Source organism: Cucumis melo, chromosome 3, assembly GCF_025177605.1.
Source record: "Cucumis melo cultivar AY chromosome 3, USDA_Cmelo_AY_1.0, whole genome shotgun sequence".
NCBI classification, from domain to species: Eukaryota; Viridiplantae; Streptophyta; class Magnoliopsida; order Cucurbitales; family Cucurbitaceae; genus Cucumis; species Cucumis melo.
Genome location: NC_066859.1, coordinates 20,365,295 through 20,437,383, shown reverse-complemented (window position 1 = coordinate 20,437,383; position 72,089 = coordinate 20,365,295). Strand labels below are relative to the sequence as shown.

Below are 72,089 nucleotides of genomic sequence, written 5' to 3'. Positions count from 1 at the left end.
TATTTTTTAATATATTATTAGAAGTAAAATCACATTTCAAAACAAAAAAGTTGAAAAAGTTAAGAAAAATAAAGAGGCAAGAGGTAAAGAGAGGATTGAGATTATAGACTATTGGGAGAGAAAAAACAACAAAAAAAATATAAATTATACAATATAAAAAATAAAAAAAAGTACATAGTGAAAGATTTTTAAAAAAATCGATAAGAGTGAATGAGAAAGAAAAAAAAACTATAAATTATAAAAAAAAAAATAAGTTTTATATAATAATTATAAAAAGAAAAGACAAAATATGAAGAAAAGAAAATTGTTGGGAGATCTAAAAGAAGAAAAAAAGAAAAAAAAGTAATGAAACAAAAATGCTAAAACATTTAAACAAGTGGGTGTTGGACTCGCAAGCTCATGTACAACTGCCTAGCCCGTACAGCAACCAGGCAACCAACACACTTCATTGAGCACTTGTGAATAATATGCTTTATAATTGATAAAGGATGCCAAAATATCGGCAATGTCGACAACCATTTTGGCGATATTTTGATGAAATATCATGATTTTTTCATCTTTGCCCAAACTACCAACTGCTACTTAACTTCCTATTACTCATCTAAAGTTACAAAGTTACAATTAACACAGTGCTCTAAAACCAGCTGGGGGTTGTTTGGGACAAGGACTATCTAAAGCTATAATAATCAACTCTTTGCTATAGTAAACACTATTTTGTAATCCCCAATTATAAGTCAACACTATTTCGAAACCCCACTTGCTACCGTTTTTACTGTTCCACATTCACCACTTTTTTATTTGTTATTACAATGTTTTTTATTTTTTTATATTCGTGTTCGGGCCAGCTTACGTGTATCTCAACTAAACTCACGGCACAACCAGCTTTACCCTACTGGGTGTAAGGAAACTCGTAGGTGACCACCACAAGTTGAACCCATAACCTCTTAGTTAGTTATTGAGACTATCTCCTTTTTTACCCTTAGGACAACCCAATGTTTACAATTTTCTTCTCAAACTAAAATAGTTTATAGTTTTAACACATACTATTATAATCCAAACTAAAATAATCTACACCCCACCACAAACTATTATAACTCATACTCAACTATAATAACTTAGGATTATAATAAACAATTCTTCGCCTCAAACACCCCTTTAATACTTATAGAAAGCTAATTAAAGAGACATCCTAATTCTTATCCGCCGTCTTTCTAGCCTTCTGATATACTTGAGTATTAGAGGCCTAACATAAAACTCAGGTGATTCCAATTGTCAGATAGATCATGTTTGTATAATAGTGGGGAATCAAGGACAGTGAACCTTTCCAACATAGCTATTAGCCTAAGAGCTTGGCAGAATTGGTATCTTAGATTGATTAAAAATTAATAAAAAGTGTGATATGAGTTAAAGGTTATACACCACAAAATGCAATATCTTTGACCTCCCGCCTGCTGCAATTGAAGTATCCAAATGCCATTCGTTTGAATTCACCTATTAGATTTTAAAAAGTAAGATGATGCTTTAAAATAAATAAACAAAATGGAGGATGAGACCGCAGTCTTACAACTCTAGACAGGATAAAGTGTGAAAAATGGCATAACCGTGTGTAGTGCGAGAAACCGGCAAAGTGAGTAAACAAATACAGACAGATATAAATGCAATAAGAATAACTAAAACGTTAAGCCTGATAGCAGGAGTGATAAAGTCACCAACAAGCATCTGTCTTTTTTTTTTTTTTTTTCTCTTTTGGAGGTGGGGGGGAGAATAGTAAACTAAAAACTAAAAGAACCATACAAAAAAGGGAAGATCTTTAGTATTGAAGATGTAGCTTTCCTGCTTGTTGTCCCAGTAAGAAAAGGAGGAGGTTGGCGTATGATATAAAACCTGGTCAGTGAATGGCAATTTGATTAGACTGAATACCTTTTACGTGTATTTTCAAGGCTTCTGGAAAATATTGAATTAGTTGAAAAACAGGAGAGTGAATGAACTGACACAAAGCCTTCCATGAGGAACATCATACCTGACTCTCAACTGAGACATTTGCTATAGGTGCTAATTCTTCGATTAAAGGTTTCAATATAACTTCATCTACTTTTTGAAAATCCCTACGAAATAGCAGAGAATCAAAATAGACAGACTGGAAAAACCAATATATGAAAGTTGCCTATAACTAGGAATATAATTCTCAACGGCAGAAATGAAAAATAGCTTAAGCAGTCTAGTCATCCGAGCTGTTACAACATCAATTAAGTCTCTGATATTGGGATTGTTGATAATTTAGGAATAGAAATGACTGTAAGTATTTAAAAAGGGAGATATGTGAGGTTCGAGAGTGGCGAGTGTATGTGTCTTAGTGCTCTGTCTTCCCACACTGAATAGTATTGTCTTCATTCTTTCCTTATCTTGACTAGTTGGAAAGCTTTTAATTAACTATTGAAGCTTCTAAATTGGAATGGACAGCAAGCATCAAGAAGTCAATTCAAAATCATTCTAGCTATAGTTTCTAAGGATGAACAGAGAATCAAGAGTTACTATACTAGCAATCTGCATGAAATGTTCCCCACTTATCATGAGAAAAACTGGCGGAATTGTTAAATTCTCTATACGGTCTAATCCAATCAAGAGTTACTATTCAATATTGAAGCTATACCAAAAATCATAACCATAACAGGCCTAAAGAATAACTTCTACATCGTGATGCCAGTATAATCAACAAGAATTCAGGGCCAAAGGAAGATGATACTAAAGAGAGCAACATACCAGTCATATACTAAAGAGAGCAACATACCAGTCATATATCCAATCATCTGGATCTGCATTCAACAAATTAAAAGAAAGAAAAATCTTTCCATCAGCGCCAACAGGCATAAACTCCCCGGGAATTAACCCACCCTCCGTTCCACCATTACCAAACAACTTAACAAAAGTTTCTGCTACTTTTGCTGTCGCGTCCGCCTCTGAAACCCTCCCAACAATCCAACCATGACGATATTTTCCGATGGTAGCCACCACATTCTCGCCCTTGTTCATAACCACTACAGTATAAACTCTCACACCAGAAGCTGGTTTTGAACAACCTCCCAGAGCAACCTCCAAGAAATCATCGGCACTTTGAAACCCATTTTCCAAAGAAGCAGCAAAATCAGAAGCACTGAGAGCTCCACAACGCCAAGGACACGACGATGCGTCGGTGCGCGTCTGTGAGCATTCAGAACCCGATTCTATAACTACAGAGACAGCATAGTTGTTGCTGCAACTGCCATAAAGTGAGGATTTAGAAGAAAGTTTAGTCATCTCATCGAGGATAGACGATTTCAGCTGCTCAGCTCTAGAGGCGATGGAATCAAATCCAAAAAATAAAACCCGAAAAGTACAGGGAAATTGTAACGGTGACGATTCTATATGATAGGAGAGGGCATCGATGTCCTTGAACGGAAGTGGCGCGCGGTAGATTTCAACGGTTTTCCATAGAAATGGAAGACCTGCAAAAGAAAATCGCATGAATCATAGAGTGAACGAGATATTAACAATTACATGTGTTCCTACAGATAGGGAGAGAGAGAGCAAACCTAAGAGGAAAGAGGAGAAGACGGAGATGGTAAGAATTAGGCGCTTTAATCCAGGCTTAGTATTCCGCATGGTTTTTGGGTCGAACTGTGAAAGTCCGGCCTCCGATGATCCGGAGTCAAGTTGCGGAGGCTCCGAAGGTTCTGAGATTTCCCCCATTGCTGAATTAAACGGAAGTTCGGCTGGGTTACTAGGGCAGCTAAAGCTAATTCATAGAAGCTTAGCCGAAGATCACCTATTTTTCACTTTTGGAAGACAATTGTTAGAGTAATTGGGAGCTTTTCCATAGAGCAAAGAACAACAGGATACAATTTGACGTGGACTCTTTTTGCTGAAATATTAGTTTTTAGAAAAGGTATATAACAAATGAATGGATGCATTTATATGCTTAAAACACTTAACTAGTTATTAGTTAGCTTGATGTATTCAATACTAAAAAGTTATTGATATTGTCATATACCTGTATATTTAGTCTATTAAATGAGTATATTATGTACTCGTTGTACTAACCGGGTTCAATACGTGTTCACCAAGTGTCCAACACATATTAGACATGAACATGCTAGCCAAACTAAAGTGTGGACCTTTTAGTTAGGGATGATACATTCTTAAAACATTTAAATCATTCTTGAGTAGCTCCTAAAAAACAAATGAAATCATGATCTTCATTTGAAAATGTGATTGTTCTTATGACTATAAGCAAAAGTATTATACGGTAGAATTAAGTAATTTCATCGTGATTGATCTATTCATCCATTTGACAAAATATTACTTTCATAGGGTGTGTTTGGGGGAAGGAAAGAGTTATGGAAGAAAATGATTATAATAATCCTAGTATTATGATAATCCTAGTATTATGATAATATGTGTTTGGGGGAAAGATTATTATTGGTAGTGTTATGGTAATATATGTTTGGAAGAAAAAATATGAAAGATAGTATTATGATAGTATGTGTTTGGATGAAGGATTATGATAGTAGTGTTTATGATAATATGTGTTTTAGGGAAGAGTTATGATTGTAGTAATTTAAAAAACAATAATAAATTTTTGATTGGATTATTTGAGTAGGGTAATGTAGGGTTGTAAGAAAGTAAAAATAGAATAAGATAGGATTATTTAGGGATTAGGATAACCCTAATCCCCCTTATCATAATCTTTGGACCAAACACGGTTTGGTCCAATTTCCTAATCTTTTTCCCCCTAAAACCCCACCCCAAACATACCCATAAAGTTTGCTTGTTTTTCTCAATTTCCCTTTCTCACGGGCAAAACAAGAAGCAAAAATGAAGTGGAGTAAAAAACAATAAGGACTTGTTTAGATTGACTTTAAAAAAAATGTTTATAAAATAACTCATTTTTATAAAAGCTATTTAAAATAAACTTATAAAATTGTGTCAAATAGTTGCCTAACACTCACTATTCTTACAAAAAAATAATAACTTAATTTTTAAATTAAACACTTAAAAATGTATTATAAATGTATCTTAAGATTGGAAAAGAAAAGAGAATACAAGCTTTCCAACCAGTGTGAGAGAGTTGGTATATCTTGATAGAATTTAGACATGCATAATGGAAACAGAATTGAGATTTTACTCTAATTGCTCCTAGTTAACATACAAACCCTAAACTACATGAATAGAGTTTAAAATAGATTACCTTTGTAGCTTCCGAATTAACAAAATTAACAAAAGCTAAAGTTTTTTAAACTTTGAAAAAACCTTTTGTTTTTTAAACAAATTACATGCAATTGATTCACCAAAGCACAACACCTTACAATCCACTAACCATTAGTGGGCTTGGTGTCAACATCTTATGCAATCACATATCCCACTATGAGTTAGAGGGGTTATCCAACAAAATATTGGATTTTTTCACTAACATTAGTCAAATGGCAAAATGGTCATTTGACCATTTAAGTCAAAGTCAAACTTCGACTTTTCAAATCAAAAGTTAACATTTTGGCTTTTTAATATTTTTTCTGTATTGACTAATTTCGACCTCCTAAGCATGAATTTGTATTCATTTCTTTAGAAATTACATTTGAAAATATAGCCGGTCAAAGTTTGACTTTTTAAAGTCAAAAGTTGACATTTTGACTTTTTCAACTTCGATTATTTCCATCATTTCTAAACTTCCGAGTATGAATTCGTATTCATATTTTGAATCGTATTCATATTTTTTATATTTAAATTATTTTAAACATAAAGTTCTATCTCTAAATTGATAACCATGGTTATATCACATATATTTGTCAATTTCTCTCTCCTAACCTAATTCGAACTAATCCAACATATTGTTCTAAGTTAATTCCTTATGAGCTAGTAGGGGAACCTGATGGGCCTATAGATCATAGGCTCCAACGATCCAAAATTAACTGGTTAAATCTTTTTAAACCAAGTTAATCAACATTCGTTAACTAATGAGTCATTCCACTAAAGTCCCATAGTTGAACTCATCTCACTATAGATATATTTTTGTTCATATGATATAACCATGATCGGTAAGTTAATCATTCACAAGTTGTCCAATACTTCAATTGGGTCAAAATACTGTTTTACCCTTGAAACTACATTTTGCTCTTTATGTCCCACTAATCCATTATTGAACAATATAATTGGTTTAAGATTCAAACTATAAACAGAATCCTTCTTAGGCCAATGTGAGGATGGGACCCCTTGTTCAATACTTGGATTTAGTCCTTAAGGGAACAACCTATTTACTAATCCTAAAACGGGTAGGAGTGAATTTCGTCTTGCACCATATGCCACCAGCTATCTACTTGATATTACTCCTAAAATGGGAGGCTTATTGAGCCAACATTGATGATCTACCATCATCTATGTAGATCTAAGGACAATCTTTTGTGAACAGGAGTTCATAGTTAGCTTAGGATTAAGATTAAGTTACCTAGTTGATCAATAAATGAAATATTCAGTTTTATACAGTAAACGGTGTTATAACGTAAAAGGTGATTATTTTATGGTTTAGTCTTATGTAAACTCTTTACATAGGATGCCCCAATTTTTATGTCTCTACATGAATGATTCATGATCATATCGTTTGTACTAATTACAAAGCGAGTCACATCCATAATGTCCCTAGAATAAGGTGCCCAACCTTTATGTAAATACTATAGACTGTTTAAGCTATATACTCGAACTTGTATGTTTATATCTCTACATAAAATTTAAGTTTACTCAGGATAGCCTTGGAACCTTAGTTTATTGGATGCAAGATTATAGTATTCAATTTTACTAACCAAAAATTCAACAACTTTATTTAATAGAATATGATTTTGAATTACAAACTATAAGTTTTAGAATATAAATTCCTATTCACCTATGCAACATATATGGTCATTATTAGGACATCAAAATTCCAATGAAATTAGAAAAAGAACACATTTGTCACCATCATCATATGTCACATATTCAATATATTTCAAACAAGCTAATAAGTATTATAAATATTACAAAGATACGTTAAATAAATGTCCATTGTTAAGTATCAAATTATGACCCTCCCTTTGTTGGCCATGTGTCTCAAGATAGCACATCTTGGTGTTCATGTAATTCATCATCTACTTGTCATTTTATCTATAAATAGAGGTCTTTGGTGGATCTTGTAAGACATACAACATTGGTGAAAAATCCTACAACTTTGAAGACAATGGAACATTTGAGTGATTTTAAGAATATCATTTTTGTAATTTTGTTATTTATTATATTATTATATTTTTATCCATATCTATATTTCTACGTCGTTGTGCTCCTCAATTTCACAACAATAAATAAAAGACATATTTCTTCTTTTTTTGAACCATTATAGAAAAACTTTTCAATCAAATATTAAAACGAAAACATTCAAAAAAACAAGTTTGGGAACAAAAGGAGAGAACAAAAGTAAAAAGAAACAAAGCAAGCAAGAGATTATAAGAAAGGGAAATAAAAGGAAAATTTTGGGTAGTAGTAAAATTGAAACTTCAAATTAACACATCCTGAAAATAGGAACTGCTGGGGAAACTTTGAATATAATATGAGTAAAATACACTAGCATATTGATTACGCTTCAACCAAAAATAAATATACTTAATGAGACTCAAACTTAAAGTCATATGAAGTACTAAGGTTTAGATGTGAAAATGACCAAAGATTTAAAAAAACATACAAATTTTGTATACTCAATCCATAGTCGAGACACGCTTCTAATAAGTACTATCTTAAAGGCAATTCTTTGTTCTATATGGACTTGCAAGTAGACTACAATGATCGTTTTAGCAAGATACAACAACTAACTCTAATAGAACAGTAACCTTGAACTACCCAGTTTTGACAAAACTCTTGGATATTTGTTCTCAATTCACCACAAGAACAAAGGAAAGAAAGAAAAAATGGAAATAACTCTTCAATTTTAAAATAGATGCCACAAATGGAGAAGCAAGTTGCTATTTATAGACTACTAATTTAGTAACTTTCCAAAATATAAAATAAAATCAAATAAATATAAAAGTCGAAACATTTGTCAAATTTAACTCAATTTAGGTTTTATTTAACTAAAATCAAACCTAATTCATTTAAACAACAAATTTAACTTTCATACATGTTAAATTTGTACATGAGACATCTTAATTTGATACAATCCAATTTAAAGTTTCTAACAAATAAATTTAATTTACACAATCAAATCTAATTTTTTATGTTTCAAAATGCCATAAATTTTCAATTTTTTTTCACCGTAAATATCCAACAGAAACTAATCAGAAACTTGAGCTATAAATAGACAAACATGCACATTGACCCATAGAAAAGTATGCATAATTTCTTCACTCATATGAATAACGGTTTATCAGGAAAGATATATTTGAAAAAACATCATTGTAATTTGTAAGGAAAGGGAAAAAAAAGGAAGATCCTCGTGCATTATGTAGTGTGGCTTGAATTGATTTTTCAAGAAACTAAACTTTTAATGAAAAGAGTGAAAGAATGTATAAGGAATTCGAAAAACAAGTCCATGAAATGAATACCAAACTAACTATAACACACTATTCCAATTTGTAAAGTGGTTTAAATTAAAAGAGTAAGCACTACAGTCAATCATGTTGGATATTTATAGCGAAAGAAAGTGAAACTTCGATACATTTTGAAACATCAGCAAAAAAGAAAGATTTATTGTTTAAAATAAATTCATCTGTTAGAAACTTCAAATTGGATTAAAACCATCAAATTAAGATGTTCAATAAATAAATTTAACATGAATGAAAGTTAAATTTATTGTTTCTTCGATTTGAATGAGTTATATTTGATTTTAGTCAAATAACAACTAAATCAAGTTCAATTTGACAAATATTTCAATTTTTGTATTTATTTGACTTTATTTTGTATTTTTTGGAGTTACTAAGTTGCTAGCCTATAAATAGTAATGTATCCTTTCATTAGCATCTATTTCAAAATTGAAGAATTATCCCCATTCTTTATTTCTTTCTTTTGTTCTTGGGTTGAGGTGAGAGCAAGTTTTCAAGAGATATGCTAGATATAAGTAGTTCATGTTGGGTTTTATGTCATAAAACTTATAGATAATAAATACAATCCATTAATCATTATTAATAAAGTATTATTATTATAATTTCAATAAGTGTTATTGATTATATTATTAGTATCTTATCCTGGTAACACTATGAATACAACTCACTTTGTATTTGATACAAACGCATGATCAAAAGCATTCATGTAGAGTGACATACGAGTGAGAGTATCCTAAGCAATGAGTTTGTATAAGACCAGACCATGAAATAGTAACCACTAGATGTAACTCCATTAACTAGTTAGGTTTCGATTTTATTAGGATGACCTAGGTAACCTAGTCTTAATCCTGAGTGTATTATGAAACTCCTGTTTGCGAGGGATTGTTCTTTGATTTGTATGAGTGAGAGTGGCTAGATTGTCGACTCGACATGTTTATCATTTTGGGACAAGACTGAGTAGGAAGTTGGAAACATAATCACACAAGATGGAATTCACTACTTTCCGACTTTAGGGTAAGTAGATGAGTGTTCCCTTAAATGTGGTTAATGAGTTTAGTCAATTAATCTCATATCGTTGTAGCTTCTAATGCGTAGGTCCATTAGGTCCCCTTCCTAGCTCGTAAAGGGTAATGAGATTTTTTTGTATTGGAATAGGCCTCACATTCGTAGCTATTGAATATGGATAGAAAAGAAGAAGAGTTGTGTCACGGAAGCAGGAGGAGCCCATAGAGCGAAAGAAATGTGAGATTAAGAGGGAATGTACTCTTGAGGTTGAGGAATGAACTGTATGGAAGACTAACCCCACAAAGAGTCAACAACGTCATCGACCAAGGCTTATAGCGAGCCTTATCACGAGTAGGAAAGAAGTTTGAGTTCCATCTTTTCTTTCTTTAGTGGAAAAACAAAGGTCTAGGTGACAGGTCCGAAGGCGCAAAGCGAAATGATTGTTGATATCAGCAAGAATGTCATCAATAGGATTCGAGGGCTATTTATTCAATATGTGTGAGTGAAGATAGAATTTAGCATTTTAGCTAAGAAAAAGAAGAAATTTTATATGTGAAAATCAATCTTTATAATTTGAAATGTTTAAATTATATAATGTATGGTGATAAATTATAATATAAAGTTTACATTTTAATTAAACTTTATTATATAAATTTAATTTTGGATACGATTCAAAATTAATTTATGAGAGAATAAAATATTTTAATGAGTTCAAATATTAATTTAATGTGAATTAGATTCATATTAAAACTATAGGTTAAAATTTAATGTGCATATGATACACATTAAAACTATAGGTTATCAGAGAAATTTATATTTGAATATAATTCAAATTTGGATTAAATTAAATATAAGATATTTAATTTAGCAATTAATTAATTGGAGAATTAATTAATGGGAAACTTTCATAAATATAACAAACTATTAAAATAATATTGTCCGTGTAACAAAGCCAATAAATTTAGCCATTTTTTAAATATTTTAGGTTTGTCCTTCCATCTTTCTTCTCTGCAATTTTTTGATCGCCTTTCTCCTTACTCTTATTTTTTTAGTTGCGATTTATTTTCATCTTTCTTCTTTTTCTCTCTTTTTTTACGTCGTTTATATTTGGGTAACCAAATCTAATTTCTTTCTATTGTCTTTCTTGTTTTTCTCTTTTTTTTAGCTGTGTGCATGTCTTTCTTCTTCTTTCTTCGTTTTCTTTTCTTTTTTTTTTTTCTTTCGCTGCGTGTATCGTCTTTCTTCTTTTCTTTTTTTACGTTGTTTAGATTAAGGTAACCAAATCTAAAAGATCTAAATCTAAAAGATCAGATCGTGTATAAAGAATTTTGAAAAAAATCGTTTAACCATTTAGATTAGGGTAACCAAATTTAAAATATTGTGTATAAAGAATCTTGAAAAAGATCATTTAGCCAAATCTAAACGACCGTATACCAAATTTTGAAAAAAAAAATGGTTTAGATGGGGTAGCAAAATCTAAACAATCGTGTACCAAATTTTGAAAAAAAAAATCGTTTATATTTGGGGTAGCCAAATCTAAACAATCGTATAGCCAAATCTAAACGATCGTATAACCAAATCTAAGTGATCGTGTAACCCAATTAATTAAACGATTGTATAACCAAATTAAAGATATAATTGAAAAAACAAATTTGAACGGTCGTGTACCAAACAATAGTCAAATCTAAACGATCGTGTACTAAATATATTATGCGTGTTACCAAATATATTACGCGCATTGTTGAAAGGGCATTTTTGGTATTTTCCATGGCGGGCCTGTGAGATTTTTCCATTTTTAGAATTGTTCTATACAATGTAAATATTTTGCCGCTTTGTTATATTTTTTAAAAGACCCCTTAATTAATAGTTTATTTTATTTTATTAAATTTGATTTAATTAAATTAATTAAATTAAAACTATAGGTTATGTAAGAGATATTCATTTAATTATGATTTAAATAAAATATTAACTAAATATGATTTAATTAATTATTAATTTAATTAATTTATTTATTTTAATATTAATTTATTTTGTTAAATTAATTGAGAACGTGTGTGATTTTTCCACGTTCTCATATACTCTCTATTGGTACGCAAAAATAGATAGAGGAGTTTTGAAAACTCTGCGTTTTGAGAATTCTTTCAAAGAAAAATCTCTCCTAGAATTTTTTTTTCAATTTTGGTTCCCAGAAACCAAAATTTCATTCTCAGATAATAGGAAGGTATCCAAGTGGTGGTGCTCTAATTTAGTGTTTGTAGATACAGAGTTGTCAATGAGAGTAAGTGTTTGTTATTCCTCTTCTCTGTAATTTCTTTATTTCTTTTGAAAGCATGCTTAGCCTGATAGAAATTGTTTATGTACTTTTTCCAATGAACTGGTATTTTTAATTTGTAATTAATTTGAGTTAAGGTCTCTGTTAAATCTTATGCTATGTAGGGCTCTCATCCCTTAAAAAATTACTAAAGATACTACAACAAATAAGGTATAAATTAGTAAAGATATAAGTGTACTTGTTTCTCTGTTCTTCAGGACCTCAAGTTCTTTATAATCTTTTTGATACCATATGACATAATATAATTTTTTTTTTCACATGGTCAAATGAATGAACCATCCTAGGAAAGCTCAATGGTATAACTTGTCCATTTATGTATAAATTGATGTAATTTCATTTGCTTATGTTTTATTTGCAAGCTGAGGCAAAACATATAATAGCAATTTTCTTTCTAGAGAAACTTTATTGTTTTTGAAATCTCTTCGGGAATTTCTGCTTAAATCATCAGTAACACATAGTAAATCTCAAATTTTGATTTCTTTTAAAACCATATGGACAAGTAGAGGTAATCTTTATACCCTTATATTAACAAAAAAAATTAATAAGATGACTATATTCGTCTGGAATGTTTTATAATTCTCTAATACTTGAATCATATGATTTCGGTGCCTTTAATCCTTCAGGAATATAATTATTAATAGATTTATGTTAATGTCTAATGACTATATTCATAAGGGGTATGTTTAGTTTTTTTTTTATACACAATCATGTATTGTGTCCACCATAAAAGAACATATCTCTTCGCATAATCACTACCAGTTCTTTACAATATTATTGTGAAATTTGTCTTGGTTTATATAGTTCACCCTTATTCTATTTGTTTTTTTTATTACAAATACCCGTATCCCGCATGTTTGACATTCTCTAATGTCTAAACTGCTAGTTCTAATGATTTGAAAAGTAAATTTATTTTGATTGAATTGTTTCTTTTCACATAAATCAATCCTTTCTATGTTGCGACATTGTTCAATATGTCTAAGTACATATTACTTATTTTCATAAATAATATATTGAGCAAAATTGTATGCAAAAATGTTGTCAAGTTATTTAAGTACAGTTCCATCTTTTTCTTGTCATGACATATAATTTTATCGAGATCTTTTTACTATCCTTATTTACTTTAAGATTCTTATGGGTATTCATATACAGAATTTCTTTTAGAATATCCATATTCTTAACTAAGACATTAAACTCTACTTCTTCAAGGATCTTTATCTTTGGAACTCATTTGTTTATCACGCTTCAAATGTGTAGTAGTGACAACTTGTTGCACTGGGATATCATTCTTAGATGGTGTCTTTGTAACCTCTATAACTTGGTCACTTTCTTACAATTGTAAATGTTCTGTAAATGCATCTATATTTAATTTGTAACATTTTACAAATGAGTTATCTTTTGTATTTCTAGTTCAAAGTAATCTATATGATGATCAAAATGAGACATACTTATGCATTTAAATCAATTTATTTGTCCAACATTTTCTTAATTTTTTTTCCCTAATATTGGAAAAACTATCTCATTAATAAGAACTAGAAAATTTCATAGTAAATATATCATCCATCGGAGTTTAAAGTATTCACTAATTGACTTGATATTAATTTAACCTAGATTTTAATTGTTTCATCATCTTAAACATGATCTCATACACATTTAGAAGCTTTGCTATTCAAACTTAAGGCTATAAGATGTTCATTCACTTATCTCAATCGATTATCAAACGTTTGGGATGCACTCACTAGCATTCTCAAAAGAAAAATAGTAAGTATATCTTTGACCATTAACAAAATGCGCCAACAAAAATTAATAAATCATGAATCTCTTCCAAAAACATGAGATTATATTTCTTTTTTGTTCTTTAAAGGATGTCAACAATTTCACTATTGACTCAAAATGACTCTCATGTCAAATAAAATTATATTTAAATCAATGAACTTCAGATTCATTGTTACATATATATCAATTACACAAATATACGTGTAATATAATTTAGAAGTAAAAGTAGACAAATTTTCTATATGCACTATCTACAGAAGATTACATATAATATCTGCATATCATATATTATTCTTATAATAAATCTCTCTAGATGATATCATATACTATTGAATGGAAGATTTTAGTAAGCAAAATTTATATTAATATTTTATTCCAAAAATAGCATTCTCATTTGCATATCATATATTATTCTTATAATAAATCTCTCTAGCAATGAGGAAGTCCCTTTAATTACCATACTTTCATCTATGGGTTTGGGTCTCAAGGGGAACCCAAGTTTTGGAAGGGGAGAGGAGATAGACAAAAGTAGGTTTGTCGGTATCTCCACACGCGCGCCTCCGCCGTTGGTCGGAAGAGGTGAGGCGAGGAATAATATATATATCCTTTTGCTAAAATTACTTTAATTTTCAAAACCGTTTCTTATGTTATAAACGTTTTTGTAAATTAAATTTTCCAAAATCGAAACCGTTTCAAATTGAATGATATTTATCAATTAGTGACTTTACTTTGTCATTAATACTGTAGTTGTTTGAGCCTCTCTCCTCGCTCAATATATAGACCTCACTTCTCAAAATAACACAATAAACATAATGATTTCTTCCTCTAAAAGTTCTCTCCCGCAACCAAAATTCTCTTTGTTTTTAGTTTTTCGAACATTAGAGTGTCTATTTGAGTGTTGGAATCCCAATTAGTTTCAATGCAGATCCTGATTGAAGAACACGACTGTTTTATCCTAGGGACGATGGGATGATACAAATTTGTTTGCACAAAGAGCATAGTCATGAAACGTCTTAAAGAATGCGAGATTCGTGACTCAACCTTTCTATTCTAACTTGTTTATGTTTTGCAGTAGGTGTTTAGCAGGCGAGTTGACCAATACGCGAGTGGATCATTAGGCGAGTTTATCATTAGGCATTTTGACCAGTAGGCGTTTTAATTAGTGCGAGTTGACTAGTACGCATACCGACTAAAGAAGGCGTTCTGTTCAGGTGAGATATAAATACACTACACGAGATACAAGGAAAAAAAGCACACGTTAAGGCTTCTCAACATACAACTCCTTCTTAGCAAATTGCAACAACACATACTTTTCAAATTTACTAAATTTTTCTGACAAGAGATTGAAGTATATCAATTGTAAACTTTGCTCATCTAGGCTAAATAACATTTTCTCTTCCAAAATTTTTAATCAAGACTATCGAGTCTTCAGAATTTAATATTATACTTGGTTTTTCTCTTCAAGCATTTGAATTTTGGACACAAGTCAAGGGGGAGGATTCCCCACAGGATAAAGAAGGAAGACAGCCAGCAAGTTTGAAGGTTGAATCCGAGTCAATGAATCGAGAAGAAGGCAAAGCCGACTCTCGGACCCTAAATGAAATAAAGGGTACCACGAACTCAGAGTAAGGCAAAGCCGGAAGGAAGACAAAAGAAATATCAAATTTTAAGTGTAATATGGATAGATGTATTATATGCAAAACATAAATATTAATTATTCTAATTATTTGCTTATGGAGATTCAAAATAAATCCTAATCTTTCATTCATATACAAGTGAGTCAAAAAGAATAATTATTTCTTCAAGAGATTGTGACGAATTTTGTAATTAATATCCAAATAATATCATATTTATAAGGTTAAAATAAAAACTATGATCTCTTCGAGAGATACAAATAATTTTTCAAAGTTTGCTTTTCATACACGTCGTTCTCCTTTTCATCGTTAAAGATTTTAATTTTTCAAATAGACTCTTAATGTACGACGAGTACAAGATTATTGTGTCTTTTCCAAAACATAGTTGGAAAATAAAATTCTCATATAAATATGTATGTTTCTAATCAAAATAAACATTTTGTCTCTATTAACATAATTTCGATCTTACTAAATATTGTAAATTCACTTCATGGGATGTTAGTAAATTATTTGATTGAAATTTACCATTTTTTATAGAAACATATGCTCAGTATCTAATATATAATGTTCTAGATATATAATGTTCCAAACTTTCTCTCTCAAATTGTTATTGTAAGAACAAAGACACTTTGACAAGTGTACAACTATGAGTGCACGACAAAAACAATGAACACTAATTTATGCAAATTTAGCTGCATTAAATCAAAATTGGAATTAATAAGTAATTAACTATTATACATAACATTCATAAACTTTGTCATAAGAGAATTTAATCAAATGTATATATAATTTTAAGACTCACAAAATTCACATGAGAATAATTTAAATATTCAACAATCAAATAAGTTCCGATGCAAGCATAACAAACAAACAAAATTAAAGCTAATATTGAAAATTTATTCTCATATTTGAGAAAGATAAATATTACCACAATATTTGTCAAGTAAAATAAAATCCAATTAGAAAAACAAATATTCTAATTTAAACTTTTATATAAATTAATTAAAAAAATATCTCAATCAAATATTTCAAATATAAGATTAAATTAGAAAACGTGATGCACTATTTTGCAATTTATGATAATAGTTCTTAATCTAAATGCACAACATTTTGTATGCAACAATTTTAAACATATACCATATACATAAATGGATGGTTCTAAGAGATAACTTTAAATTACATTGATTAGAATTCAAATTTCATAATTTTTTTTAATTATTATTTACTCAAACTTACATAGCAATCTTGAAAAAAAGTATCCTCAACAAATATGAAAATTGTCTACGATCTAAAATAGTAACAATACATATATACATATAGTTCAAATAGAATTTAAGTTTGAATATATACTTATCCAATACATACGTCATAATATACATAACTCATGCACCCAAAATTTAACATTAAAAAGTTTTACCATGAAAATGTCATACATAACTTGAAACCAAATTAAAGATTATTTTTCATTAGCTCTATGCAATTGCAAATTTTTCTATTTAGTTATTCTACCAAAGTATGAGGATAAAATGCATGCTACTTTTGTTGAACATATGAAAATATGAGTAAAGTTTCTCAATTTGATCAAATTAAATTGTAAAACTAATAACAAATATATTTTAGCAAACAATTTCACAATTCACATATATTACATACTTAGTTATCAAATGTTTAAATTCTACTTTCAACTTTATGTTTAAATTCAAGAAAAATTAATCATGATGGTGAGAAGATAAATGATGAATACACAAAATACATACATATGCAAGTTCACCAAAATTAAAACTCACTGTACTTGAATGAGATTCTAAATACCTCAAAACTATAGAGAAGATTCCAATGGATCTTTAACATAAATCAAAATCAATTTTTACACAATCTCCAAAGTGGTGAGACTCATGTTGATAACGTGCTATAAAATAAACAATAAAACAACCAAAGAGAAGAATAGAGAAGAGAGAAAGAAGAGAAGACAATCGAATTCAATTGTTGTGTGTATACAAATGATCCCTACAACCTCTATTTATAGGGTTGTAAGAATAATGATTACAAAACCAAACATAAATAGGAGACAAAAAAGTTATGAAGATTAATAAGAACGGTTAATGAGTGAATTTGTAACATAAAGAAGAGGTTATGAACATCTCATAATATTTAACTTTAATTTAGAATATTTATAATAATTACGAATTTATTTCATTTTATTAATAATATTAATCATAATGATAGATGATATTTAGACATTTGAGTCTTACATTTACAAATACAATGTACTTTCTACGAAAAAATGATAATTTTAAGCTTCTTTTATAACTGATTTATATTTAAGCTATATCAGTTAAAACTCCTTTTATAGTTCAAATAAAATAAGCCCAATTAACCCATCTGAAAAAATAATGTACAATAATTTTAAACCTGAACCATAGTGACTTTTCAACTTAACGTTCAACCTAACAAAGACTCTATATGCATGATTTTTGTAATAGTTTAGAAATAGAAGGGCGTGTTAAGGGAAATGGGGTGATGCCACTAATGGGGCCAATAAACAACTTTATTCACTTTCCTCATTAGAAACGAATATTCTAAGACTAAATAATTTATTATCTAAGAAAAAATCATCCTATGTGGTGTGCTCTCTGAGTCTTCTCTCAGCTGCTATAGTAGCAGCCATAGAAGGAGCCAACTGCCTTAGCGTTTCACTTCCCTTGTCATCATTTTCCCCCAATGGCGATGCTTTGGATGCAAAAAGAGACTCCACTTCTTTAAGCGTCAAAAAAGGCTGATCTTGATTCTTTGCGTTTCCAGTGATGAAGGAGGAGCTCTCTCTGCTTCTGTTTAGCTTGTATATGCTCTCTTCCACTGTGTCTTTAACCTATAATAACCCCAAAAAGTGTTAGATCTCATGAACCGGCGTTTGTTGAGTGATGAAGGATTGATATATGCATAATATTATTCATGCAGGTGCTTGTCGAGTGTTGTTAAATCTATGGTCTGGTGAAATCTCTAAAATGACTGTAAAAGAGAAATTGTACATACTATGAATCGGTGCACAAACGTCTTATTTTCTTGTCCAATTCGGTGTACCCTGCTAATTGCTTGCGCTTCTGCAGCTGGATTGAGAAGTGGTTCCACAAGGACAACATGTTGAGCTTCTAGAAGGTTTAGGCCATTAGCTCCATGTTGAATCAAGAGCAATAGAACCTGAGCAGATCTTAGTTCTGGCAAGTCTGTCGATAGCCGTTTCTTCTTATTTTCTTTTGCATTAATCTTCTGTCCTCTAAATTCACTAATGGCTGTTTGAGATTTTCTGCGTTTGCAAAGCCCAATCATCAATATTATTATTACGTATAATGTGCAAGAGCAGATAAGGTAGCTACACACACTTCAGGTCTGGAATTTGAGTAATTCAAATTATCATCTCACCTGCCTCCTTTCATCCTGATAAAGCTAATGTTGTTGGCAGCAAATGCATAATGTAAAACGTCAAGAACATCATTCCAACTCGAGAAAACTAGAACTTTCGCTTCTGAATCTGTATACTTGATCCATAATATTCGTCTTACAACTGCTTCAATCTGCAAAAGGTTTTAGATAGCAAGTATTACTTATAACGACAAAACAATTGGAGCAATGATACAAAAACTAACATGATGAAATTTCCTCTCCATGTTTTTTGATGAACACTTACAATACAACTAAATTAACCCGTCAAACTAACGATCATGAGGCATGCATTGGAAATAATGTCCTCATATAATCACATATATCCCACGAGCCATCTGTACTAAACTATTATCTAGGAAACATGTTAAGGCTCTCTTACCCTCCGGTTTTCCATTTTTTTTCCCACACCACCCTAGAACTTGGACATAAGCTACACAGGAGGCCTTCATTTACAACCAGTACAAAAATAGAAAATCAAGCATGCTGAACCAGCAATTTTGCAAGTCCAACTAATCACTTCTAAAGTCAATTTAACTTTTAACAACATAACTCAAGAAGTGATGCATGGAGCTGATGAACGAGTTTATGCAATAAACAAATAGTGCAGGGATGGAAACTGTTAGACCTCCAATCATACTACAATACAGCAGGAGAAATAAAGGGAAGTCACATGTGTGAATGAACCTAGCTGTAATATGCTATAGGCTGTTAGTCTGTTAGTCATTAAGTTGGTGTGAACTTGTATAAATAGGAAGTTGCTTGGCGGGAAGGGTAGTTAAGCTTTGTGTGAAGTTTAGTTTGGCTTGTTACTTCTTGAGAGATAGAAGAAAACTCAAGTCAATGATATTGTACACATTACTACATTCATCAATAAAGTCAGAATTTCTATTCTATCGGATCGGGTTCTATCAGAAACATTTGAGGAACACATGCAAGCAATGCAAATAAACGAAACAAGAACCCAATTGACTCAATAACATGCACTGGAATGGACATCGCCGCATACTATGGGGTAGGGCTGCAAACCTTTGTTCCATAGGAACCTTGAACTGTAATGGACATTTCATGCTTTCTAGAAGTTTCGAGCAAAGTTGAAGGATCCAGTGTTTCATTTTTACTATCATCAGCATAAGCAATATTCCCAAAATCTGTGTGTTGGCGACAGGTTGGGCACATCACCCATTTAGTTTGAATTTTACTACCATGCAGTGTTTTTTCAGTCATTGCAAACAAACCTGCGGGAAAAAAATGCCATTAGAATTTACATTACAGAATGTTATAAACATTTAGAAAATGTATGAAACCGTCATTGACAGGTTTAGGAAGTAAGACTCAAAAGGGAACAAGGTTCATAGATGAACAGATAAAATAAGATTTCATCCTCGCCTTTCTGAAGGGATTTCCCTGGTACAATAACAGTGAGCCTGGTATGAATTTTGAGTCTCTGAAGAGTTCTTTAAATCAATAAAAATATCTTTTAAAACTTCCATGGTGTTTGGATACATAAGTCAAAAATGATCTAGAAACTTGTTCAAAAATTAAGACAAGTTTTAGGGTGCATATAAAGCAAGTGTTTCTCATAAAACTGACACTCCTGAGTCATCTCCAACTCACTCAAAGCGTAAGGATTTAATCAGCTGAATCATACTTTTATCAGTACAAGAAAATATAAAATTCGTACAGAATTTGAGAAAACATAAAAGTCGTACAGAATTTGAGAAAACATAAAAGTACAGAATTTGAGACTGCAAAGATGCCTTTATATCACGAACTAAAACATCAATAGATTGTTTTTTATTATGTGCAGGAGACTCACATTTACAGCATGTAATATGTCCACATTGAAAAACCATCTTTTGATTGCTTAGTTTTTCTTGGCAAATAGGGCATGATTCCTCATCAGCTTTCAATGTGTTCTCATTCTTTTGTTCCATAGCTGTTGACGTGATAGCCGGTTCTTGAGTTAAAGCTAGATCACTGGAACTATGTAACGGTATGGTCTGTTTAGATTGCACCAAACCCTGGAAATAATAGAGGTTGTGAGTAACAACGTAAAATGGCATACATACTACCAGTAGAAAGAATGAAACGAGGGGGAAGAACTGTATGAGAAGCCAAAGTAGGGTATGCTCATAACTATTTTAACAAATCTGGAAACTTTTTAACCTTCAAATAACGAAGCTTTCCTTTTACACGTGATAACATAGCCAAGGACATGAACTTATCGCTAGAATACTGGACACTAGCTGCAGGTAACTCGTGCTCACTAATAGAAAAAGCTGAGCTGTCATCATCATTGTCCCTTAAGCATAATCTCGTGGTTGCCATCTTAATTTCGTCATGAGCATTCAAAACGTGAGCTTGTGCAATGGCCAAGGACCTTGCATGTCCATACTCCTTTCGCATGTACTAAACAAATTGAACAATAAGTCCAGTTAATAAATTATATTGCATGTATAAGATTTGAACATTTATTAGTCGCCAAAACAATAGAATTATAGTTCACTTTTATATCACAATACCTAGTCTAATAAATTAAATAGGGCTCTGAAAGATATAATTGATAACGCAAATTATTTCCACCAAAAGCTTACACAATGGTGCCAAGGAATTAGTCATCAGCAAACGAGGACATTTAAAGGGAAATTTTCTCATAAAATGGATATGGCCACACAATACCTCCAGAAGGTGTAGCTGCTTGTTGGCTGCTGCTATACTTTCTCTTCCTAGTTGCGTCTTACAGAAGTTCTTGATAACACCAAGAACAACCTCCAATTCGGAAGGATGCTTAGACACCTAAAAGTCAAAACAGCAAAGTCAAAATTTGAAATAGGTTGTTGCAAGACAACACGAAGTTAAACGTTAATAAAAAAGGAAAAGAAAATCTACATTATAATATATATATACACAAAATGGGCTATGAGAGGAGAATCTTTAATCTTCATTTCACCCTTATATCTTTTAGTAATTCCTATTCTGTACTTCGTCAAAGACTCACAACTTTTTGGTTCAAGGAGGTTACACATAAAATGATGTATTCTTGTTGTGTATAGTTTGATCTAGATTATAGATTTGAAACATCACAATCTAATGATGAATATATGTTGAACAAACAATCGAGTCCTTCACCTTAATACAACTCTTTAACAGCGGTGACTCAACAAAGTGATACCCTTTTGTGTATGGATGTGAGTTAGACCATACATTTAAAACATCAAATCTAACAGTGGAGATATGTTTGAACAAATAATCCCATCCTTTGATCCATTATAATTATTCTGGTCAAAATGGCTACACCACAAGGTGGTGTATCATCTCATGTATGGATACGTTGAACCATAAATACGAAACATCACAACATGGACATATGTTTAATTCTTTTTGAAAAGGAAACTGATCTCTTTATTGAATATAAATAATAATAAAGAGAAAGCTCGATGTATGTGAGGGATATACAAAGAGCAATAAACCTAAAGATTAGTAGGCGCACCAGGACATTTCAGCTAGGTTGATACCCCTAGCGCCCTCATCATGTCCATAAACTACAACTTACTAGAACTTAAACTTATAGCATCCTCAACACATCCAGGAAAATAAAATATACAACCGAAGCAAAAATAAATAGTCCAAGTGGGGGACACACAGCCAATACCACCCAATAAACCAATAATATAACATTCAAACAACATGGCTATACTAGGGAGAAAAATCTGGCAGAAGGGAGCTGCAAAAAGGGGGAGACGGAGGAGACTTCAAAGGACTATGCTCCAATTGGAATCTTCATTCAAGGAGGAGGAAGGATGAAGGCCGGTCAATTAAGTAGGATGTCTTGCAATGAGTAGTCATTGAACTGTTTGCTTAGACAGCACCATGAAGAGGCATCCAACCGTGCCAACTCGTGTTTGTTCTGTCGAGAGGAAGTTTTATTGTGGAAGACCCGTTGGTTTCTCTTGAACCAAATTTCTGCCAAGATTGCCTTGACAGCATTGCACCAGATCCAGGATGCAATTTTCCCCATAATTGGACCAAGTAGAAGCTGTCTAACATTATCCTTTCAAACTTTATCAAGGGACCAGCTGAGATTAAAGATGAGCAAGAGATTACTCCAACACTTGACGGCGTAAATGCATTCAAAGAAAATATGTTGTAGGTCCTTGTGAGATCTAAGACAAAATGGACAAATATGTGGCGAAATATAATGGGTGGGGAGTTTCTTTTGCATAACCGAAGCACAGCTTAGACTACCGAACAGCAAGACTCATATGGTTATATTCACCCTCCTCGGACTTTTAGATTTCCAAAGGCATTTTGCCAGCTGTGGGTCCAAAGGGGAGGCAGAAGCAGGTGTCTTTTGCATAAATCTCAGTTTGCCAAGGCCGTCCATGCATTGTGGAAGGACGTACACCCTTTTTTAAAGAACTTTGGGAAGACCTTGAAGTGCTGAGATCGATTCTTGATCGATGATGAGGAGGATTTGTTGGTTAAAGAACTTCTTTTTTTAATATTAGGTGGTGAGTTCTGTTTGGATGGGAGATCATTGCTAGGTGTTTCGGAGCCAATCTGCAGTGGTGGGATCTTGTCTGACCATTTGTCTTCCCCATTAGAATACCAAAATCCATGGGTTTTTGCAATAAAGGGATTATCAGAATTGGCTAGACACTTGGCGATTTTAGGGAGGCAAAGGAACTTTTTGGTTGGACTAAAGCTGTGTGACCTTTGGGTTCAGGATCTTTTTGCGAATAATTAATTTCCTGGCTGCCTTTATTCTCTCTCTTCAAGTTTCGCATTAAATGATTATCAATAGGGGAGAATTGGGCTGTCGTATATGCACTGGGGCCAGCTGTAAAGAGGGGGGTTGTCTGACCCTTCAACTGCCAGTTCTTTGTTGGAGAAGCTCCGGTGAATATGAGATTTTCCAGCCACATGAAGCCTGATTCTGGGAATGAAATTCTGGTTGACTCAAAAGGGTTCTGAAAATGGATGGCTTGTTATCCTTGAGGAAATCCCATTATGAGGAAGGACTGTCAATCATAACATCATTTACGGCCATTGATTGTAATCTACAAGTATCAATGGGATTAGAAAAGTCACTAAAAAAGAGATCGTTTTTAACAATCTAGGGAGTATCAAATGATTCAATATCTCCAAAATTAAGGAAGAAGTTGCCTCTGTTTTCATTTTCCACCTCAATTGTAGCCGATAAGAAACCACATAGGCTTTTCCGAACTTGGATTCTGGCTTCCGTGCAGTTAATAAGATTGAGAGTGTCCAATGCAATGCTCTCCAAACCCCAAAATGTGCTCCAATAACTTCTAGAAACAAGAAACCGCATAGGTTTTTCCGGACTTGGATTCTGGCTTCCATGCAGCTAATAAGATTGAAAGTGTCCAATGCAATGCTCTCCAAACCCCAAAATGTGCTCCAATAACTTCTAGAATGTTTCTTCTCCATAAGTCTAGGGGAAGGATTTTAATGGACAACCACCCTCCAAAGCCTTTGATGAGAGATGGCCTGCTGTGCTTGATCATGTTCCATTTTTCAAACAGAAGATGGTACTTCCTATAATCATACTGTAGAGATAGTGGGCTTGGCCCATAGGGACATTTGCAATAAAGCTCTTCCCTTTTTTTTATCTCACTATATCATCCTATTTATTCCCCCTCTTGTACCATTTGTAATTATTAAAAAACATAATAATAAAAGTAAAATCATGGTTTTTCTCCCGATACTTGGGTTTCTACGTAATTTGGTGTTTTCGTTGGTTTATCACTTTCAATATGGTATTAGAGCGAGGTAACAACGAAACCCTAGACATTGATATAGGTGAAGCCTAAATAGAGACAGAAGTTGTCGTTGTCACTATTAAAAAACTCCTCCATCGGATTCAAAGGATGTCGGCGGTTACTTTAGGGCCACCTTCAGAGCAGTCCGCATAGCCCAGCACTGGGAAAGGCCCTCATGCACCGCAACCAGTCGCCCACACGCCGCCACCAAATGCCTCCACGAACCAGCCTGTTTTCTCCCCTTTGTCATCCCAAATCCAGCCGCCATACCCTTTCGGCAACAGTCGCCCACGCGCCGTCGCTGCCTTCAGTTTACGGACAGTGATCTACTCTTGCCCCGCTGCCTTTTCATGCCTTACAGCAGCCGCATATTCATGGTTCTAGGATTGGTCGAGCGTACACTCAGTCTGGTTTTGAAATTTGTGAATCCTCAGCACAGTCTAAATCAACCGATACCAATGTATTCAAAGAACTCGATATCTTCGGTCCCTAATTTGTCCTCGACTTATATAACTTGCTCTTTAGCACCATCTACAGGAAATTTTCCAAGAGAAAAATTAAATGGCTAGAATTATTTTTCGTGGTCCCAATCAATCAAGATGTTCCTCGAGGGTCACCACCAATTTGGCATTTCGACAAGAGAGATTATAAGCATAGCCCAGCACTGGGAATGGCCCTCATGCACCGCAACCAGTCGCCCACACGCCGCCACCAAATGCCTCCACGAACCAGCCTGTTTTCTCCCCTTTGTCATCCCAAATCCAGCCGCCATACCCTTTCGGCAACAGTCGCCCACGCGCCGTCGCTACCTTCAGTTTACGGACAGTGATCTACTCTTGCCCCACTGCCTTTTCATGCCTTACAGAAGCCGCATATTCATGGTTCTAGGATGGATCAAGCGTATACTCAGTCTGGTTTTGAAATTTGTGAATCCTCAACAGAGTCTAAATCAACCGATACCAATGTATTCAAAGAACCCGATACCTTCGCTCCCTAATTTGTCCTCGAATTATATAACTCACTCTTTAGCACCATCTACAGGAAATTTTCCAAGAGAAAAATTAAACGGCTAGAATTATTTTTCGTGGTCCCAATCAATTAAGATGTTCCTCGAGGGTCGCCACCAATTTGGCATTTCGACAAGAGAGATTATCCATCCTCCACCAAGTGATGCCTCGGAACAATTCTGGAAAAGAGAGGACACCTTCATTTGGTCTATGCAGATTAATAGCATGGAACCACAAATCGGCAAGCCACTACTTTATGCAGCCACTACAAAAGATTCATGTGATACAACTCAGAAATTTTACTCGAAGCATCACTCGATTGTATACACTGAGAAAACAGGTCCACGATTGCAAGCAAGGGACTCTAGACGTGACCTCCTATTTCAATAAGACATCCCTTCTCTAGCAAGAGATGGATTTGTGGAGGGAGGCTGTTTGGGAAACGTCGAATGACGGTATACAATATGCAAAACTTGAGGAAGCTGACTTGATCCAAAATTTGACATTGTATGTGGCCGTATACTTGGATAGAGACCACTTCCCTCCTTAATGAAAGTGTGTCATGAAGTCTTGAAGAAGACCGTATGAATGGCATAAGTATACTACCTACCCTTGCCACTAACTTTGCTGCCTTCAGTGCTCGATCCTCGATCCATGATAGTGAGAAGAATAGCAGGAAACCAATCCCTATATATGAGCACTGCAAGAAACAGTGACACACCAAGGATCAGTGTTAGAAGCTCCACAGTTATCCTCCAGGAGGTAAGAAACGTTCCTCCAACGAGAAACAGAACTCAAGGCATGCCTATGTAAGTGAGACTGCCAGCACCTCTCAATTGACTGGCGCTACTGCAAGCCAAAACAACCTTCCTACTCGGGGAGCCATTGCTCAGTCAGGCATGCCTTAGTCCCTTGGCCTTATAAGTGTTGATGAGAAGAATCCCCAGATTTTAGACTCGGAGGCTACAGATTACTTAACAGGTTTATTGGAGCACTTTGTATCTTATACCCCCTGTGCCTGTAATAAGAAAATCTGGATAGACAATGGTTCTTTAGCCCCAATTGCAGGCAAGAGACAAATAGTTTCCTTTGAAGGTCTCTCTCAAGAATGTTTTCCATGTGCCCAAGCTTTCTTATATTCTGTTATCTATCAGCAAGATCACTTGTGAGCTGCATTGTAAAGTTACCTTCTTACCTGAATCTGTTTGTCATTACTTGAGCTCGAGGAGGACAATTGGCACTGTCAGCATAAACGGGGGCTTTACATCTTTGACGATGATACCTCCGGTAGTAGTATCTCTAGGACTAGTTTACTATCTTCCATTTTAGTACTTATGAACATGATCATATGTTGTGGCATTTTCAATTGAGCCACCCAAACTTTAATTATATGAAATATTTGTTTCTCCATCTATTTTCTAAAATTGATGTCTCATCTTTATCTTTTAAAGCGTGTATGCTGGAAAAACATCGGGTTTCATTTCCCTCACAACCATGTAAACCCACATAACCATTTACCCTTATCGATAGTGATGTTTGGGGTCCATCCAAGGACACTACCTCCTCTGGGATACGGTGGTTTGTAACTTTCATTGATGATCATACCCGTCTTACCTGGGTCTTCCTTATCACAGATAAATCTGAGGTTTCCTCCGTTTTCCAAAACTTCTATCACACTATTGAAACGCAATTCAATACAAAAATTGCAATTCTTCAAAGTGATAATAGTTGGGAATTCCAAAACGATAATCTTAGTGAGTTCCTAGCCTCCAAGGGTATTGTTCACTAAAGCTCGTGCGCCTACACTCCTCAACAAAATGGGGTGGCCAAGCGAAAAAACTGTCATCTTTTGAAAGTAACTCGTTCTCTTACGCCATCTATTTCCCTTCCTTCATACCTAAGGGGAGATGTTATTCTTACAACAGCTTATTTAATCAGTAAAATGTCTTCTCGTGTCGTCCACTTCCAGACTCCTTTAGATTATCTTAAGGAGTCCTACCCTTCTACTCATCTAATTTCTGAGGTTCCCCATCTGTGTTTGGGTGTACCACATATGTCCATAATTTCGACCCTAATCAGACCAAATTTACCCCTAAGGCTCAGGTATGTGTGTCTGTTGGGTATTCCCTTCATCAATGTGGCTATAAATATTTTCATCCACCTTCCAGGAAATACTTTATCACTATGGATGTTACTTTCTATGAGGACCGACTCTTCTTTCTTGTTAGCCATCTTCAAGGAGAGAGTGAAAAGTCTAATTGGTACTTAGAGTTTATCGAACCTACTCCTAATATTGTGTCTAACTCCAATCCTCATCCCATAGTCCTACCCACAAACCAAGTTCCCTGGAAAACGTATTACAGGAGGAATCCCAGAAAAGAAATTGAGTACCCTACTAGTCAATCGGCTCTGGCCCAAGACTCTTAAAACTCCTCGAGATCAAGGTTTGGAAAACCCTACTAAACCTTGTGTTGATAATAAGATGAGTGAGAATGACAAGTATGATGTTTGTTCCTGAAAATGTGGAAGAAAAGGATAGTGGTGATAAGTCTAAGGTCGGAGCAAAATCCAATAATAATGAAGCTGAACAGAGTCATTCAGGGAAACTTGATGAGTATAGTCCCCTCTCTGGACATTCCCATTGCACTGAGAAAAGGTACCAGGTCTTGAACAAAATATCCCATTTGTAACAATGTTTCCTATGATAATCTCTCTCTACAATTCAGAGCTTTCACAGTAAGCCTAGATTCTACCAGAATACCGAAAAATATCCACACTGCTAAGAGTGTCCTGAATGGAAGAATGTTGTCATAGAAGACATGAAGACTCTTGAAAGGAATAAGACTTGGGAGATTTACACTCTACCCTAGGAACATAGAAATGTGGGATGCAAATGGGTGTTCACTCTCAAATACCAAGTAGATGGAACACTTGACAGACATAAGGCAAGGTTAGTTGCAAAGAGGTCTACTCAAACCTATGGTGTTGACTATTCAAAAACCTTTTCCTCAGTTGCTTAATTAAATATTGTTAGAGTCCTGTTATTTGTTGTTGTAAACAAAGATTGGCCTCTATACTAGTTGGAAGTTAAGAATGCTTTTCTAAATGGAGACCATTAGATACCTAGATTAGTACAGGGTTAGGGATATAAAGGTAATTAGATATTAGGAATTTACTAGTAGTTGTTGTGTAAGTGTGGTTACTAGTAGTTATTATGTAAATGTGGTTATAAAGGTTGTTACATCTTGTTATAAATGGAGGGAGGGTAAGTAAGGAGGCATGGGGTGGAGTGATCTAGGGATTTGATGAGAGTACTCAAGAGGGAGGTTCCAATTGCTTTGTACTTAGGTTTATCTTGTATTTTCTTATAGTTACATTATAATAAATTCAAATCTTGTTCTTGTTAGGAAGTATCCTAACAAATTGATTACCCTTATACCCCTAACTCTATACTAATCTAATTACCTTTATACCCCTAACCCTACTAATCTAGGTATCTAACAAAGACCTAGTTGAGGAAGTTTACATGAGCCCCCCACCAAGATTTGAAGTCCAATTTGGTCATCAGGTATGTAAACTTCAGAAAATCCTTATATGGTTTGAAAAAGTCACCCAAGCATGGTTTGACAGGTGCACTACCTTTGTCAAGTCCTAAGGGTATAGTCAAGGACATTTTGTTCCTACTTTATTTACAAAGGCTTCCAAGATTAGAAAGATTGCAATTCTGATTGTGTATGTTGATGACATCGTTTTATCTGGAGATGATCAGGCAAAAATTTAGTCACCTGAAACAGAGAATGAATGATGAATTATTAATCAAGGATTTAGGAAATCTTAAATATTTCTTGGAATGGAGGCGGCCAAACCTAAAAAAGGCATCTCTATATCTCAGAGAAAATATACCTTTGGTTTGCTGACCGAGACAACTATGTTAGATGTCGTCCTGCTAGCACCCCTATCGAATTCAACTGTAAGCTAGGAAATTTAGGTGATCAAGTTCCAATTGATAAAGAACAAGATCAGCACCTTGTGGGTAATTTGATTTACTTGTTTATACTCGTCTAGATATTTCCTTTGTTGTGAGTGTTGTCAACCAGTTTATGCAAGCTCCCTATGAGGAACACATGGAGATTGTCAACAGAGTCCCGAGATACTTGAAAACACCTAATAAAGGATTGATGTTCAGAAAGACAAATATAAAAACGATTGAGGCCTATACTGATTCAAACTGAGCATGATTTATTGTTAACAGAAAATCTACCTATGGTTACTATATCTTTGTATGAGGCAATCTTGTAACTTGGAGAAGTAAGAAGTAAATTGTCGTGGCCAAGAGCATGCTGAAGTCGAATACAGGGTTCTAAGTTTGAGAATATACGAGGAAATTTGGCTCCAAGTCTTGTCTGATCTTCATTTGGAGTCTGAGACACCAATAAAGCTATTTTGTGATAATAAAGCAACCATTAGCATCGCTAACAATCTAGTTTAACATGATAGAACCAAACATGTTGAGATTGATCGGCATTTCATCAAAGAAAGCCTTGACAGTGGGAAAATATGCATTTCATACATTCTTTTGAGCCAATAGGTTGCTGATGTTCTCACTAAGGGGCTTCTCGAACCAAACTTCGACTTTTGTGTTAGCAAGTTGGGCCTCATTGATATCCACATCCCAACTTGAGGGGTAGTGTTAGAGTTAGTGGGCTTGGCCCATAGAGAGAGATTTTCCCTAAATCTCTTTCCTTTTTTATCACTGCATTATTCTATTTATTCCCCCCTCTTGTCAGAAAAATAATAAGAAAAGTAAAATCATGGTTTTTCCCCCGGTACTCGGGTTTCCATGTAATTCAGCGTTTTCGTTGGTTTATTGCTTTCAGTACATACCATTTTCCCGAGGTTATGATCATATCTTCAATGTGGTCTTGTTTAACTTTAACAATTGCTTTGTACACGAACAAAGGATTAATAATGATTTTCATTTGAAATAAATCTTCCAAAGAACAGAGATATTTCATTCCAGTCATAAAAAATGAATAACATGTTGATAATTCGTAAATCATTGAAATCCTCTCTAATAACATCATCACATTTTCGAACCCATTGTTCTTGCAAGCTTTGGGTTTCTGAAGGATGGCTGATGTAATTCAAAGCTGGATATTTTTCCAAATGAGTTCTCAGCCTATTGTGGCTAAGAGAATTGGTATTTATAGATGAATTTGAGAGGTTATAGGCAGTTAGATGGGGGTTTGTTACAAAGTAGTTAAACAGTTGGGAGTTAGGATAACTAATCAGTTACAGCTGATTAGTTTAAGGCTATTAACTGTCTTATTAGCTATCTTATTACATCATTCCACCCCCTAAGATAGAACTCGTCCCGAGTGTATCGGTTGGTCAGCTTGAAGTCATCTGATGCATAGTATAGCTTAAGTCAGCAACATCGAATATTGTATGAATGTGTAAGTCAGCTGGTAGTTTAATTTTGAAGGCATTATCTCCAAACTTCTCTAGGACTCGGAATGGGCCAAGCTGTTTGTCTTTGAGTTTGTTGTAGGTGCCGGTTGGAAATCGATTTTTTCAAAGATGGATCATTACTAGGTCTCCTTCTGAAAAAGTAGCTTGTCTTCTCTTCTTGTCTGCTGTCTTTTTTAGGATCGTGTTGTTTTCATTAAGTGATCGTGGACTACTTTATGCAGGGTTTCAATTCTTTCTATCATATTTTCTGCTTCTATATTTGTGTCCACGGTTGTAGGGAGTAATGCTAGATCAAAAGTAAGTCGTGGTTGCTTGGTGTACACAACCTCAAACGGACATTTGCCGGTTGATCGTTTCTTCATGTTGTTGAAAGCAAATTCCGCTTGTGCAAGTGCTTAATCCCACTGTTTAGGTTTAGTTCCACTAAGACAACGTATCAAGTTGCCTAGTGTTCTATTGGTGATTTCTGTATGTCCATCTGTTTGTGGATGTGCCATTGTGCTGTATTTGAGGGTTGTGTCAAGTTTCTTTCATAGGGTCTTCCAGAAATGGCTTAAGAACTTCACATCCCAATCAAAAACAATGGTTTTGGGCACTCCATGTAACCGAACTATCTCTCTGAAGAAGAGATTAGCTATATATATGGCGTCATTTGTTTTTTCTTCAAGCTATGAAGTATTCAATGGGGTGGCCTTGTTGAGATAAAACAACTCCAATCCCTGTGCTGCATGCATCAACAGCCACTTCAAATGGTGATGAGAAATCTGGTAATTGTAGAATAGGGTTGGAAGTCAGTCTTCTTTTGATGTCTTCAAAACTCTCTTGCTGTTCTTGACCCCATTTGAAGTTTCCCATTTTCAAGCAATTAGTTAGGGGGCTTGCTAGTGAGTTGAAGTTTCTGATAAATTTTCTATAAAAAGAGGCCAAGCCAAGGAAAGCTTGAACTTCTTTAGTAGAGGTTGGCGTTGGCCAAGTGTGGATAGCTTCCACTTTTTTAGGTTCCATGCCTATTTTTCCTTCCTTGATCAAGAACCTGAGAAAGACAATCTCCCTTGTTAGGAATGTGCATTTTTTTGGGTTGACATACAACTTTATTTCTGTCAAGACTTGAAATAGTTTTCTTAGGTGTTGGATGTGCTCCTCATTGTATGTGCTGTATACAAGTATATCATCGAAGTAACCACTATGAATCTGTTTAGAAAGGGATGTAATACTTGGTTCATCAACCTCATCAAGGTACTTGGGGCATTGGATAGCCCAAAGGGCATTACTAGCCATTCGAATAATCCCTCATTTGTCTTGAAGGTTGTCTTCCACTCATCTCCTGGTTTGATTCGTATTTGACGATAGCCACTTTTTAGGTCAGCCTTTGAGAAAAAGGTGGTTTTGCCCAATTGGTTTAAAAGGTCTCCAATCTGTGATATAGGAAAACGGTATTTCACAGTGATGCGGTTAATAGCTCTACTATCCACGCACATTCTCCAACTTCCATCCTTCTTTGGTGTAAGTAATGCAGGTACTGCATATGGGCTTAAGCTAGGGTTGATGTGACACTTTTTTAGTAATTCTTCAATGTGGTCATGTAAGTACTTGATATTCTTCTTGACTCATTCTATAATGAGCTAGGTTAGGTAGTGATGCTCCTGGTATGAGGTCAATTAGGTGTTGAATATCACGGAGGGGTGGCAATCCCTGTGGTTCTTTCTTTAAGTGTGGGAATTCTTCAAATAATTTATGTAGTTTTGGCTCCATGATCTCAAGTTGCTCTTCTTTAGACTTGTCAGCAATTACCAGTCCTAAGAGATCTTGCTCTCTTTCCTTTAGCAGTTTCTTCCCACTTACTGTGATAAAAAGCAGCCCATTACTCTTGTGTTGCCTTACTCCTTCACTGTTTTTCTTGTCAATGGGAGTAAAACCACTTTCTTTCCCATCCATTGGAATTCGTATGTATTTTCTCTCCCCTTATGTAAGGTTCAAGTGTCATGCTGCCATGGTCTTCCTAGAAGTAGATGGCATACATCCATTTCAATCACGTCGCACACAATCTGGTCCTTGTAACCACTTCCAATAGAGAGGGGAACCGTGCAAATCTCGCTGATTGTTGCTTCTCCTCCCTTCCTCACCCATCCTATCTTATATGGATTTGGGTAGGGATTGGCCTTCAAGTTCAGGATGGTCACTAGCTTCTTTGCTACAAAGTTTTCACTACTTCCACTATCAATTATTACATCACAGACTCCCATTTATAGTACACCTCATCTTGAATAGGCTGTGGCGTTGAGGATTAGTTTCTTCCTTAGGAGCAATGAGAACTCTTTATATAATGCAAGAGACTCGATCTCCATCATCTTCTATGAACTCTGCCTCTTCTTCTAAATCTTTGTCATCTTCACTCATAGAATTGCCTTCCTCATCAGCCAGTGCTAGTCTTTCGTTGGGGGCAGTTGTTGGACAAGTGGCCAGGTTGACCACATCGAAAACACTTCCCCAACGATGGGCGAGTGTAGTTTTTCTGGCTCTTCCCTTTACTTACAGTCTCTTTCTTCTTCTCTTTGGCCATGTTCTAAATGTCACTTTCTTTTCCTCTTTCTGCAACTAAAGCTAGGGGCCGTTCATTTGTCTTGCCATTGTAATTCAGCTTTCTGGTAGAGGTTACCTCCCATGTAGTCTTTCCACTCGTATTCTTGATCTATGGCTATCATTTCGTCCACTGTCTCTGCAAGAGAAATCGCTTCAGACAAGAAGTGAAATGGTTGCAGCTTCACTTTCTCTTTGATATCAAATCGAAGACCGCCAATAAACCTTGCTATCTGATGATGCTCATTCTCACTTAAGTTTGTCCTTGTGCTCAATCTATGGAACTCTTCAATATACTCGGCTACCGATCGCTTCCCTTGACGACAATTCTGGTATTGGTTATATAAAGTTTGCTCATAATTTGGAGGTAGGAATCGTGCCTTCAGTAGCTTCTTCATCTTCTCCCACAAACGAATGGGTGGCTTGCCGTATCTCTGTCTATTGATCTCCAATTGATCCCACCATGCCGAGGCACCAACTCGCAGCTTCAAGGTTACTAAATGGACCTTTTTTCGATCAGGGGTATCCATGTAGTTGAAGAAATTCTCGGTGCTTTTAACCCAATCCAAGAAGGATTTTATATCACGTTTACCGTTATAGGTTGGGAGGTCGATCTTCATTTTATAATCATGGTGAACCTCTTCGTGCTTCTTGCCTTCTATTAACTTGTCCCATTCGCATTTCGTCATTGTAATTCCAGATATTCCCTTGCTCATCGCCACTTGAAGAGTCGTCTTCTTGCTGTTTAGCTTCATAATCTTCTTGCGTATCTTCTTCAGCATAACGAAGTGGAACATTGTCGGGTCTCCTTCAACGGACTTCCCTTTGGTTAGGTAGGTTCCTGTGATTTCTTCTTGCTCATCGGCCTCCTCTTTTTCCAAAATTCCGATCGTTCATCACATTTGCTTCGGTTCATGTCAACGCCGGTAGTTCCTCTATTCTCCAGCTCAGTACTTCCAGGTTGTCTAACATTCTGTCGAACTTGTCGTGCAAATCTCCCAAAGAATTTTCAACGGCCAGCAAGCGAACCATCGATGTCCTTGGTAAGAGAACGGTGATTTCCTCCGTTTCTTCTTGCTCACAGTTGTCCCCCGCGGCTGGGATTGCTCCTCTCCGACCAGCCATTCCGTCCCCAACAACCGAGGCTACTCTGATACCACTTTGACATAATTCAAAGTTGGATATTTTCCCAATTAAGTTCTCTGCCTAGTGTGGCTAAGAGAATTGGTATTTATTGATGAATTTAAAAGGTTGTTATAGGCAGTTAGATGGGGGTTTGTTACAAAGTAGTTAAATAGCTGGGAGTTAGAATAACTAATCAGTTCCAGCTTATTAGTCTAGGCTATTAACTGTCTTATTAGCTATCTTATTACATATGGCAGAGAACTCATTTGGGAAAATATCCGACTTTGAATTACATCAATGGCTTATCAAGTTTATTGGCTTCAAACTCTACTTTTTAATATGCTGTGCAGGGGAGAAATTTGAGTTCGAAGCCTTCACTTTATCTGCATAACTTAGGTCTGGTCGAATATACTGATTTCCATGTGAACAAGAGGCTGGTTGAAAAGATGAGTGCCACAATCCGTAATCATGGTTCATTAGGAAACTTTTCAACATTTGTAAGAAAGAGACCCATCCTTGTTTCTCACCCCTGAATAGAAGTGCACAAAGGATTGAAACCTGAGGAATTTCAAGCAACACATCTAACTATCCATCCGGAAGGAGCTCTGAACTTTGTGATTCTTGTTGTATCATCTGCACCTTTGCCATTTTTGAGAAAGAAGTTATGTTCCTCATATTGAACCAAATCCGATACAGGGGCAATAAACAATGATAGTTGATTCTTTGAAACTTGCAGGACTGTTTGAAAATGATCTTCAATGTTGAAACGTCCCTCTTGTCAAACCAAATACAGTAGAAGGACTCGATAATTTTACAACTCTTCACTTCCATGTTCCCGCCGGGAGGAGGGACAGTTGGGGAGGGGAAAAGGGGGAGAGGAGTGAAAGAAGAAAGAGAAAGGAGACAAAGGGAGAGAGAACTTACCTTGATTACGTGGACATATGTTTAAACAAACAAACAAATTATTTTCCATCCCTTCAAAACTTCATAAATTTTTATTTTATATTTATCTTCAAATGGTTACTACTATACAAGTCAATGTAAAACACTATTTCAATAAATAGAATTTTTTTTAACTTTTTTTTAAAACTAAAGTAAAACTATTAATTTCATGTGTATCGTGCCCGTTATGGTCTAGCGATTGAAATGGAGAGGAGGCCACTATTAAGTTATATTAAAGAAAGTATCAAGAAATCAAATTGCTCACAATTTCTATCACAAGATACTTCAAATTATCCTATTATAAGCCACATGTGACTGATATGAGGCACTCGTCGTATGGAAAAAGTAAAGAAAGAAGGAAAACTAACCATAACTTTTTCTCCAACATCTCTTTTGTTAGGTTCTTCATGTCCAACTTTAGATGAACTTGAGTTCTTATCTTGCTGCAATAGACTCCAATAGAAACGGTTGAGTGCTGACTTCTTCTTTTGAGCTTCAACAGCCTCTTCAACAGAAGTAACCATTCCTCCTTGTACTTTATTAAGCCGGAAAAGTCTTGCCTCGTATTCCTAGAAAGAGAAGAGAGCCTATATTCGTAATGCAAGTCGAAGAGGAAGCATCAAGGTAATTGGATTAATCAGGAAGAACCTGAAATAGTTCATCTAGTTCACAAAGAACACAAGGTGGTCCATTACTGTCTGCCTGACAATTTCGACAGTACCTAACACGTTCAATATCTTCTTCTTTTGGATTTTCCATGGTCTGATCAATTTCTAAAAGTCGATCCAGCACCACTTTTCTAGAAGCTTCCAAAAGGTCCAAACCACTCTGAACATGATACTTCAAAGCACTAATGCTGCGGAAACTGTTGTCAAGCTAAAAAATCAGTTAATATTCATGCAATATACATGCCATAAAGCATGATTTGTAGGAACAGAGGAAAAGAATGATGTAATAAAGAGAGTTCGACACCACTAACCGAGATCCAACTCTAGATTTTGAGTTGTTCAGGTTTCCAGATACAGCCTCTTCAATCTTTCTTATCAACTCATGAGAGAAGTCCTTATTCTGTTCAGCATGGTGAACTGCTTCTAACCACCAAACGTCGTTAAGATTTTCCCTGTCTTTGAGTTCACTTCCAACCTTCATTTCATGTCGAACAGGTATGGCACATAAGTTAGTAGTGGTGAAATTTGCACCCAAACTATCCATCAGAAAGAGAAACTACAATTTAAGCATCCAAAGAATAAAGGGGTCAATAAGCAACTGAATAGAACATAATGGTAATCATACCATCAATCTTTATTGTTAAAAGGATCTTACACGAGTTATATAGTGAATGACTATACACATTGTAACCACCTAGAGGAAGATAGCAGTATTAAACCACCAATTCATCCAAAAGCTTAAGCTTGTGGTTGAAGGCAAATTTAATTATATATTACCAACAGTCCCCCTCACTTGTGGGTTTGAAATATTTGAAAAGCCCAACAAGTGGAAATCAATTTTAATTCGAGAGGAAGTGACAATGCAAGGGCTTGAACACAGGACCTCCTCCTTGGACCACATGCTCTAATACCATATTAAACCACAAATTCATCCAAAAGTTTAAGCTTGTGGTTGAAGGAAAATTTAATTATATATCACCAATAAGCAGGATATAGAAACATACCTGCATGTAGGACTTTGTGAACTCTTGCTGGGCAATAGATAGCTTTGAGGAAAAGACAGCTAGATATTTCTGCCTCATAACCTCACATACTTTTCTTACGAATATTTCATCAAAGTAACTATTTGACCGATGGGGCTCATAGTTTTCTTCCTTTTTGGCGTTTGTATCTTTTCCTGTCAGCTGAAGAGGATGGTCTATCATCTTCCCTGTATTATCTTCACTGCAAGTAGCATACAGGGTCTCACTAACTTTTTGTTTCTTCATGATATGAACATGACCAACATACTTTTCAGAGTCATCCATCCTGGATGCCTTCACTTCGCAAGTTCTTGGACAAAATTGATCTTTTAAACGAGATTGTGACTGGTTCACGGCTAATGGAAGTATCTCAGCAAGATTGTGATGGATGTGAATGCTCAATAGAGGATCTAAGCGAAAATCTTCAATGTTCTCCTCTGCCAATTCTAGAGCTTCTTTATATAGTGAGAAGGCTTCAAAAAATTTCTTCACAATAATAGCTATTCCAGCAAGTGCATTCAAAGCAACAACTGACCTCCTCAGAGCTTCCTCTCCTTCTATCCTCGTCTTACTAACAAGGACCTGAAAATAAGACCACTTAGGCTAAAGTCGCACACCAGATTTCATGAAAACTCACATATCTTTACTTGAGGAATACCATCAATATTTCCTCCATTGTCATTGGGGATTGTTGCAATGAGCGTAGTCCCGAACTTCCTACTTGTGGGTGACAGCAAGCTTGGCGAAGTTTCAAAAGTGTGCTCAGCAGCTTACCAGCATCGGCATGGGTGACAAGAAGATCAGATGGAATATCAGAAGAAACACAATCTGAAAGCAGTAAAACAATGTAAGTTATATTAACAGCAACCTTCTTCCTTATAATGGCAATATATATATATGAACAGAGAAATATGATTTTTGAATGTAAGTCACAATCAATCACTAACAACCTGGGACTTTCCTTTTGACAAAATCATCTTTTAAACCTTGAATAACTTCACGGGCATAACTCACACAAGTTTCATGCTGCCTCTGGTAAAAATGCTCTTCAACTGGTGAAAACTTTAGCCAAGTGACTTGCTCCTCCTGGGGAGGTAGCTGCAATTCATCTGTAACGTGTATTTTTAAAGAACGCCACATTATTTGCTTAAAGAATTTGTGTGTGAATTCCATAGCACCAGGATCCCTCCTCTGCAAATTGTTGGTAAAAGATAAAAGGAATCAGGAAAGTCAAAATAAAAAACAACATGGGCCAATGACAGCAATGAAGCAATCCCAGAATAATACTTAAAGAAGAAGTAAGAAAAGATAATATATAAAAAATAGTAACAACGGCTGAGTTGCTGTGATGACAAAGGCCAACAAAGGTTTTATGAGGCATTTTCTCTCTCTTTCCTTTCCCTTTCTCCATAACCATGATTGAACAAATCTTTGAAAGCCACGTACCTCATATGGATCTCTTATAACTTCAACCCACCATTTATGAACATTAAATGGACTTGCTTTCAGAAATCGCAGTAATCCATATAAATCTTCAAGTTTCCTTTGTATGGGAGTCCCTGTGATGCACCAGCGGTGACTAGCATAAAGTCGTGAAGCCATTTCAGTAGCAGCAGTAGCATTGCTCTCTACCATTTGTCCCTCATCCAAACAAATCCTCCACCAAAATATCCTAGTGAGAGGGGTAGGGATAACAGGGTACCTAACATGAACAGTCCGGATAAATTATCAAAATTTTCAGTTTTGAAAGAGAACTACACTGAAGAAAATATGTCAACATTTCCTTAAAACATTTCCCCCAAATCCCTATGACTGACAAGAAATCAAATAGGGACCGATCTTGTTAGAAACTTAAAATTACTTGGAAGTAGAAACACAAGCATACCACTACAACTCTGCAGTCAAATTGTTCCAATGTAGTAAACAAAGATATTAAGGGAATAAAGATTCTTTTTCCTCCTTTATTGTTTTATGGAATTAGTCTTGTCTACGGCTTTTTCTTGGTGCAAAACAGAGCACTCTTTTACTCATTATAGCTTATCCTTTTTAGTCAGTAATTGGCATTCTCTAATGTAACCAACTTATGGTGTTTGGGGTTCTCCACTGATTTCATATACCAATGAAATGTTTCTTTATCAAAAGGAAAAAAAAAAAAAAAGATTCACATGTAGAAGGATACAAAAGATATTATCTCTAGAAGCAAATTGGTTAAAACAAGAGACTACGGCCTTAATCTAAAATATTACATTAACTAGTTACGGTGTAAGAAATAAGCAATTAAATTAATTTAAGGAACATTTCTCAAGATGGTAAGAACCGACCTCTTCTGGAATCTCATGAAGCGACGATCACCTTCATGCCTATCAGAATCATGTGATAGGTCTTCTTTAAGCACATCATATGATGTTAAGACTATATCAGAGTTGATAAGATCGTTAATCTGAACAGACAATGTGCCTAAAAGAGAAGTATCCCTCACTCCCTCGTAGACAAGTAGTTTTATTGAACCTGGACGAGTATGACTGGGATAATAAATAATAACTGAAAAGTCAGCTTGCACTACCAAATGCAAAAACCTTTAAGTGAACTAGTATCAAGTCTTTTCATAAAAACATCTGGTCAAAGATGATATGCGTGCATGTGAAAACAAAAACAGATGCAGCCATAATCTACAAAGAAAATGAAATCGAAATGGAGTAACGTCAATGAAACCACAGCTTTTAACTCAGCTCATCATTTGACACCTTCATTTTCATCACTAAAACAATTCCAACCCAATGTGATTTCTTCCCAGGGGTTCATAAAAATCTCCCTATCCATACTAGAACTAGATTGGCACTTTATCATTAAAAATGTTAAAATTAGTGGGCTTAGCCCATTGGGGAGATTTATCCTAAATATTCTTTCCTTTTTTTATCTATTTGTACTTTTCTATTTATTCCCCTCTTGTACCTATTGTATGATTATCAGAAAATAAAACATCGTGATTTTTCTTCCAATTTTCGGGTTTCCACGTAAGCTTGATTTCGTGTTTATCGCTTTCAATATGGTATCAAAGCAAAGAAACAACGAAACCCGAGATAAAAGTTTAGAAAAAACCCAGACCAAAACAGAAGCTACCGCCGTTGACATCACCATGGAAAAACTACTCCAAAGGATTCAGACACCGCCGATTTATCCAATGGGCCAACCCTTGCCACCATCCACGCAACCTTCCGGCCAGAAACAACCTCACAAGCCGCTGTCGGGAGCGTGGGCCCACTACCGCCGTCCATTAATCTCACTGTCCACCCCATTCGATTCTACGTGCCGTCACCTGTCCAACCATCTCACCCTTCAAGTCATTCGCCGCTGCACACGCCGCCCATCGTTGCCGGACAGCAACCTGCAGAACTGTCAAGTCTATACAGCAATGCAAATCTATCCGTCGACCCTTTACAGCAACCTTTCTTCTGTAGGAACGAGGCTGACCAACTCCATAACAGATTGGGGATTGAAGCAGGCGAGTCATCGGCACCCTCCGGTTATGGACAGCCAAATGTTTGTGGTCTCGGAATTAACCAAACCTACAGGAGAGCTATTTTTGAAGTTGGTGCATCCTAGGTACAGTCTAAATCGACCGATCTACCGATATATTCCAAGAACCCAGTAATTTTGTTTTCTAATGTGCCTTCAAATTATATAACTAACTCTGCTGCTTTTAGTGCTCGATCATGGACCCATGATAATGAAAAGAATAATGGGAAACCAATTCTCGTGAGTGAGCACTGCAAAAAACAATGGCATACCAAGAATCGGTGTTGGAAACTCTACGGTCAGCCCCCAAGAGGTAACAAACATTCCTCCAACGAGCAATAGAATTCAAGGCGTACCGATGTTAGGGAGACTGCCAGTACCTCTCAGCCAACTGGCCCTACTGCAAGTCAAACCAGCTCTTCTATTCTAAGCGTCATTGCTCAGTCAAGTATGTCTCAGTCCCTTGGCCTTACTAGTTTTGATGGGAAAATCCTTGGATTTTGGACTCAGAGGCCACAGAACACTTAACAGGTTTTTCAGAGCATTTTGTCTCTTATACCGCTGTGCTGGTAATGAGAAAATCTGGATAGTCGATGGCTCTTTAGCCCCGATTGCTGAGAAAGGACAAATAGTTTTCTTTGACGGTTTCTCTCTCTAGAATGTTTTGCATGTGCCTAAGCTTTCTTACAATTTGTTATCTATCAGTAAGATCACCCGTGAGCTGCACTGTAAAACTACTTTCTTACCGGAATCTATTTGCTTTCAGGACTTGAGTTCGGAGAGGACGATTAACACTGTCCGACATAGCAGAGGACTTTACATCCTTGATGATGATACCTCTGGTAGTAGTATCTCTAGGACTAGTTTACTGTCTTCCTATTTTAGCACTTCTGAACATGACTTTACGTTGTGGCATTTTCGATTGGGTCACCCGAACTTTACTTATATGAAATATTTGTTTCCTCATCTCTTTCCTAAAATAGATGTCTCCTTGTTATCTTGTGATGTGTGCATTCGGGCAAAACAACATCGAGTTTCTTTTCCTTCACAACCATATAAACCCACACAACCCTTTACCCTTATCCATAGTGACGTTTGGGGTCCCTCCAAGGTCATCACCTCATCTGAGAAACAGTGGTTTATAACTTTCATTGATGATCATACCCGTCTTACCTGGATCTACCTTATCACCGATAAATCTGAAGTTTCCTCTATTTTCTAAAACTTCTATCACATCATTGAAACACAATTCCATAAAAAAAAAAATTGTTATTCTTCGGAGTGATAATGGTCAAAAATTCCAAAACAATAACCTTAGTGAATTTATAGCCTCCAAGGGGATTGTTCACCAAAACTCATACGCCTACACTCCTCAACAAAATGGAGTTGTCGAGCGAAAAAATTGTCACCTTCTGGAAGTAGCCCGTTCCCTTATGCTTTCCACTTCCCTGAACCTTTGGGGAGATGCTATTCTTACAGTAGCTCATTTAATCAATAGAATGTCTTCTCGTATCCTCCACCTTCAGACTCCCTTAGAATGTCTTAAGGGAGTCCTACCCCTCTACTCATCTTGTTTCGGAGGTTCCTCTTCGAGTGTTTAGGCGTACCGCTTATGTCCACAATTTTGGCCCTAATCAGACCAAATTTACCCCTCGGGTTCAGGCTTGTGTTTGTTGGGTATCCCCTTCACCAGCGCGTTATAAATGTTTTCACCCGTCGTCCAGAAAATGCTTTGTCACTGTGGATGTTACTTTTTGTGAGGATCGACCCTATTTTCCGTTAGCCATCTTTAGGGGGAGAGTGTGGGTGAAGAGTAGTCTAACAACACCTTTGAATTTATCGAACCTATTCCTAGAACCGTGTCTGAAATTGATCATCATCCTATAATCCTACCCACAAACCAAGTTTCCTGGAAAACGTATTACAGGGGAAATCTCATAAAGGAAGTCGGGTCCCCTACTAGTCAGCCGTCGACTCCAATCCAAGACTCTGAACCTCCTCGAGATCAAAGTATGGAAAATCCTATTGAACCTTGTACTAATAATACAATAAGTAAGAATGACAGGTCTGATGTTGTTGTTCTTGAAAACATGGAAGAAAAGGACAGTGGTGATGAATGAGACTAAATTCAGAACAGAAACTAGTAACAATGAAACTGAACAGGGTCATACAAGGAAAATTAACAAGTATGATCCTTCTCATGATCTTCCTATTGCATTGAGAAAAGGTACTAGGTCCGGTACAAAGCACTCCATATCTAATTATGTGTCATACGAGAATCTCTCACCACAGTTCAGAGCCTTTACTGTCAGCCTTGACTCTACCACAATACAGTAAAATATTCACATTGCTTTAGAATGTCCTGAATGGAAGAATGTTATCATGGAAGAGATGAAAGCTCTTGAAAAGAATAACACTTGGGAGATTTGTGCTCTACCCAAGCGACACAAGCCTGTGGGATGCAAATGGGTATTCACTCTCAAATATAAAGTAAATGGAACACTTGACGGACACAAGGCAAGGTTAGTTGCAAAAGGGTTTACTCAAACCTATGGTGTTGATTATTCAAAAACTTTTTCTCCTGTTGCTAAGTTGAATACTGTCAGAGTCCTTTTTGTTGCTGTAAACAAAGATCGATCTCTATATCAGCTGGATGTCAAAAATGCCTTTTTGAATGGAGATCTAGTAGAGGAGGTCTACATGAGCCCCCCACCTGGGTTTGAAGCCCAATTTGGTCAGCAGGTTTGTAAACTTCAAAAATCCTTATATAGTCTGAAACAATCACCCAGAACATGGTTTGACATATTCACTCCCTTTGTCAAATCCCAAAGGTACAGTCAGGGACATTCTGATCATACTTTATTTACAAAAGTTTCCAAGACAGGGAAGATTGCAGTTCTGATAATTTATGTGGATGACATCGTTTTATCTGGAGATGATCAGGCAGAAATCAATCAACTTAAGCAGAGAATGGGTAATGAATTTGAAATCAAGGATTTGAGAAATCTCGAAATATTTCCTTGGAATGGAGGTGGCCAAATCTAAAGAAGGCATCTCCGTGTCTCAAAGAAAATACACCCTTGATTTGCTAACCGAGACAGGTATGTTGGGATGTCGTCCTGCTAACACTCCTATTGAATTGAACTGTAAACTAGGAAACTCTGATGATCAAGTTCCAGTTGATAAAGAATAATATCAGCGCCTTGTGGGTAAATTGGTTTTACTTATCCCATACTCGTCCTGATATTTCCTTTGTTGTGAGTGTTGTCAGTCAGTTTATGCAGGCTCCCTAAAAGGAACACATGAAAGCTGTCAAAAGAATTCTGAGATACTTAAAAACGACACTTGGTAAAGGGTTGATGTTTAGAAAGACAGACAGAAAGACCATTGAGGCATATACTAACTCGGACTGGGCAGGATCTGTTGTTGACAGACTACCTCCAGTTATTGTACATTTGTTTGAGGCAATCTTGTAACTTGGAGAAATAAGAAGCAAAGTGTTGTGGCCAGGAGGCAATGCTGAGGCCGAATATAGAGCTATGAGTTTGGGAATATGTAAGGAAATTTGGCTCCAGAAAGTCCTGTCTGATCTTCATCAGGAATGTAAGACTCCATTCAAGCTCTTTTGTAATAATAAAGCCGCTATTAGTATTGCTAAAAACGCAGTTCAGCATGATAGAACTAAACATGTTGAGATTGATCGGCATTTCATCAAAGAAAGACTTGACAGTAGGAGCATAGGCATTCCATACATCCCTTCGAGCCAACAGGTTGCTGATGTCCTCACCAAGGGACTTCTTAAACCAAACTTCAACTTTTGTGTTAGCAAGTTGGGCCTCATTAATATTTACGTCCCAACTTGAGGGGGAGTGTTAGAATTAGTGGGTTTAGCCCATCGGGGAGATTTACCCTAAATATTTGATGGAACTCCACCTTTGGTATGAAATTTGACTTTATTTCAATATGGAATTATTAATCGAATTGAGAGAAACTCAATTCGCATAACAATCTCTGTTGTTCCTCTCTAGAATCAACAGCCACTTCTTACTCAATTCTCTCATGCCCTTTCCCACCTTTCTAACAGTATTTATACTAACCCATAACCGACTGACTTTAACAAACTCTTAACTACTTAACCTACTAACAGTATTTATTTTTTATTTCTTCTCTTATATACAAACTTAATAGGAGGAGGTCTAACAATATTCTTTCCTTTTTTTATCTCTTTGTACTTTTCTATTTATTCCCCTCTTGTACCTATTGTATGATTATCAAAAAATAACAAAACTAAAAAAATCGTAGTTTTTCTCCCGATTCTTGGGTTTCTACGTAAGTTTGGTTTCGTGTTTATTGCTTTCAATAAAAAAAAATTGGCCACAGCAAAGAAGAACTCACATATTTCTTTCTACTAAAAGCTAATATCACATAAGTGAATTGACGTATGATGTCCTAAGCTCATCATAGGAACCATCATGCTCAGATGTAAAGCATCTAATCAAGTGAAAGCTTCATGATATTAGACAGCAGAAGTATATTTTGTAATTCTTGTCTGCTGTTCTTAGGAGAATAAGGAGATCCACCATGCATTATTAAGTAATTCAATGTCTTATTGAAAGAAAAATTGTAAATTTGGCTGCCGCTTTTCAAACCTGATATAGTCAGTAGTCACAAGTGACTCAGCAACATTTCCAAGTTAATAGAGGTGGTAAAGTTGCAGGTGTAAAAAAAATCAAATGCAAAGGCACTTTCATGAATGATACAAGTAGAAATATGGTCAAATGAGAGTATACCGTAAAATCTCAGCTTGCCACTGGAATAATATGGGAGCAGGACAGACAATTAGAGTTGCACCTGTAGCCATTGGAGAATCAGTAGCCTGCATCAGCTCTAAGCAAGGTGTACAGACATGTTCCTCAGCTCTAACAATTACATTTAATGTATTCTTATTGTTTCTCTTTTCCCTTCTACTGTTCCCATCCTCAGTGTCAACGGGTTTGACAATTCTTCCTTTAGGTGAATAACCAACGCAGTCAGCATGTTGCCATGCATCACAAATATCACATTGCACCCACAACCCTTTGTATCTGTAATTTTCACTAACAGCTCCACACAGACACTCAACACGCTCCCTTTTCAATCTTTTAAATTCAGTTCTCTGATCTTCAACAAGCTGTCGGACTTCAACATCAAACCCTTTTCCACCTTCAAACACTGACATCTGATGAGAAAGTATGCATGCCAGTAGCTCAATAGTTTTTCCTAGACCCATCTCATCTGCAAAAATCGAATCATTCAGACAAAATAAAGACCATAAGAATAGCTAATTGTATCAGAGGTCATGCTCATAATCAATGAAATGCCAAGCTCAGGAAAATGTAATGAATTTTCATTAGTGGGAATTACCAGCTAGAATACCCCCGTAAACATGTGGCAAAATTTGCTCTGCATTCAAAGTAAGATTTCCACTGGAGATAAACAGAAGTAAGCATACAAGAGGAAAAGTAGGTTTTCCTACCTACATCGACAAACACATATTTTCAACTTTATTCATGCCACAAAGCCACACTCAAAAGTAAAGATGGTGGTACCTGAAAGGATTGTAGAACACTCTCAAACAAGTGTTAAGACATTTCAGGGCCATACACAAGGGAGATATAAGCTGCACATTTTCCCCCAAACCTGAATTTCCGGAAAATCCTTTCTCCCGCTGTACCATCCAGTAGGCAGCACGACGTTGATAAGGTCTTAGTTTCGGAAGCAAATTGGGAATGTCTTCATCAAGCCCGGGTTCATCTCTACATTGAACTTATATCATTAGTAATGAAAAAATGGGAAAGGCAGAAAAACAAAGACGTTCTGTAAATTAAAACTAAATACACGAGTAAATGAGCACTAACTATACTCACTTGGATGGCTTAATGGCGTCATAAAAGCTAATAGTATCAAAATTTACATGTTTTCTAGAGTTGGACGCGTCATCCCCCGGCTCATGATGCAAATGAGTGTCCATATTAGTCGATTTAACAACTCCATACTTGACCTCAGATAATACTACTTCAGGGCGCAACCAAGCAATGGTATTCATCATACTCTTTTTCCACAACTGCCTGCCATTATCAAATATTGACTCACAAGCATCAAAAGCACTCGATAGTATTTCCACCCTCAACCTCAGAGATCCTGTATTTTGGGAAAAAGAAACACCATCAACTGGCCTCAACGTCATAAGCTTCAGATTTGCAAGATGAACAAGTCCAGAAATGGCCTCATCAGGTCCATCAAAATTACCCGATAACACCACCGAGCAAGCTTTCACATCTTCCTCGATGTCTCTCTCAATAAGTTCCAAAAATATATCATTTGAAGATAAAACAGGCCAATGACCAAACTTAATACGATCAAGGAGAGATCCATTTACATTGCACAACCGAAACCTTAACGAGTATCTCGAGTTCTCACGAATACTTTTATCCAAGCAAAAACGGACAAAAGGGTTTTCTAACCTTACATCCACTAGAAAAACTTCAGAAATATCATAGTGCTCATTGGAATACCATCCACTTCGATCAACTTCAACAAAAATGGGCTCGTTAACCTCGTCAAGTTTGATGTCTGATGTTTCCGCAGCAGTTTCCGCAACCCCATTAATATCAAGTTGTGTCTTGGGATCCCCACGGTCTTCAAATCTTATTCCCCCAGAGCAATGAGGTTGCTTTTGCTTCCTTCTACCCATTCTATAACTATTTTAACAAAAGATAGAGCAAAGCTCAAACAATTAAAATGTAATTGAGATGGAAAGGCAAACTATAGTAGGAGTAAGCAGACAACAAAAAATTAACTCAAATGAATATCTAAATGAAAAGGAACATAAAGCCACTACTTTCTTTTGAGTACAAGGGGTGGGGATTTGAATCACAGAATTCTTGATCCACTAGACATGCCGATGCTAGTTGAGTTAAGCTCTTTTCTGCATATAAAGCAACTAATTACTATGTTACACAAAGGTAAAATCCAATATACATACATATAAATTCATAAATACATAAGAAAAATATGCATACATATAGAGAGAGGTGATGTTGCATATGATAGAATTCAAGAGAACCAACTTCACCAGCACAAAAAATTCAACAAAATTTAACGAAAATGTGAGAAAATAAGATAAAACATAAAACCTGAACCGGAGAAACAAGTATCTAAAGTCAAGAGAAAATCACCTGACAAGAGTATGAAATCTGTAGCTAACAAGAAAAATTTAGAACAAAATGTGAGAGAGTAAAAACTGAACCTGGGAACCAAAGAGTGTGCTTATAGGTGCGCAACCACGAAGAAGAAGCCGAAAATTCTTCTGTTAGTGATGAAATTTAAGTGAAATTAGAGAGAAAATACATTGGGGTAAACTGCAGGGTTACTTGAAATACAGGAAGCCAATGAATACAACTTCAATACAGCGTTCGATACGTCGCTTTAGGTAAGAGAGAGAATCGGTTTCGACCGATCTATCGTTTCTGTGATCGTCACGGTGACGAGAGTCGGTTTGGTTCGGCCTCAACGACACAATTACGAACAAAAATGGCCCCACCCGGTTCTTTTAGATTTACATGGGCTTGAATGACTTTCTTTATAGTAGCCTAATTTTTTGGGATAGTTGAAAATGTAGCAATTATATTCAACATTTACTATATGGTCTATCAGTGATAGACTCCTATCGTTGATAAATTTTGCTATATTTGCAATTTTTTTAAAATATTGCTACATACTTAATAATTATTCTAAAAATTGTTATTGATTATAATTACCCTAATTTTTTCCGCTCCGAATGTATAACAATGTTTTTAAAAATTCGTAAATAGGATTTGTTGACCGTGGACTCAAAGAACGATGGTTAAAAGAGTAAGCACAAAAAAAGATTGAAGAAACAAACCCAAAATTGGGCCAGATTTGTTCACCCTTGGCTCAGGTGAAGGCGAGCCTATGCCAAGCCCCAAAAGGCCAGAGCAAGAATAAATCAAAAGATTTAGAGAAAAGACATAATTTTACCTACGAAATTTCACAAATATCCTATATTTATATTTTTTTACGTGAATAGAAATTCTGTTATTTTTAAGACGATTTTATCCTTGTGATTAGCATTAATTATATACCAATTTCGAAAATAAGAATTAATTATTTTCTTAATTACATTATTGTTATCATAATTGTCTAAATTATTATTTCCTTAATTAATATGCAATAATTCAAAATTCGTTTTCTTACTAAATGCATTTTAATTAATATCAAATAATATATGTTTTAATATAGAAATATTATTCAAAATTAGTTTTCTTAATTTCATTTTTTCTTCCACCGTCTTCCGCTCACCAATTCAATTTCTTCCCTGCCGTAAATTTATTCCACAGTTGGATATTTCTTCCACCGACGGTAATCCTTCACCGTCGGAAACTTCTTATTCTATCACTATCAGAAACTTCTTATTCTTCCACCGCCTTCACATATATCCAGTTCTTTATGTTCCTCAATTCCTCTAATGTTTTGTACTCCATTAAATCATAGCATTCCCATAACGTCTAACGTTATATTTTCGACGATGTATTTTAGACATATAAGTTTTGATACATTAGTTATTTATCTTATATGTTTTTGTAAATATATACCCCTTTATATTATATCAATATAAATAAATTATCATACATTTATTGATGATCATGATATCCCTTATTATTTACCATAATACATACATGTGGACATTCAGTAATAGTTTCATATATTTGTAATATGTTTGTCAGGATGGCCAAAATTGCAGTCTACTTCGATGGTTTTTTCAATGAATCGCACAATTACGTTAGTTTTAGTGTGTCCGAGATTACAGTTAATGAACATATGTCCTATAAAGAATTGTACACTAGCCTTAGATCCAAGTTAGGTAGTATTATTGATATGAACAATATTGATACCTTTGTCTAGGTCCTATAGAATGTGTTAAGAAGAATTTAGCTATAACGAATGATAATAATGTTAAATGGGTTTACCATATAATAACATCGAATGTTGAGCGTCATATTGCCTTTATTGTTCATTCTGTTGGCCTTTTATCTATTTGTTTGGGTTCATGGTCGTCTAGTTCTTTTCAAACTCAAATTCATGACGATGAGGGTCAATTTTTTGAAAACATAAATACGTCTAAGATAGATTCCAATTTTGCACTGAAAGTCCAGGACATGTTTGCAATCAAATTTTTGTTCAAACAGTGCGTACAAACCATTACGATATTTCATGCTTGTGAGAAGGCATTCAATATTGTAGACTTCGAACATGAAATGCATTTGTTGGAATTGTTTGCCCCTGATATACGTGAGGAACTTGAATCCATTGGTTTTCTTAAGTGATCTCGTGCCTACTCGTCACGTAGGAGATATAATGTCATGATCACTAATATATCTGAGAGTTTAAATTCTGCGATGCTAAAGGCTAGGGAGTTACCAATATGTTCAATGTTTGAGGTTTTGCGAATGATGTTGCAAGATGGTTTTTTGAATGAAGAAATGAAGTTGATTATTAAGTGACTGATTTTACCAAAACCACTGAAGGTATATTAAAGGAACAGATTGAACGTAGCCAATCAATGAACGTATGCTCAATTTATTTCAACTTACGTATGCTTAACATACATCACCATTTTTTATATATACGTTATATAATTCTTTTATATATTTGCAATGTAGGTTAGTCTTGTTAATAACATGAAATACCAGGTCATAGATGGAACCTCTCAATGTAACGCCCCAAACTTTCGAGGTAAAAATTTTTCGTTTTATAAATAATTTTTCGAGAAATGTTAAATTTTGGATTAATCTCTGAAAATTCTAACTTAATACTTGTAAATCTATGTAATAATAATATGATAGTAATTATATTATTATTATTATTGTTAATTATTATTATCTTTATATAAAATTTAATATTAATATTTCTTTTATTATTATTATTATTAGTATTATTATTATTAATTAATTTTTAAAGGTTAATACATATATATATGTGTATAATAAAATTTTATATATTAGTATTATTAATTGTAATTGTTAAAGATTATTATATATATATAATAATATTTTATTTATTATTATTATTATTTATATTTTTATATATATATTATTATTTAAATTAAATTATTAATGTTATATATTATTTAAGATTTATATATATATATATATAATAAAATTTTTTTTTTAAACTAAAACCCTAAAGACGCGCCGCGCAGCCCCCCCCGATTTCGTCTTCTCCTTCTTCATCAACCCGCGCGCCGCCTCCGATTTCCTCTTCTCCTCCGCCTCCGCTTTTCGCTTTCTCTTCCGTCTCCGTCTGTCTCTTCATCTCCGTCTGTCTCTCCATCTCCGTCGGTGTGCGTAGCGTCGTCGGAGCCGTCCGCCGTAGCCATCCATTTCCGATTCCTCCCCGTCCTCACCTCGTACTACGGCGCCGGCAGAACACCGAGGGGGTACCATCCATCTACAGCCGACGCTTCTCCAGCTTTCTCTCTTCGTTCTACCACCGCCGGCATCATCTCCGCCATCCGCTCGTGTGTCGTCCGCAAATCGCCGCCGCGTTCCGCCGCCGGGAGTGTGAAGATTAAATCGGCTCCAAGCCGGCTGTCCAAGCCGAGCCGAGATCGCTGCCAAGCCGAGCCGCAATCCCTGTCCAAGCCAAGCCGCGATACTTGTTCGAGCCGAGCCGCCATCCTTGTCCAAGCCGAGCCGAGTGAGCCGCGAGCCGAGCCGCGAGCCGAGTGAGCCGAGCCGCGAGCCGAACCAAGCCGAGCCGCGAGCCGAGTGAGCCGAGCCGCGAGCCGAGCCGAGTCCAAGCCGAGCCGAGCCAAGCCACCTAAGCCTTCCTTCCTCCACTTCGGTTCACGGTGAGTCTTCGGTAAGAATTGTTCTGATGAATTCCCTAATGTTACCTCGTCCGATTTGAGTTTGAATGTTGAATTAAGATATGGCCCTACTTTTCTCCCTTGAAGGTAGTGCAGAGTTGACGCTTAAGTTCTCGGGTTCCGCGGCAGACCTGGTTGGAGATAGCTTCCTTTCCTTGGGTAAGTCAACGGATGACCTTGTAAATCAACTGCTACTAAGGCCATCCACTAAAACCTTCGTGTTTCGTTTAGGTGGATCTGTTGAGCGTAGTTTACGATCGAGGGGCATAACCGACTATCAGGTAAGGGTTTTCCTACTACTGGACCCCGAGTCCAGGCTGAAACCGTAGTAATCCACAGGGGATTACACGTTAGTGACTGTACTGAATATCTGTATGCGTGTTGACTGTTAAGTATTGATATTATATTCTATCTGATGAAAATATACTGTGACTGCTGTATGTGGATTGAAATTATATGTTGATGGACCTTAAAGTTACGGTTTAGTATGTATTAAACACTGATCTGGATGTGGTTCATGAAGTTTGGACGGGGAAGGACAGTGAGTCCGGTTTTGGTTGGTTAGTCGATTGGACCTAGGGTTTCCCTATTGGTGTGCGAATCGGTAATGCGTAAAGCAACTGAGGGTGTGGATGTTAATCCTATACTATCTGACTGACAAAGCCTATGGCGGAACTGTGATATGAATGCCGTTGAGATGTGACTGATGTAGACAGTTTGGTAAGGGCTGAGGGGTAACGGTTAGCTTCATCTATGGGGTAGTGTACCTTACGGATATGTGTATCCTTCGGGAGCACTAGACTGATATGTGCATCCTTCGGGAGCACTAGACTGATATGTGCATCCTTCGGGAGCACTAGACTGATATGTGCATCCTTCGGGAGCACTAGACTGATATGTGCATCCTTCGGGAGCACTAGACTGATATGTGCATCCTTCGGGAGCACTAGACTGATATGTGCGTTCTACGGAACCACTAGACTGTTATGTAGGGTACCCCCGAATAGGAAGTTAACTGTTGTTCCCTAACGGGCCCAGTAGTGGGTCCCTTACTGGGTATGTTTATACTCACCCTTTCCTTTCTTTAACTTTTCAGGTAGGGGTACAGCGAGGGGCAGACCGACGAGAGGCAGGAAGGATGCGTGAAGGCCATATGGACGCGTCTGGTTTTCTTTTCGCTTCCGCTATGTATTTTGTCAGAATATTTTGACTGTGATTTTGGACTGGTGACTTGACATTTTATTTTGTGATTTTCTTTTTGAATTATTTAAAATAGGGCCCGAAACAGTCTTTTGTAAGGTTTATACTGTTTTAATGAATCGTATCTGGTCCGTTTTAAATTTTACGTTGAATGGTCGAGTTTTGGTATTTGGTAGTGACCTCAGCTTAGTCCGGAAAAGTTGGGTCTTTACACTCAATATGTTATTTACTTACCTACGAAAGTTTGTAGTTGCAAGATGTGGGATATATTGGAAATACCTTCTGCGCATGCATGTGCTGTTTTGATCATGAAACATTTATCAATTAAGTCATATGTCTCACCCCTTTACTTGAATAGCACTTTAAGTTCAATATATAAAGGAGTAATGAATTCCTTAGGCGTTCATCGTTAATGGCAAATACCTGATGATATTATGTCCATTGTCGTCCTTCCACCTAATGTAAAACGTGTTGTTGGTCGACCAAAGAAGATTAAAATTCTTTCAAGAATGGAGTTCAAGAGACGCGTTAAATGTGACCGTTGTGGACGTGTTGGTCATAATTGATGGAAAGCATACAATCGCAGCGGAAACAGGATCGGATATTTACTCTAATTACAACTAAACTAATTTTAGCAATTAACATGCATTATAAGAACCCTAATTAAATTAAATTAGGGATGAATAAAATCTTAACTTTGTAGCTTCCCAATTCTTCAAAACCTCCTCACGAACATGATCCTGAACCTCCACTAGAGTTGACCTGCTAACCTCCAGATTTAGAACCAGGTTGTGGGGCTCATTCAATGAAGGAAAAATGAGAAAGAGATGGAATTTGAAGGGTTGAGATGAAAAAAATTTCTAAAATTTAGAAAAGAAAAAAAAAGTATTTTTTAATTTGAAAAATAAGCTATTTATAAGCAAATTGCATGCAATTTCTTCATAAAAATTCAACACCTATTTTTCCACTAACTTTTAGTGGAATTACTCACCATTCCAATTTCTTTTAGTAGGTTTGGTGTCATCATCATGAGCTTCCACATAGCCACTAAGAGTTAGTGGAATTATCCAACAAAATGTTGGATTTTCCCACTAACTTCGATCAAGGGGCAAAATGGTCATTTGATCATTCTAGTCAAAGTCTCATTCTAGTCAAAGTCAAACTTTGACTTTTTAAATCAAAAGGTCAATATTTTGACTTTTTACCATTTTGTCCGTCTTGACTAATTCCTACCTCATGAGCATGAATCTGTATTCATTTTTTTTAAATTCAAATCACATTTGAATATAAAGCCGGTAAAAGTTTAACTTTTCAAAGTCAAAGTCAACATTTTGACTTTTTACAACTTTGACCATTTCCATTAATTCCGAGTTTTCGAATATGAATCCATATTCATATTTTTAATATTTAAATCATATTTAAATATAAAGCTCTTGCTCAAAGCTATAACCGACGACTATATCACATGTAGTTGTCGGTTTCTCTCTCTTTACATAATTCGAACAATTCGAATTATTCCAACATGTTGTTCTAAGTTAATTTTGTATGAGCTAGCAGGGGAACCTAATGGATCATCATAGATCATTGGCTCCAAGATCCGAGATTAACTGGCTAAACCCTTTTAGACCAAGCTAATCAGTAGTCGTTAACTAACGAGTCATTCCACTAAAGTCTCGTAGTTACACTCCCCTCACTATAAATATATTTTTGTCCATCTGATATAACCATGATCAGTAAGTTATTCCTTCACAGGTTATTCGTAATCTCGACTGGGTCAAAATATCGTTTTACCCCCGAAACTACATCTTGTTCCTTAAGTTCTACTAATCCACTATTGACAATTGATTTTAGGTCAAACCTATAAACCGAATCCCTCTCGGACTAATGAGAGGGTGGGGCCCCTTGTTTAAGACTTGGATTCAGTTCTTAAAAGAATAACCTATCTACTATCCTAAAATGGGTAGGAGTGAATTTCATTCTGCACCCTATGTCCTTAGTCATCCACCCAATCTTACCCCCTGAAATGAGAGGCTTATTGGGCCAGCGCCATTGAGCTGCCCGCACATATGCAGATCTAAGGATAATACAATTTGAACAGAAGTTCATAGTTAGCTCAAGATTATGATTAAGTTACCTAAGTCATCATAATCGAAATAATGAGTTTATATAGTCAACGGTGTTATAACTTAAAAGTGACTATTTCTTGGTTCCATCTTATGTAAACTCTTTACATAAGATACCCCCACTTTCATGTCTCTACATGAACGATTTAGGATCACTTCATTTGTACTAACTGAATGGATAAAAAAACCCTTTACAGAGGAATAATTACAGAGACCCAATTTTAATTGGAACCTTAAAAAATACCAATACATTGTCAAAATTACAAAACTAATTTTTATGGCTAAACATGCTTTGAATAAAATACAGAGAAGAAAAACTTACTCTCATTGACGACTCTGAATCTACCAAACACCAACTTGGGGCACCACCAATTGGAAACCTTCCTATTCTCTTATTGAGATGGTTTGTGGGAACTAAATTGAATTGAGGGAATTTTTCTTTACATAGATTTTTTTTTCAAAGAGAACGGGAAAGCAACCTTGTTCGCAAACTCACCTTCTGTTTTGTTACGCAAAAATTCCCTTTTCTTCAGACGGAAGAAGTGGGAAGTTGAGAGAATAATTGAGAATGTGGGAAAATCACTCACGTTTCCTATTAATTTAATAAATAAATATTAAATTAATACGAAATTAAATAATTAATTAAATTAAATAATTTAATAATTTAATAATTAATTAAATCATATTTAATTAATATTTCATTTAAATCATATTTATATGAATATCTCTCGCATAACCTATAGTTTTAATTTAATTAATTTAATTAAATCAAATTTAATTAAATCAAATTAAACTAAATTATTAATTAATTCTCCAATTAATTAATTTCTAAATTAAATATCTTATATTTAATTTAATCCAAAATTTGAATCATATTCAAATATAAATTTCTCCCACAACCTATAGTTTTAATATGTATCACATACAAATTAAATTTTAACCTATAGTTTTAATATGAATCTAATTTACATCAAAATAATATTTGAACTTATTCAAATATTTTATTCTCTCATAATATAATTTTGAATCATATCCAAAATTAAATTTATATAATAAAGTCTAATTAAAATATAAACTTTATATTATAATGTATCAACATACATTATATTAATTCCCAAAGTAAATTTGAACATTTCAAATTACAACCAATATAAATAAATCTCATTATTCTTTATGAGCTAGGAATGGGACCTAATGGACCTACAAATCAGAAGCTACAACGATATGAGATTAATTAGTTAAACTCATTAACCACATTAATCAATATTCGTTAACTATGTGTACACTCCACTAAAGACTCATAGCTGAACTCTTCTCACTGTAGATATATTTCTGTGTCCACGGATATAGACCAATACCAGTAAGTTAGTCCTTTACAAGTGTTCGTAACACCAGCTAGGTCAAATTACCGTTTTACCCCTGGGTTACTTCTAGTCCTTAAATACCAATGCTCCTCTAATGAACAACCTGTTTATGGTCCAACCACTAAACAAAAAATCCCCCACGTACCATAGAGAGGGTAGGGCCCTTTGTTCAAGTCCTGGAGACACTATTTAAGGGAACACTTATCTACTTACCCTAAAAGTGGGAATGAGTGAATTCCATCTTGTGTGATTATGTTCCCAGCTTCCCACTCGGTCTTGTCCCCAAAATAATAAACATATTGAGTCGACAATTTGGCCACTCTCACCTGTACAAATCAAAGGACAATCTCTCACAAACAGGAGTTCATAATACACTTAGGATTAAGACTAAGTTACCTAGGTCGTCCTAATGAAATAGAAATTCAACTAGTTAACGGAGTTACATCTAGTGATTATTATTTCGTGGTCCAGTCTTATGCAAACTCATTGCATAGGATACCCTCACTCGCATGTCACATACATGAATGCATTGGATCAATGTGTTTATCAAATACAAAGTGAGCTGTATCGATAGTGTTAACAGGATAAGGTACCCAACCTTAACCATATACTATAGACCCTTTAAGCTGATCTTAAACATTGATCCTGGTATGTCTCTACATACTGTTCAAGACTCATCAAACAACTTAAAATGTTAGTTTATTGGATTTAGGTTATTAAGACAAAACTAATAATATAATCAATAACACTTATTGAAATTATAATAATAAAACACTTTATTAACAACGGTTAATTTATTATATTTAATATCTACGAGTTTTAGGACATAAAACCCAATACTAACTACAAAGTGGGTCGCATCCATCGCATTTTCAGAATAAAGCGCCCAACTTTATTCATATACTATAGACCGTTTAGGCTATAAACTTGAACGTGATCCATGTTTATATAATGTTCAAGTCTACATTAGATAGCCTCAGGACCTTAGTTCATTGGATTCAAAATTATAGTATTCTATTTTCATTAATAAGTCCTCAATAACAACTTTATTGAATAGAATATAGTTTAACTACAAACTATGACTTTTAGGACATCAATTCCAACAATAACCGCAAGAGATGCAAGTTTTCCTTATTGAACTAGATTATTCTTGATTTATTATGTTTTATACTTATAATTATATTTTTTATATTGTAATGTTGTTAAAATTTTAATTTCAATTATACACGTATCCTCAATTTTGGAAAAAAAAAATCCATATGTCTAGAATTATCTTTACATTATTTTCCTTACTTATCTGATTTTATATATTTCATATTATTGAAAATATACGCTGCAACATTTTTCCTATTTTTCAACCACATGATATTCTTTCCATTTTAATGTATAACAAACTACAAAATCTATTATACATTATATACAAAATATTATTACATATATAGGAAAAAATATTATACAGAATATTCCAAATTTTTTTTATATCTGCACTAATTTCCTTAAAATTCCATATTTACCAATGATGCATACATTATTTGTCTTAGTTTTCTAGGTCAAACTTTGCATTTCAAAATCATATATGTAATAATATTGTAAATATACTTGACATAAACATTTAATCACAATTTCCATTTCAATTAACTTCAAATTATAATTTATAATAACCTGATATACATCATATTATTTAATATATACCATTTCAGTCAAAAAGTCTATCATCAGATTACTACCTTCCAAAAGTTCCTTCAAATCCAAATCATAATCAAATCCAAATCTAAAAAATTGTTCGTTAATTTTTTTAGCTGTTAACAGACACAATGTTCTACAATCCTTGACTATTCAACTCTATTTTTTTCCTTCTTTGGCTCCGAGAACCAAATTTCGTTGTGAATGGCGATCTCAATATCCTAGAAGGTAAATTTTCTCTCCTCATGCTCTTCCTCACTGCTTGTTGATAAGTAATATCTTTACCTCTAGCCTATTATTCTAGTGAAAAATTAGTAATGTACATTTTCAATATAACGATATACATATGATCAACATTTGAAATATACATACAGTAATTGTAGCAGTCCTAACAACTATAGGTCTTTGAACATGTCTTTTTTTTCCAATTTTTTCTTCTACATAAAGCACATAATGCGTAATTTATAATAATTTCAAACTACACATATATTAAAAAATAATAACTATAATGACTAAATTACTTACCTTCATTTTTATTGTTTCTTCCTCAATTTTGTCTACTTGATTAAGTAGAGTAGTGCTGTATACTACATTATCAAGAAAATCATTTTGTCCTCCCTGATCATCTTCATAATTAGTATGTAATTGCAAATACAGGTATATAACTGTCTAATATACCTCTTGTCCTTCATTTTCTATTTCATCGTTTTCATCCTGATCATCATTAAGTTAGTATGCAAAATATACGTATATATATGTCTAATATACATATGAATACATAAATTACAAGAACAATATCATTATATGTATACTTAATATATACTATTAAATTACATTACCCAAAGTATATTTCAATAACTTAATGACTACCTCATAATCTTCCTCTACATTGGCTGTTTTTTTTCCTTCTTTTCTCTTGAGTCAATTTCTGAATCAATATCGGTGATATCATTTTATATACATAAGATCATTTGTTAGTGATACTGCACTTTACTCAACTAAAATATTATATACATATATTTTATATACCTTTTTAATTGATTTTCTTGCTCCTTTCTTCATATTTGTATTTCCTTGTTTTTCGACCTCTTCTTTCTTATCACTTTTTTTTTTTTTTTTTTTTTTTATCTTCTTACTATTATCTTTCTCTATTCCATTGCTTTCACAGCTTTCTCTAACTTTCTCTTCTTAAATACCTACATTTCATATAAACAATAAAAAGCTTATAGTAATGTAACAATAGTTTCTTACATACCTACATTTCATATATACGTACATTTTCAGTTTGAGTTTCCTTCCCTTTTCCCTTCAACACACATTCGAAAAATCTTCTTTTGGTTTATTGGTACACATTGTCCTGCATATAATCGAATATCATTAACATTAGTTTCTATTCATACATAAAATTGATTTCAACAGATCATAAATAAACCTCATCAGACTCCAATGAGAGAAGTTTAGTGGTACATCATACGATGTTTCTCCTTCATTAATCTACAAACAAATATAATTAAATAATCAGCAGAAATCATATAAAATATATACATCAGTAAATATAACATATACTTACGGTTTTAGATTGTTTTTCTTTGTTGTTTTTTTGTCATTTTTGCTTCCGGAGTTTTGAACACAGCATCCGTTTTCACAAACTTCTGGTCCTGGTACACAACAATCTGTGTACTTGTCGGTCCTCTTAAATCTTCTTCATCATCTTTTGTATAGTTTGTAGTGGTTGGTATTCCATTTGTTCTTCATTTCTTACTTGCTCCTACCATCTATACACATATTATATTTGTGTTTAACTATTTCTACAATTTAAAAGTTTATAGTAAATAAGAAATATACCTCTATATATTCATCGATCACAATAAGATCATCCTTGTTTGATTTAATATTTTTCAACCTCGATCCTAGGCATTTTTTGCTTCTACGAACCATTTTTTTTCCAACCTTATCCTGCATATTATCATACAATTTAAACTATTAACTTTTAAATTGGTACACTGTCCTACAGATTATATGATACAATACAATGTTGTCCTGCCCAGTCACTTCGTATTTCCTGTTTCATTTAATTTTTAAGAATATAAACATCAGGAAAAAATATGTACAACATGCATTACTTAATTTTTGGTTCACACACTACAATAGATTAGGCTTTCAATAACATATTTTTAATAACATATATCATAAAATGTTATAAAAAAAAGAAAAGAAAAGCGGGCGAGAGAAAAAAAAAGAGTAAAGAAATTAAAAGCATAACCAAAGTGTTATTAAAAAAAAAAAAGAAAAGAAAAGCGGGAAAGATTTGAGCGAAAAAATAATTTGGAGCCCAAACCTAAAATCAATCGATCGTCTTGATCTCCCGTTGGCTCTCTTCTCTCCATTGTCTTCTCCATCGTCTTTTCTCCATTGTCTTCTCTTCTCTTCTCGACAACTCAAATCTCCTACTTCGTCTTCTTTGTTCTCTTCAATCCATCACCTTCGTTTCCAAGCTCCACCTATTTTTGTAAGTCTCCCTACCTATCACGAAATAATAAGGTAGAGTAGCATAAGTTGATGCGAAGGGCTATTTCAGATTATCAATCCATCTTCATTTGGTATGCTCGATCATCTTTCCGTTGCCCTAATTTGTCTATTCTTTGACTCGTTTATCTTTTTTCTGTTTGTGGTTGTTTGATGTCTGTGGTTGTTTGATGTTTGTGATGAATATAATGCAGGTTATTTTGTCTTTGGTTGTTTGATATTTATGGAAAACCTTTCAGTTGAGGTTGAGTATTGGCAAAGATATTTGTGGAAAAAAAATCAATTGATGTTGAGTATTCCCAAGACTTCTCTCTGTATCAATCTTGTTTTTTCTTGAACCCTTATGGAAATTAGGTATGTATATGTATACATAGAAGCTAGATGTGTTATTTTATAATGGTTATTTTAATCTTTCAATAAATGACTGTTCTGATCCATTCATTTTAATTTTCCTACAAAATTTGTACTTTTTAAAGAATCAAGCACCAAAATGAACTAAAATTCAAAGTATAAGAAAATATATGTTGAAAGTATATGAATCAAAATGAACCTAAATAAATAAATGTTAAAAAAAACTCAAGAAATGAAGGTAATTTACAAACTCATTCGACAAAGATAAGGTCAAGAAGTTCAAAACAAATACTGATTTATGAAGAATGAGGCATTAAAACTATCTATGGAATGAGTATTGGGATAAAAGGAGAAGGAGAGAAGTATCAGAAATGACCAAAGTTTGTTGTGCAAACTATTAAAAAGATGTTGATTTATCTATGATTTCATTGATTTCTAGCAATGATCTGAAGAAACAATTCTGAGCTGATGGCAGCAAAGCAAACAACCAAAGAAAAAAAGAAGAAGAAGAAAAGAGAAAACACCATCAATTTTCATTGTTTCCACACCCACATGTTCAACCCAGCTAGAAAACTCTACAATAAACACAAAATTGCAAAAACCTTAGCTTTGTTCAATCAACTTTGAATGTTTCTCTTCTTTTTCTTTCCATTTTCTTGAAGCTAGAATGATGTTTTTTACATGGTTAAGGCTATAATTTATGATTCTTCTCAATAGCTCGCTTGTTTTACTAACTGTAACTCTGAAATGATTGACAACTAAAAGAGTTTGTCGACATTTATGAAAAGTGACAAAAGAATCATGAAAGTGAACGATATCCAAAATGGAAGGACTACTCCAAGATGACTAGTCAATTTAATCAATTTTCCGCCATTTGCCATGGATATGGTATAGGTAGATTAGATATACCAAAGAGCAATAAAAATGATTTGATATTGATGGAAAAAAACAAACAAACAAACAGGGAAAAAAACTTACCAATTATATGTTGAATAAGAAGAGAGTTGTCAGCTGCCAGTAGAATAACTATTTAATAGAGTAGGCTATTTCATTAAAATTATATTATAAAATAACTGTTGGATGTAGATTTTTGAAACTGTATATGTGTGTGTTTTGATATTTGTTGTATTTTAGTTTGGGATACATTATGTTTAATCTCTCTTTATGTCTTCTAATTGCATTGTCTGATTTTGGACTTGAAATGATGTAATCAATGTTTTATGTTAACAACATTTGGGACAAAATGGGAAGACATGTTTTGTTTGGTAAGCTTAGTCTCATATTTCATTTTTCAACGTTATGGTGATGTCGAATATCTGTAACCCATCCTATGGCCCAATATCAATGCTTCTATTTTTCCTTTTCTCACTTATTTTAAATCTCTAAATCTAGTTTTATAAAAAAGTCGAGACTTCAATTGAGGGTAACGATGACCTAAAATGATATGATTGTACTTTGAGTTTTAATTTTTGTTTAACATTGTAGTGAATTTCTACTTTAAAAGTAGTTTTGAAGTATTTATACAAGGTTAAAGGTTAAAAGTAATGTTGCTAACTTTGAAAGAATATGAGTACATCATATGAAAGGAGGGAAAAGTTAGATAATTATCTTTTGTAATTTAGTTGACAAAGTATTGTCAAAACAGTGGGATATTGATAATCAATCACTTTTGTTGTTTGGTGCAAACGAAGTCCCACATTGACTAGGAAGAAGAGAGTGGTCATAGATATATAAACGAGAACAATCGTCTTCACTTGTATGAGATTTTCTGAGTGGTTCCAAAAGCAAAGTCACAAGCGTTTATGTTTAAACTAGATATATCATACAATTGAAATGTGGAGGCTTCGTTGCGTTTATCATTTATTATTATGTTAACTAAGCTCCGCCCTCCTCCCGCGACCCAAAGTTAAGTAAATTAGAAGGCAAAGATCCAACCTTAACCAATCCAACTATGCTTATGATGACAGCAAACCGTTCTGTGATGATTATATCCATGAAATATGCTACTGCTTACCATTTTTCACCTTTTAGATTTTCTCTATTAAAAGGTTACGAGTGGTATGTAATTTTCTTATTAGAAAATCCTAGTTATGCAGCTGACGTTGATTATGGTGACCCATGATTCTTAGTTCTCGTATACCCCATTATATTGATTTTGCATATCGTTATCATTCATATGATTGATAGTTTCAATGACATGTTTCAGTACTGACATGCAATTTGCAAATTTCAGCCATTGCAGCTTCTCAAGGAATCAATTTTTGACGTTGGATGTGAACCTTGTATCCTTACGAATTGAAGGGTATATATGTTTTCCTCTATTTTTGTCAAACCTTATGTATCATTGCATGGCCTTTATACATCAAAGATGCTGGAAATTGCATGTTTGATGCTTATGATTCGTATTGACAGAAAATAGCTGAGGAAATTACCCCTTTTGGATGCTCTCGGTGACAGCTATTCAATTTGTTGTCAAGGTAAGTTGATCCTAGTTTACAATTGGTAGCAATTTGAGGAAAATACGTTTGAGATCGTAATTAGTTTTTTCCTCGTATTGATGATTTTTTATTTTTTTTCTTAAACAAGTAATATCTCGTTTCTGTTGGAATTTATGTCCTAAAACTCGTACTTTGTTATTTGATTCAATAAAATTTATTATCGAATGCTATAATCTTAAAACCGATAAATTAAGGTCCTGAGACTATTTTACTAAGATTGTCAATACACTTGAATTTTATGTAGAGACATAAACATGGATTAAGTTCGAGTTAATAGCCCAAATAGTTTATAGTGTATGAATAAGGTTGGGCGCCTTATTCTGGAAAAACACTATGGATGCGGTCCGCTCCGTAGTTAGTACAAACGATGTAATCCTGAATCATTCATGTAAAGACATGGGAGTGGGGGCGTCCTATATAAATGGTTTACATAAAACTGGAACCACGAAATAGTCACTTTTAGTTATAACGCCGTAAACTATAAACTGACTATTTTAATTATAATGACCTAGGTAACTTGATCTTAATCCTGAGCTAACTATGAATTTCTGTTCATTCGGTAGTATCCTTAGATTTGCATAGGTGAGGGCAGCTCATCATCGCTGGCCCAATAAGCCTCCCATTTCAGGGATAAGACCGAATGGATAGCTAGGGACATAGGGTGCAAGACGGAATTCGCTCCTACCCACTTCTAGGATAGTAGATAGGTTATTCCCTTAAGGACTGAATCCAAGTCTTGAACAAGAGGCCCCACCTTTTCATTGGCCTGAGAAGGATTCAGGTTTATAGGTTGGACCTTAAACTAATTGTTTAGTAGTGGATTAGTGGGACTTAAGGAGCAAGATGTAATCTTGGGGATAAAACGATATTTTGACCCAATCAAGATTACGAACAATCTGTGAAGGATCAACTTACTCATCATGGTTATATCAGGTGGACATAAATATATATATAGTGAGGGGACTGCAACTATGAGTCTTTAGTGGAATGACTCATTAGTTAACGAATGTTGATTAAGCTCGGTCTAAAAGAGTTTAGCCAATTAATCTCGAATTGTTGGAGCCCATGATCTATAGGTCCATTAGGTTCCCCTACTAGCTCATATGGTTTCAACTAAGAACAATATGTTAGAATAACTCGAATTGTTCGAATTAGGTAAAGATAGAGAAATCGACAAGTATATTTGATATAAGTCAGTAAATATAAACTTCAAGCTTTATGTTTAAATATGATTTAAATAATAAAAATATGAATATGGAAAGTTTTGAAACGGTCAAACTTGTAAAAGTCAACGTGTTGATTTTTTACTTTAAAAGACAAAACTTTGACCGGATTTATATTCAAATATGATTTGAATTTTGGAAAAATAAATGTGGATTCATACTCGGGAGGTTGAAATTAGTCAAGACAGATAAAATAGTAAAAAGTCAAAAAGTTGACTTTTGAATAAGAAAAGTCAAAGTTTGACTTTGACTTAAATTGGTCAAATGACCAAATTGTCCTTTGACTAATATATTTATTACTAATTGTTAGTGGGAAATGTGACAGCTTGTAATGAACTTATAAGCCACTAATTCCATTAAGGGTTAATAGATTAATTAGGAGTTGAGATTTCATAAAGTAAATTGCATACATTTTGCATGTAATTTTCTTTATAAGCTTCCATTTACAGAATGAGAAGATGATGATCAAAATCTCATAAAAAAATCTCTAAACGATACACCTTCTTCCTACCATCTCTCTAAGATATCCTTCATAAAAATGAGTCCCACAAATCGGTTCTTGGTTCTGAGATTAGTAGGTCAACATAGTGGTTGTCCTTTGCTCGTGATCTTCAGGCAGAGAAGAAGCTTTGGAGCGAAGAAGAAGTTGAGAACTACAAAGGTAAGCTCATTGTTTACCTTCTACATTCTTCGTTTAGGTCTATCGTTTAGTATTTGCATGTTAATTTCTAAATCGTTTAGATGTATATAGAGTAAAGCATGATCCTTTCCTTCTGTTGCTGCATGCTCTCTGTTGTTTTTTTCCATCAGTTTCATCATTGATACTGAAAAATCAGAGGGTCTTGACATCATCTCAGGTACAACCTTTTTCTATAATCGTTTTTTAGCATACCTGTTCATTTACTTGTGTTGCTATGTTTGTTTTGTTAGTCTGATTAGTGTTCTGTTTGTTGGATATCTATGTGCGTATGTATATATATATATAGTTATGTATAAAGAAAGTGAAAATTGCTGAACATTGAAACATAAAAAGAGTTTAATTATATAAATTGGGGACAAATTTAACATTAATGAAATTGAATTTGTGGGTCATGTGATTTTATTCACATAACAATTAAATTGTGTTAGATATGTATACATGCAATTAAATTTGAGTTATGTTTGATTTTATCCGATAACAATTAAATTGTGTTAAATTGTACATATTTTTAATTTTACATTTATTTGAATTTATTTTTTTATTCTAGCTATTTATTAAATTGCTAATTCATAATTAATAACTCAACTTTCATTTATTTTATCTCATTTTGACTAAAAGTGTTTATACGAACATAGGATTGTTTTTGGTGTCATTTTTTTTGGTCCACATTTATTTTGTGTTAGCATAATTTAGTACTCTTGTTCTGAAATTTACTTAAAATATATGTGCATATAGGTCCCAAATAAATAAATGTTGAGTTTTGTGGAAGTTCTGAAACTTATTTTGTATCATTCTTTTAGATATCATGACTGCACTTGAATTTAAAGTCTTAGATATAATTTTTCTTTAGTCTTTGCTTACTTGTCATTGTTATGTTAGTTCTTTTTTTTTTTTTTTAATGATGATGGTGACTATTACTCTGTTGGTGTTAATGGTGATTATTACTTTGTTGATGTTACCTTCGTATACTAGTATAATCGATTTCACTTTGGGTAAAGTTAGTTCTCAATTACATTCTGCATTCTTGTAGCAATAATTTGAAGATATAATGTTTCAAAAAGATTGGGTTCATTTGAACATGTAAGTGAATGTCAATTTTTTATCTAATTAAAATAGATTAATATAGTTAGTTATATTAATTGCAAACTTGGATCTTTTTAATAGAGCAACTAATAAATATTTGAGGGGAGCATGGAACTTTGTGAAACAAGTAGAGAACATGTTGGGTAGAATAGATAAAATTCCGTGTCCATGCAAGATATGTAGGAACATGAATCATCAAACCTTTGATGTTGTATATGAACATTTAGTTATAAAAGGTATGGATCCTACTTATAGGTTTTGGTACCATCATGGTGAAGAAGTGCCGATAGAGTGTATGTTTGATGGCCAACCCTTTTATAATACTTCTTTCATGAGTGACGAAAAGGTTGATGAACCATTCGTAAACGGTGATGTTAATCAAAAGGTCGTAGATGCAAACACTTCCTTGTATCATCATTGTACAAAATATACAAGAATGTCAGTTGTGGTATCCTTATATAAGATAAAGGCTATTAACAATTGGACCGATAAAAGTTTCACAAGCCTTTTAGAGTTGTTGCATGATATGCTACCCTCTAACAATGTTATCCCAAAATCTACTTATGAAGTAAAGAAGTTCTCAAATGTATTTGATCTAGGATATGAAAAGATTCATGCTTGTGAAAATAATTGTTGCTTGTTTATGAAAGAGAATAAAGATTTAGAGACATGTCCAATTTGTGGGCATTCTCGATCGAAGGTGGATAAGCGCACTAAAAGAATGAAATGGGGTGTTCCAACAAAAGTTCCTCCCCTTCTTCTCAAATTCTTTCTTCTTTCGGCTATTTTTTGGTCTCATTGAGAATCAAGTCAAAGACTTTGCGGGATCAAAGGAAGGAAGGAAAGATACTTTCCATTGATTCCAAGATTGAAACGAATGTTCCAAATGCATGATGCAGCCGAATTACTGACATGACATATGAACCATAAAAGTAGTGATGGGAAGATGCGTCATCTAGTCAATTGTGTTTCATGGGACTCAATTGATGCAAAGTGGCCCGACTTTTCGAATAATCCACGAAACTTGAGATTCGGTCTTGCAATCGATGGTTTCAACCCATTCTCTAACCTTAGTAGTAGGTACAATTGTTGGCTGATCATGCTTGTGACATACAACCTACCTCCTTGGTTATGCATGTCGAAAGAAAATATAATGCTAACTTTATTGATTCCTGGTCCTAAACAGTCTGACAATGACATTGACATTTTTTTACAACCATTAATTGATAACTTGAAATTGTTATGGGATGGAGTGGAATTTTACGATGTAGTTAGCAAATCAAACTTTAATTTGAGAGTTGTGCTTATGTGAACAATCAATGACTTTTCTACTTATGGAAATCTTGCTGGGTGTACAACGAAGGGCAAGACGACATGTCCAATTTGTGGGAAGCACACACATTCTCAATGGTTGTACCATAGTAAGAAATTAGTGCATATGGGTGATAGATGTTTTTTGCCTCCATCTCATCCGTATAGAAGAAAGAAGTCATGGTTTGATGGCAAAATTGAAGACCAACAAGTTCCTAGGATTGCAAGTGGGCATGCAATTGATACCCGACTTAAAGATTTTCAAAATTTCTTTGAAAAAGTTGATAAGAAAAACGTAAGAGAGAAAAAGAGTTGAAAGGAATGTGGAAAAAACGATCAATCTTCTTTGACTTACCATATTGGAAGGTACGTACATTTTGTCACTAATGTCGTTTAATTGGCTAGTCTTTCATTGTACATTAGGTAATGCACTGACGTGTTTTACGCTAATGTAGGAACTTGTGTTATGCCACAACATAGACGACATGCATGTTGAGAAAAACGTATGTGAGAGCTTAATAGACACATTGTTGGATATTAGTGAAAAATTAAAAGATGGATACAATGGTCGTAAAGATTTGCAAGACATGAATATACGACATGACTTACATCCAGAAGAATGCGGTAGTCAAGTATACCTTCCTCCAGCTTTACATACTTTGTCCAAATTAGAGAAACAACTGTTTTGCAAGAGGTTGTACGAGTTGAAAGTACCTGATGGTTATAGTTCAAACATTTCAAACTATGTTTCAGTGGAGGAAAGCAAAGTAATGAGATTAAAATCTCATGACTATCATGTGCTAATACAAAAACTTCTACCAGTTGTCATTAGGGGAATGCTTCCAAAGAGTCCAAGACATTCAATAACACGAATCTGTAGATTCTTTAATAAAATTTGCCAACGTGTAATTGATCGAGAAAGTATGTTGGAGATTGAAAAAGAGGTAATTGAAACATTGTGCCTTTTTTAGAGGTATTTTCTCCCTTCATTCTTTGACATCATGACTCATTTGGTCATTCATTTGGGTCGTGAAATTCATTTGTGTGGATCGGTTCAATTTCGTTGGATATATCCATTCGAAAGGTATGTTGTTTTCATATCATACATTATAGGTAACATACAACTAAATATCTTAGGTATCTTATAAGTATGATATTTACCTTAGGTACATAAAGACTCTAAAAGAGTTTGTTAGGAATCAGTCACGTCTAGAAGGGTGCATTGCAGAGCGTTATTTAGCCGAAGAATGCATCCTCTTTTATAAGAATTGTGTTGAAGGTTAAATAGAACTTGATGATAAACAACGTCGGAATGAAGAATTTAATAATGATATCATTCTCGAAGGTCGTCCTATATCTACTGGAAAGGAAATTACATTATCTGATGAAGTGTTCAACCTTGCACATCAATATGCCTTGTTCAACACAAAAGTAGTTGAACCATACATAGAGTGAGTGATGTATCAATTGTACACTATTTATCATCCTTTGAAGATTGTACTTGAATGTTAATTAGTGATACATCAAATATTTTAGAATGCACAGGAACGAGTTGATCCTTTCAAATGAAAGACTTGCAAATGATGACACTCAACTAATAAAGGTTCACTCAGAACAATTTTCTATTTGGTTGAAAGAGAAGGTAATGTTTTGCTAACTTATGATAATGGTCTCAATCATGAATTCATCTAACTATATAGCTTTTAATTGGAACAAATTTCATTGGATGTTGGTAACACAAAAGACAGATATATTGAAATGACTTGTAAATGTACCACACAAGACCGCATGTCATTTTCAGGTTATATTATAAATGGTCAATGGTTCCATATTAAAAGCGTTGAAAGATCGACTCAAAATAGTGGGGTTTCAATTGATGCAAGTACAATATGTAGATCAAGTGATGGAGATGGATCTCCAAAGATTGATGTGGTTACATATTATGGAGTCCTAACTGAAATAATTTTATTAGATTACTATGTCTACTGGCTTCCAATGTTTAAGTGTGATTGGCCTAAAATCCATAATGGTGTTAAAGTTGACGATGGATTTAGACTTGTTGATTAACATCAAAACCAAAGTCAATTCTCAAGCGAGCCATACATTCTTGCATCACAAGCTAAACAAGTTTTTTATGCAAGAGAAAATGACAATTCTCCTTGGTATATTGTATTGAAAGCACCACCGAGAGGATTTCATGAATTAGACAAATATGATGAGAATATTGATACAAGTTTTGTGGGCATCTCATCTTCCCTAACACTTGATGATATTGATGATGAGTTTGAATATCGCAACAATTCATGGGATGATTGTGAAGGCATCTTATTATGATAGCTTAAACTACTACAAAACTGGGTTTACTTGACGCTTTTCAATGTGTCAACTAATCTAGTGTCAAGAATAAGAGAGGTTTATTTGACAGTTTCTAAGTGTCAAGTATAATTATACTTGACATTGAAAAAACGTCAAGTATATAATTATACTTGACAGTTTTTATGCGTCAACTAATCCAGTGTCAAGAATAAGGAGGTTTTATTTTTGACAGGTTTTACACGTCAAGTGAAATTATAGTTGACAGTTTATAGGTATCAAATATATAAGGTTTGTTCAAATAAAAAATTATATATTTTAAAAGATCCATATATCTTATATTCACCTGTTTTGAAGTCCAACAATACTAAAATACATATCAATTGAAAAATTGAATCAACCCAAACTTTCAATCAAAGAACTAATAAATTGCATATATATCCTTGAATATACATATAGTTGGTCATTACATACTTACAACTTAGGAACATCGTTCTTATTCATATTACAAAAAAGTTATGATCATCATTCTTAATCATAAAACACAAAGTATATATAATAATAAGAAACAAAGACATTACCCTCCTCCAAGCCCCACACTCTTAATTAACTCCAAACTCAAAGTCTCACGAGTGTTATCATCAACTCCTCGAAATCTACAAACAAAATGAGAACAACATTAAAACTAAGAACTTTGACACTAGAATTATGTCCTTGAAATAGACACAAAATGTAGGATCTCTATGAAGTATTGGACGCTTACAACATACTTTAAGAATTAGTGGATGATTGCTCACATAGCTATCAAAAGAATAAGAGAGAACACATGGGATGTCATAGTACTTAGATGCCCTTTTTTTTTTTTTAAAAAAAAAAAGACTTTGTTTTAAACAAAATCAATAACTTCTTTAAGAGTACATAGGCTAAAGCAAATCAACATTCACATATCTCATTTCATCCACATGATTTGAAAAACATTAAACAAAATACCTTCCAAGATGATAACATTAGATGTATTGACCTGGTGCAAACCGATGATTAATTTTCTGAAATAATTGTACCAAAGAATATGTCTAATACCCTCAAGAAAATGTAATTTAATTTTCTTAATGAATAAGACTCTTACCACAAATCCAAAAAGTAGCCAGATTGTGAATTCTTCTCCTCCACTTGCAACCACAAGTCCACCATATATAACCTTTCAAAGGAAAAAAAAAAGAGATGCAAAGTCATTTGTAGTATGTTGCTTAGCAGTACCAGTCACTGCATCATGGTGCTGTGCAATCCCCAAAGCATCACCAAGACTAAACTAAACTACAAGCTTCAATATAATACTGTTTGTTTCCTCATGAAAATAAAAGGAAGAAAAGGTCATTTGTGTGGTTGAAAGTTCTTTGAAATTGTTATTCGATAGGTTGATATTTTTTTTGAACATTTTTGTAAATTTAACATCTTGTTGTGATATTCTAGCAGTAGGTCTCTGTTTTTGCATATTTTTAAGGTGACTTTGCTGACATCTCAAGGAAATGTTAAACAAACTAAAAGGATATTAAATAGAAAATTGTAACCATCTTCCACACCAAGCTTTATTTGGCTTTAGTTTAATGGGATTTTATCAACTTTTTCTTAACTGAACTGAAGTTAAGTATTTATATGATGTTAGATCAGATGTGAAATTATCTCTCTCCTGTCATTGTAATTACAGGTTTCTTTATCTCTTCTTAATATTGACTTTGAAGAACATTGAGTAGAATATAATAAAGGGGGATGGGAAGGAAAGGAAACTGGTTTAGAAATTTGAAGAAAGCTCTCAGCCCCAGCTCCAAAAGAAAGAAAGACCAGGTTTATGACTATCCATCTTGTTTATCATGCAGACTAGATTGGAAGTTTTCATCTTCT

The 72,089-nt window shown here is 34.5% G+C and overlaps 2 protein-coding genes across 8 annotated transcripts in view; both read right to left on the bottom strand.

The window, feature by feature from the left end:
- Nucleotides 1-3,909, bottom strand: part of LOC103496630 (uncharacterized) — an 8,048-nt gene extending 4,139 nt beyond the window's left edge. Inside the window, exons 1-5 of the mRNA XM_008458561.3 lie at nucleotides 3,570-3,909; nucleotides 2,789-3,482; nucleotides 2,021-2,105; nucleotides 1,795-1,884; nucleotides 1,418-1,491 (exon numbers count right to left, since the gene is read on the bottom strand). Of these exons, the coding sequence (XP_008456783.2) occupies nucleotides 1,418-1,491; nucleotides 1,795-1,884; nucleotides 2,021-2,105; nucleotides 2,789-3,482; nucleotides 3,570-3,726 (1,100 nt within the window). The 5' untranslated portion in view covers nucleotides 3,727-3,909. The remainder of the gene's footprint in view (nucleotides 1-1,417; nucleotides 1,492-1,794; nucleotides 1,885-2,020; nucleotides 2,106-2,788; nucleotides 3,483-3,569) is intronic.
- Nucleotides 3,910-17,715: 13,806 nt separating this feature from the next.
- LOC103496631 (uncharacterized) lies at nucleotides 17,716-48,390 on the bottom strand. Of its 7 annotated transcripts, none has more exons than XM_051082779.1 (21): nucleotides 48,174-48,390; nucleotides 47,766-47,852; nucleotides 46,792-47,625; nucleotides 46,474-46,680; nucleotides 46,289-46,350; nucleotides 45,676-46,159; nucleotides 39,691-39,891; nucleotides 38,816-39,071; nucleotides 38,317-38,560; nucleotides 38,028-38,197; nucleotides 37,352-37,951; nucleotides 36,659-36,822; nucleotides 36,328-36,544; nucleotides 36,048-36,248; nucleotides 21,453-21,569; nucleotides 20,940-21,182; nucleotides 20,590-20,794; nucleotides 19,800-20,008; nucleotides 18,753-18,904; nucleotides 18,366-18,636; nucleotides 17,716-18,201 (listed from the first exon to the last, which is right to left on the bottom strand). In XM_051082779.1, exons 3-21 carry the CDS (start codon nucleotides 47,616-47,618, stop codon nucleotides 17,950-17,952), a joined length of 5,082 nt encoding a protein of 1,693 aa, XP_050938736.1. In that variant the 5' UTR covers nucleotides 47,619-47,625; nucleotides 47,766-47,852; nucleotides 48,174-48,390; the 3' UTR covers nucleotides 17,716-17,949. The 7 variants fall into 7 exon arrangements, with proteins under 7 accessions (XP_050938736.1, XP_050938738.1, XP_050938737.1 ...); XM_051082781.1 differs by lacking the exon at nucleotides 47,766-47,852 and having other exon boundaries at nucleotides 46,792-47,065; nucleotides 47,174-47,625; nucleotides 48,174-48,389; XM_051082780.1 differs by lacking the exon at nucleotides 47,766-47,852 and having other exon boundaries at nucleotides 39,691-39,877; nucleotides 45,737-46,159.
- Between the last annotated feature and the right edge of the window lie 23,699 nt (nucleotides 48,391-72,089).

Coding starts and splice junctions, on each gene's coding strand:
- LOC103496631 (XM_051082779.1), bottom strand. CDS start 47,618: ATGGGTAGAAGGAAGCAAAAGCAACCTCATTGCTCTGGGGGAATAAGA. Junction 46,681..46,791: donor GACGCCATTAAGCCATCCAA/GTGAGTATAGTT, acceptor AGTTCAATGTAG/AGATGAACCCGGGCTTGATG. Junction 39,072..39,690: donor TTCATGAGATTCCAGAAGAG/GTCGGTTCTTAC, acceptor TGTTCATGTTAG/GTACCCTGTTATCCCTACCC.